The sequence below is a fragment of the Vigna unguiculata genome, chromosome 5, assembly GCF_037176805.1.
Source record: "Vigna unguiculata cultivar grain cowpea cultivar isolate G323 ecotype 2 chromosome 5, ASM3717680v1, whole genome shotgun sequence".
NCBI lineage: Eukaryota > Viridiplantae > Streptophyta > Magnoliopsida > Fabales > Fabaceae > Vigna > Vigna unguiculata.
The window spans coordinates 15,332,418-15,404,506 of NC_140796.1; the positions used below are offsets into that span (position 1 = coordinate 15,332,418).

Here is a 72,089-nt window from a genome sequence, read left to right on the forward strand (position 1 = left end):
ATTCTGGTATAGGACGACCACATATCTAAGACATTATTTAGATTAAAAGATATTATTTGATGTTATATAAAAGAGATTATTTGATGTTATATTATCTTTATTTTAAGGATTTGTTTCTTCTTTAACATGGCATGAAAGTTTTATTAAATAAAGATTCCTACTATGAAAAATAGTCATTAAACCAATGAAATGGATCACTTTTTTAAATAAAAAAATAGTTTACAAACTTTCGATTGAGAGAGTATTATCAAATTTGATGAGAAAACTATAAATATGATTTGATAGTGAATAAATATTGAGATGTTTCGTAGACATAAGGAGGAGGAATTGAACTATGTGATAATTTGACGTTCTTATATTGATTCTATTTTATGTTGTTCTTTGAGACATAGATGGATTTGTTTTCAACGTTCTAATCACGCTTTATTTACTAATTTGATTATTTTGTGATCATTTACTTTTAAGTCAAAAATCAATATATTATCAAATCTATATTTTCAAACTTGTAATAGAGAAAAAAGAAGGATAAAAGAATATTTTCTTCCAATTTGAAAAGAAACTAGAACGTTTATATATATGACTTCCTTTCTTATTGTTTATTTGCTATATAACAACAATATCATAACCACAACAAAATGGTATATGTGACCGTTTAGACCATTATAACAATAACAACACCATAACCACAAGGGTATGAGTAGGTCATCATATACTTAAGGGAAAATATACCATATGAAAGAGACTTGCCCTTAAGGGGAGATTGTTGAAAATAATCCAAGTGTGAATCAAAGTCCCACATTGGATAAAAATGACAAAGGTAAACACTATATAAGATGAAAGACCTATAAACTCATTATCTTAAGAGTCAAAAGCGGTGTCAAATGTCTTATGTAGGGTTAGACTAATGTCACACACACACACACACACACACACACACACACACATATATATATATACACACTTTTTTTCATATTAAAACTAAAAGGATTAGGTAGCTTATGTGACATTAGTCTAACCCTACATAACCCACCAAGAACCGACTCACCTAAATTGAACCTGTGGTGAGCCAGGTTGGGGGTGTTAGAAGGACGCTTGCCTTCCCGTAGTTTTTGCTTCGGTCGAGTTCGATGGGACTATGTTCGAGCTTAAGTAGCTTATAATGGGGTCATCCAACTAAGTGATGTTACACCTCTTTCGAAATGCCACGTGTAATTTATAATCGCCAAACTTCCAAAATATAAAACTATGATACCACCACCTATTAAATAGGAAACTTCACAACATTTTTTTTTTCAAAAACCACTTGCCAAAAAGGGTATCTGAACAAAACTTTATTATTCGAAATAAAGCATTAATAAAATAAACCAAATCGGTTTAAGTCGTCAAAAGAAAATGTAATAAGAAAAACAACAATTTTGTGTGACATATATCTCCAATTACAAACCTCCAAACGAAGATCACACTGATCAAAACTGAAGAACATGTTACTGATCAACTATCAAAATTTTAGGTGATTAATCTAATGGTTAAGAAACTCAATTTTTCCAAAACTGCGCAAACTAGAAAAAACGCACTCATCCAAGGACCTCACTAGTCGCCTAGCGACACACCCCTCATAGCCCAAAGACCATTTTTTCCTTGCAATTTATCACACACAACAACCCAGTCACTCGCTCAACGACTCCCAGTCGCCCAATGTAACATCCCTAAGGAATATTACTGATATTAAATAAATAAAATTCGAAATACAATAATTGTCGCATTTATTATAAACTATTTCCCAAAACACGGGAAATTTAAAACTTCAATATATAATAAGCCATAAAACCAGGAGTCCATAACTTCATAAAACTGAAATAAAATCCATGGCTCCCGCCAAGTTTACATGATATTCTCAAAGTTAAAATGATAATACGTAAAATATATTTATATATAAAACATCCCTTGCTAGCCCTCGCTCCGAGTCTAAGCATCTCTTGGCCCACCTGTCACATCATCTGCTCCCGGATAACAAGTTATCCGATCATCGCCACACACACAGAGAAAGGGTGAGCTATGCACAATATATATATATATATATATATATATATATATATATATATATATATAAACATGAATATAAATATGTTTCCCAACCCAAAATAATCATAACTAAATTCTCATACTTTTCAAATCATCCCACCATGACCTCATAGTCCTTCATGAGTCATATGCATGAACTAGATCTTGGGACTTCACTGTGCTCCCACAAAACTAACTCATTCGTGGTCCAACCCTATGAGCCTATCCCGCTCATAGTCCTGCCCTACAGACTCCTCGTCTGTAGTAAAACATCCAAGTCTCACACTTGGACCTTGACACGCACGCAATCACCATACTATGGACTCCTCGCCCAATAGTAGCCGACGGGAACATAACAGTTCCTTGCCCATCGTGCGCCCGACACATGCAATCACCATACTAAGGACTCCTCACCCAATAGTAGCCGACGAGAACTCAACCAATTCCATGCCCATCATATGTCCAACCACCGAGCACATCCCAGACCCCTATTGGACGTAGTCCTTCAAGCCCAAATACCACGCCACATGCATAAACATCCTATATCTAATATAAAGTAGCCAAATCATACACACAAGCACACACAAACATGGAATTTCTCATAAACTCGCTTAGGCTAACTCACCTCGCCTGAGCGAGCTTAAAACAACAACATCAACACATCATCTCGCTTAGGCGAGATCCTCTCGCCTGGGCGAGTCACACCTTCGCCCAAAACAACACACAGACCTCGCCTAGACGAGGTTTCAACACAAACATCACAATTGATCCCGATATCTCGCTTAGGCGAGACCTCCTCACCTGAGCGAAACCCTAGTTCGCTCAAACCTTCAAACCCCCTCGCCTGGGCGGAAAATTGCGCTCAACATACCTGATATCATCGCCATCTCACTTAGGCGAGCCACTTTCGCCTAAGCGAGAGTATCACTCGCTCAACACTAAAACAGCTCGCCTAGACAAGGTACAAGACCTCTAAACCAGAAACGTAGCTCTACAATTCTCGCTTAGGCGAGATGGACTCGCTTGGGCGAGACTTGCAGGGTTTTGCCTCTGTACACGCTCTCAATTCACCAAAACCAATACCAAAACACTTTTAAAACATGATCAATACAATGCAATGGCACATCAAATCCAGAAGCATGTTTTATACTCATTCAATCCATACAAAATACAAAGCCTACTTATCCACCTCCATTCATTACCAAAAACCCTCATTACCAACAATATCATGCTTTACAAAATTATTGGCACAACATCAATCAATTACACATCCAATTCCCAACATCATACACGAATTTCGTGCCAACCAGTAATATTTTGAACAGCACAGACCCAAAAACCATAAAACATGTGAAACAACTTAATCGCATAAGGACAACTCCCCTAACCTGGAATTAGTGCTCAAAATTGAGAAGACGGACACCTTGATTCCAACCTCCCTCTTGCTTCAGCCCTTGCACACCCAAAATTTTGCTCACACTCTCAATTTCGTGCCTCTCACTATAGCAGTTCACCACAAATGCCAAAACCCTTCCCTTTACCTAAATTTTGGCTTTTATAAGTGCCTTTGAGATGGGTTTTAAAAATAAAACGGGATTGGCTTTAGTGTGGACTTAATGGCTATTCAAGTCCCTTATTGAGTGATTTTTCAACACCTAATGGTTACCCTTCTAGGTTTTCTTCACCCCTTCACATTCATACCACAACTAATAGCTAGCAAAAATAAAGCTTATTCTTTGCCCACCAAGGTTTGAACCCGTGACCTCCCACACATAAGGCCAAAGCACAACCACTATGCCAATTCACATTTGGTGATACCCTTCAACGAAAAGCAGTTTACATCATCAATCCCATACTCATACATATTATTAAAATTAATAATAAAATAACAACACATAATTGACATACATAGGACTCGAACCCCAGTCCTCTCACACAATCAAAATACTCTCAACAATTTGAGCTAGTACTTTTCCACGGGCTCTTTTTACTCACATTTACTAATTAATTAATTAATTTCACGGGTCTTACACCCAATGACCACTTTGGTTCACAAAACCACTTTTAGAATACGAAAAATAGTGTAAAAACATCACAATTTACTCATAAAGTACCTATTCAACATGCCAAGCATCCAAAACATGCACAAAAATGAACTACCAACCATGCCATATCATTTCTATTAACCCGAAATCATATAGACATCACGAAAACTGTGGTACCAACATCCTCATGCTCAAATATATAAATCTTGTATCAATTATTAAAACTACAGGAACAATATTACTCATTCTTACTTTGTGCCAATTAATAAAACTTACCAAGATATTTCACAACCTATACCCACACTGCCCCATAGCATTCTGCATTTACCATTTCATGATATACAATGAAACTTACTCAATTTTCCATTGTTCATACTCACAATGCACCAACAAACCTGCACTTATATCTTGAACACATAATTTTACTACCAACGATTCCATCATCATATTTACAACATCAATTCAATCTTAAAACACCAAACTATACTACTTCAATACCACAACCTTCTTTGCACATGAACATGAATCAAAATATATCAACTTACCTCCTATAAGAAATCTTCGTCACCAACAATTTCTCAGCACAAACTTTCTATTGTTCATACAATAATATTTATCCAAAGCCACCAAAAAGCATTTCATAACAATTAAAATTATCCTTCACATCATTATACTCCAAAACCATGAACACCATTATATCAACATAGCCTTAAGAAATTGATGCTCAATCTCAAAAATCACCACACTAACAAGATGATCATAAAAAAATCATGTTCCTAAGCTTGGTACTCTCCCTTTATTTGAGCTGGGAATCACTTTAACACCACAACCTCTTTAATCCGAGCTTATGTGCGAGGCATAATCCAACAATCAATGTTTCATACTCTGCTTATCTTTTTGTTTGAGGATCCATCCATGCTCAACGACCATTAAGCATGGTAGGAACCTTAGGAGAGCAATTAGTTTCCCATTCAAACTTAGCAATTTCTTTAGGTTGTTAGAGCTCCTCATGTTGAATATGGCTTCACACTTGTTCGGGTTAACCTTTATTCCTCACGAATCCCAATAATTTTCCTCCACCTACTCAAAAAAAGCACTTCTCAAGGTTCAACCTCATGTTTAAGGTGGTCATATGCAACTTAAGACTTGACGACCATGTCATCTACATAAACTTTAATTATGCTGCCTATAAGGTTGGCGAACACTTTGTCCATCAATCATTGATAGGTCAGCTTGAAGGACATAAACTATTGGCACAAGCAAGCTTAAAGCAAAGAATTGATAAAGCCAAATACATGAAGGTCATAGGTGTTTGATGAAGATTGATGAAGATTCACTTGAAGATTAAGTTTTAGTGTGTTAAATTTGAAAATAACATGTTAAATGTAATGTTTTGGTGTTATATCATGTTGGTAGGCTATATGACATAGGTTAGATGCCTTGTGTGCCTTAGTGTGTCTCTTTTAATCTATTAAAATGGATTTTAACAGGTTAAAAGACTTGTAGTATATATGATAGAGGACTATCCCAAGATTCCATACAAGAAGAACTTGAAGATGAACCTTTGGATTTTCTTTTAGAAATTAGTTATGTTTTATGTTTTTGGGCTTTGGGCTTTGAGCTTTGAACTTTGAGCTTTCTTTTATAAATTAGTTTATGCTTTTATGTTTTGGGCTTGGGCCTTCTTGTAAGGTTTTCAGGTTTACTTAAACTTCTGTGTTTATAATTAGAGGTACCAAAAACTGATATAGACACTTTTAGTCATATATTGAATTTGATTTAATTAAAGAGATGATTCTCTTTGTTCTTGGCTTAGGCCTCCGGTTCTTATCAAAGATTAATATCTTTGTGGCGAATCTTCACTTGACTTATCAATCTGCTAGATTGTGGCGTCCTCCATCTCTGTCTTATTTCGCATTCTTCTCTGAATTATTCGTGTCGTGCCTCTTGAGGATTCAAATTCAGAAACAATCATACTCTTTCCTGGATAGGATGGTATCAATATAGTTTCTGGTATGAATGCATTCAATTAGTTGAATTATTTTTCAATTGACTGATTTCACTTAAGTCAAGTGAAATCAGCTGACTATACGAAAAATTCAATCAACTGATTTCACTAAAATCAGACTATATATGTTGTGTTTTCAAGATCAGAGGTATGTTTTTAAGTTTTTTAGCACGAAACTTTGACATTCTTCTCTAGAAAGCTCTCTCTCCCTCTCTACAATACACAACTGCAACTTGTTGTTTGAAGATCTTGGTTGATCTTTGAGGCATTTTGACTTGTGAGTAGCTTGAAGAACACATGTATGGTTGGCTAGAGACAACCACCATCAGGTTTGGATGTTCTTGTGCCTCTAGTTGGTTTGCCTGATGTGATTTCAGGTCTGTAAGTGTGATTCTTGTAGGTTGTGTGTCTGGATTTTTGTGAGTCAAAAATCTTGTGAGTTTCTTTGTTCAAAATCTTAGTGTTTAATTTGTAAAACTTTTGAATATAGTGGAAATCAAGCTCATGTTGTCCTGGTAAATTGGATGTAGCTCTGTGATTGAGTGAGCTAGTATTAAAACAACTGTGCAATTCTCTTTCTCTCTTCTCACTCCCTTTGAATCACTTTAAAATCTCAAGAAAATCAAGTAATCCATTTTTTGTTGTGTTCTAATGCGTTCTTATGTAATCTGAGGTTGTATAATAGTTAGAAATATTGATTGAAACAAGTCTTGTATATAAAAGATTGTTGTTTGAGTTTAATCTGCAAATTCTGCATGTTACATAAATCTCCAGCTCTAGTATTTTAGCTGACTGATTTGTCTTTTTAATCAATTGTTTCATAGCTCAAGAACAAATTAGTCTGTTGTTTTATTTTTGTAACCGATTGAAAATGTATTGGTCTGTTGCTTTTACATCCTAACTTTTCAGTCTATTTGATCCAATTGAAAAGAATTTTAAGCTTTCAAAAAAGTTTTAAATAGCCAATTCAACCCCCTCTTCTTGGCTTAAATCACCATCTCAAAACTAACATAAACTTGTAGTAGTAGTTAGCCATTTTTGTCATAAAAGTTGTTTTTTCTTCATTTGGTGGGTTCATTCAGATATGGTTTATTCGAAGTACGCATATAAGAAACTTAGCAGTTGGTAGCTTGTCTTGTTGTCAACAAGTCATTCTATACTCTATAGCAGATATGTGTCCTTCGTGCATGCATTATTGAGGTCTATGTAATCAACACAGATATACCACTTGCCATTAGACTTCTTGACCATCACAATGTTGGTGAGCCACATGGTGTATGTTACCTCCTTAATGAATTTGGATATAAAAAGTGTGTCTACTTCCTTTGCCACTACAACATGTCTCATTCCTATCTTGTTTTCTCTTTCTTTAGACCACGGGTATGACTTGAAGAAGGATAGACCACTTGTGGTATAAGAAGTTAGGGTCCATGTCGGGCATGGCCATCGGCCTCCAAGTGAACAAATCAACTTTATGTTGGAGCACTTACAATATTTTGTCTCGAACTGGAGTACTAACTCGGGTTCCAACCTTCGTAACATGTGTGGGCTCATCTATAAGTCTAAAGGATGTCATTGGTTCATCAAAGGAAGGTCATTTTTTGTCGATCATTTATGTTCTTAGATCAAGGTTCAAAAGCTCCTTCGGTTGATTATCTTTCACTTCCATGATATGCAAACATTACTCAATGTTTCGCACTTGCTCGTCTATCGACGGAAAGGTCAGTTGTCCCAAAGATATTTTTGGAGTATTCAGCAAATGTTAAGGTTGTGGGTGATATAGCAATACTTTCAAGTATGGATGTGTACTTAGGTCAAACAGGTTTTCAAATGTGTGGCGAGGTTAGTGGTATCATTATACTTGTGGATGTTGAGGTTGATTCCCTACATGAGATTAACCCAAGCTTTGTCCGGGGTGAAGGGGTGGAAATCCTAGTCATTGGGCAAGTGTACATCCTACAAATTCATGTGTACCTCGTACATCCAAGGGTTCCTTAATTCTTATGGTCGATAGAGCGAGTGTCTTATATGATTATGTGCTTGGGCAGAACCTTGGGACTTGTCTGCCTTGAGTGTAGATGATCCGCGATGGGGCTCCTGGAGAGACGTCGTGATTCCCTTGATTGTTGCTTTGTCATTCTGTTAGCAAGCTTCTGCTCCTTTAGGTCGGTTGTCGTTCTTGACTAGACTGAGATCAGGTATCGTCGCTTGTCGAGGAGTGGTATGTCTCTAATATTGCTGGCCAGAGCGTTATCTCCCTTTTCAAGATATCTAGCTTCGATTGTAGTGCTCGTAGGTCAACATGTGTTCACAATTGTTAAGTCAAGGTCTCAATTTGAGTGCACAATAATGCCTCAGTCTGATCTCGCATGGCTTGCAAATTTGTCTAGTGTTTTTAAAGGTGGACAAATTTAACTAAACTGCACTATTAAAAACTAGAGTGAGCAAAGAAAATAGTTCGTATGAACGAAACTGAAAATTTGTTCAGACAAACTATCCTAAACTGAACTTCAGTGAACTACAGTGAACTTTTTTTTGTTCTACCAATTTTTCTATCAGTTTTTCTTTTCAATTACTTAAGAAGTTTGGTTCTCTACCACGAATTGCATAGCTAAACTTGTTATAAAAAGTTCTTCCTAAAATTAATACAACAACTTTATATAACAAAAGGATAGAAAATATGAAATAATAGTAAAAAGAAAAAAATGCAAATAGATGTAATAAATTCTTTGATTAAAATACTATTACAACTAAAAGTTTTCTACAAAATAGCTACAAAGGACTAGATTCAAAATTTAACTTATTTATGACAAACACAATTGAAGAGAAGGAGAAAAATAAAAGTTACAATTCAGTTCAATTTTTTAAAACTGAACTATAAGACAATAAAATTCAATTTGTATTATAAATATTTAAGTATTTTTTAGTATAATATAGTGCAGTTCACTTAGTTTAGTGTAGTTAGATTAATTTTACCCAAGCCTAGGTGTTATCTCTTGAGTTGATCATTCTAATCAAGGAGCATCTGGATTTAGTTTTAGATTATGTTCATGGAATTGGAATCCATTCTTGTAAGTGTAGGAATAAGTGTTGGATTTGATTTTCAGGTATGAATGAGTGAGGTAGGGGATATCTTTATTGGGGTTCTAAATGTTGTTACCGAGTTTGTACTTGGTATCTAGAAGTCACATGGCAAGGTCTTTGAGTAGCTTTATAAGTGTGATCAATTTTTACAAGAGAAGATTCACCTGCAAAAGACTATTTAATTATTTAATGCTTAAGTAAATAAAAGAATTAAAAAAAAAAAAAATGTAAGTGAACATATGATAATGCTTAAGTTAATAATACCCCCTGATCGAGCTCTTTTTATAGGCTTGTGTGAGATCTCCATTGTGTCAAGCATCTTGAGAGCAATGACAAATAATTTCCTTATAAATAAGAGAACACAACAGATATATAACTTAAGTGCTTATCATGAGTGAAACTACCGAGCTTTAATGGTACATTAAAGCCTATTTCCTAACTGGGTAGGTACAATTACATTTACCTAATTCATTGTGAAAGCAGCAACATAATCATGTGGTATAAATTTATGCATTGCGTCAAAAGGGAGAAATAGTCCATATCAACATTGTCTATTCTTGAAAATATATCAACTTCATTTGATATCTTTGTGTAAAAGTCTTCACCCACGGTAAGTATGATAAAATAAAATTTAGAATGTCAAAAACTAGTATACAAGCTTATAAACATTCAAATCCTGATTGGTGATTGGAAAACCTAAGCGGCAACCATTAAAAAAAGTGCATTTATTATTCAGTCATGCTATTTGTACCTACCAAAGGTTAACCAACTTTATATTACTCGTAAACTCGCGAAAATCCTTATACTTGCAATGCACTAAAGAACACTAGAGAGCTAGAAAACTGACAGAAGGAAGTGACATCATTAAAATAAACTACAAAGAATAGAATAGTCATTTTAAACATTATGAGGTGCAGAAAACAAAAGCCCAATAGTAGATCACATTTTGACTACAAGCATCCCATAATTTATTGGCTAACGTAAATAAGGACTAATGCCAATGGATATACGTATTTAACAGTATACAATTTAAAATAAGGCTTTCCTTTTCAATCCCTGAAGTAGCCGAAGATACACTTCCCATTGCTGTAATGCAGAGTTACTTGCTTTTATGACTGAGAAACTATTTCCCGTAAGCTACCTTATTTCTACAACTCGTTTAAAGATAACTTTTGAACAATAAGAAAATTCAGGTATATTTATTGCCATTATATTAAATAAATGTCAGAAACTAAACACCACAAAACAGCTTACAAATGTTGTTGTAGACGTTATACAAGATCTTGCAGAGCAGTCACAATTTCTGGAGAGAAAGCTGCTCCGAACTTTGAAGTATGCAAAATAAAAATGTCAGTTATAGATTTTTCCCTCAAAGCAACATGTCAGGATGAATTCCCCAGGTAGGACAGGTATTCATGTTACAGCCCATCACGAGTGCCTTAGTCAGCCAAGTTTCCGTCATATTAGACAAATTAGAAGTATTCACAATAACAAGAGAAAGATACTAATACACTGTAAAGCATTACTAACAACAAACTGAAAGACCCTGAAACAAAAATGCTCTCCAATCAAAATAGACTACGTCATACTTCTATGATTACGAATTGCTGCACTTGAAACTGCTGGAACTTTCCTGCTCTGAAAAATATTAATTAATAAGAACAGGATAGTTAATTTTAATGAACAATTAGAATATTAAAATGAAAAGAAAACTGTAGTACCCAGAGGCAAGTCTAAATATAACCAGTGTTTCTACTACAGCTATAAACAGCTATGTTATCTATGCATTTCATAAATTGGCAAATTTCCACAATATTCATAATTTAAAAAAACATTAAACGCCAGACCAAGGTTTATTTGTTGGAACTAAAAGGTTGATGTAGAAGAGGAAAGGAGAAAGAATACTTTAACAGTATTCTAGACTGATAAGGTGTAATGGTGTGATACGAATACTAACACAAGGTTCCTATTTATATAATGTTGGATTATTAGGAACAAAGTATCCTCAATATTAAATAGGAAAACAATATCTTTAAAATTTTTCTATTCATTTTAGTATTTTTTTTATTTCCTTATTTTAAAGAAGTTGATTATTACAAAATAGAGCTGGTGAGAAAGTAATTTATGTGGTTGTTATCAATAAAATAATTGTTTATTTCCTAACATAATTCAGATTAGTATCACGACTCTTAATTTTGAAAGCTTTGTTTCTGCTGCCACTATCACTGTCGTTGTCCACTACATACCTTTGAGGTCAATGGTGGACCAAAAAGGTGTATAGGCAATCACAACTTTGCCAATCTCATAGCTAAAAGAGTCGTCAACACCACCATCAATATCGACACATCTACCCACACGCCTAGCTCCTGCATGGATCAAACTCCTAACTTCGGCTCATAAGACCAACTATTTGAGGTGAAATCTATCTTTGGATCCTAATGATCTTCCAAATGTGGTGGGTGTCTAACTGGTTAATGGCCGAAATTATTTGCTGTGGAGCTAGTACATTTGGAGGATTTTGAAGAGATGGTCAAGATCAAACCACATCGATGGTAGAGGACCAAGGTCAAATAACTCTAATTTTGGAATTTGGGATAATAAAGACTCTCTAATCATGACTTCAATGTGACATTTCTTGGTTCCTGAGATAAGTCGAAACTTCATGTTTTATTAGTATGCTAAAGAGATATGGGATGACTTAGATAACATTTTTCTTTGAAGAAGGATTTTGAATGGGTTGTAGATCGAACTAGATCAGTATCAAAATTTGAAAATATATAAAACCGATGCAGACACTCATGTTGAAGCCGTATAAAGAAAGAATCCCTAAATTTTTAGCTTGAACCATGAATATGATCCAATTAGGGTACAAATATTAGGGAATGAAAAATTGCCTCCACTATTAGAAGTAGCTTAATGAAAGGGAGAAGAAACTCGGAGGTTACCATGCATAATGGCAGAATCTTCAACACAAACTTTGCCAAAGCAATAGGAAAGAGGGTATTCAAGGGATCAAAGATCTAGGCATACTTAGGAAACATGTTTTAAACTTCATGGAAGAGATACAGCCCTAGAGTGCATGGGAGACAACAAACGAACCTTAGAGGTAAACCCATCAATTCTTTGCTTCACCTTAACAAGGTCTTAATAAGAAAACCTACAATGAGGAACTTGATCATTTGAGAACAATGATTGAATCAATGAGTGACTCCTATGATCGTGTACAATGTCCACGAGTGCATTCAACACAATTGGTTTTATATCTTAGAGTGGTGTTTGAATTATTGTTTTAGAAGCAACTAATCACATGACTTCATTTTCTGTGTTTTCTTAATTCATATGTTAAGATGAATAAAGAACATGTTACGAAAATGTTAACCTGTTCGTACAAGGACACAAAATTCCTTAACAAATGTCCCTCCTTTGGAGGCCAACACCTAGTAGCATGGTGAATTCGGAACTCCCCCTTTGTAGGAGCAGGTTCTCCACGAGGTTCGAACCAAGACATTACATTTGTTGCAAGGCTATGATACCATTGTTACGAAAAAATTAACCCATTCACAGAATTCCTTCACAGAACACTCATTGCGTTGCAAATGATATAATGTACCCATATGCAAATCTAGGAATATAAGTTTAGAATCATCTATTATATTAAAGGATATTTTATAAAGACACTTTGACCTAAATACATATACTAATACAGATTATGCAAGTTGTGTTACAGACACAAATCTACCTTTTGGTACTACTGTATGTTTCTTGGAGAATGATTAGTAACCTAGACAAACAAAAGACAAGATAGAATATCTCATTCACATGCAGAAGCAGAATTTTGAACCCTTGCTCTGTTGTGTATGAAGGACACCGAATGAAAATCATAATTGATAACCTTAAAATAAAGATTGATATTCCCATGCAATTATAATGCAATTATAATAAAATAATAAGTACATGAAAGAACCTGTTAAGAAGCGAACTTTAAACCTAACTCAACCTTACAAAACTAGTTTGTAAGGTGAACTTTGCACCCACTTATATATTATAAATTTGCCTTATCTCTAGTTGAAGTGGGATTTCCAACACAACCCCTCATGCCGAGCCATATACATCTCGAGTGTGAGACTAGACATTAATGAATGATCCGATAATGGCTTGATAGTAGGTGGAAGAATAGATCCAACAAACAACAAATTTTGCTAGGACAGGCTCTAACCATGTTAAGAAGTGGACTTTAAACCTAACTCAATCTTACAAAACCAACTTCTAAGGTGAGATTTACACCCACTAATATATTATAAATTCGCCTTATCTCTAATCGATGTAGGATTTCCAACCGGACCAAATGTGTTAAAATTAGCATGTGCTTCATCAAAGATAAACTTTGACAAAAGACTTGTGGTTACAACCCATGTTCCTAGAGGACTTTGGATGGAGGACATTTTCACTAAGGGGCTTTATCACGACAAATTTCAAGATCTTTTAGGCAAACTAAGAATGATTGATATTCATTTACCAATTTGAAGGGTAGTTTTGTATATTGAGGACTATTAGGATAAAAATATCCTCCATATCTCCATCGTAATTGGAAGAGAAATACTTTTAGAATCTTCTTTTTCATTTCAACCTATTTTTGTCCTTAGTTTAGAGTTTGATTGTTACACATAAAGGTGATAACAATGTAAGTTGTTTGATTGTTATGAATTATATAATTCTCTATTTCCTTACATAAATACTTCAAGTGATATTTATGGTAAAAGCCCAAGCATAAACATAAAAAAGTGTACTAGGGGGAGGAGGATAAGGGACCTCCTAAACAAATAACCAAAACAGAAAGAAACTAAGAAAAGTAATTGAGAAAAGCTTCCCAACATAAGCCCACCAAAAACATACCTTTCAAGAATATGATTCAATGGAATACAATTTGACAGGTTTCAAAGTTCCTTTGAAGTATAGATAAATGCCTGCGGATTTGGAGTTTTTCCTCTGAACTTAAGGAGCTTGATAAGTAGATAGTCATTGTCTCTAACACTCTAGCATTTTGCATAATATACCCTACAAAATCCAGCTCAGTTTCCAATCCTTGATATTCTCTGAGGCAAAACGTTTTGAGATGTAAAAGGCATTCAGGAACAAGCAGTGGATGGCTCCACCTTGACTCTTGTCCCTTCCCATATTTTTGTGATTCCTGCAATAACACACGAAATGTTCTCAAATAGAAGTTAAAAATATAAAATAGAATTCACATTTCAACTCAGCAAACCTTGTTAATGACAAGAACTTCCAGCTTGTGGGAACGTTGAAGCAAGTTTGCTAACAAATCCCATGAATAGCTTCCAAATGAAATTTCCAGCTGGGTTAACTTGTCAAACATCGGAATATCAATGCCAGAAGCATGCTTCAAACACTGCATACAAAAGTTACGAGAAAAAAATATTCAGAAAACAAAAATAAATAAAGTTTAAAAAAACTGACACCTACACAGGAAATCATTACGTTCAGTCAGAAAATTAAAACCAAAATTAAACTGAAGTAACAAGAGCCCGGAAAACAAAAAGAAGGAAAAAGGTCTTCCTATATTTCTTTAGCTTGTATAGAATTGTCTTACTAACCAAAGCATAACTTTTGCTTCGATTCGGTTAGATATTGTTTGATATTATTAAGATATTGTTAGATTTGATAACCACAATATCAAACGATATCTTCTATTTAATCTTTTTATTTTCAGTTACTCTCTTTACTTGTACATCTCTCTATTATAAATAGATTACCCTATGTGTGGTTTATACACAAGGAAGATTAATCTCAATCCCTATTTTCTTTATTCTCAACATGGTATCAGAGCTTAGGGTATCTTTTCTTTTCGTCGCCGTTGCCTCTACCGCCGGACCACCGCCGGACCGCCGCCGGATCTTCGCCAGACCTCCGCCGGACCTTCGCCGGACCACCGCCGTCGGACCTCTGTTGCTGCAGTGCCAATTAGGCAAACATAGTCGTACTTACTTTCCTCGTAGTGTCACACGTGGTGCTTCATCCCCTTTTGCCTTGGTTCACTCTGACATTTGGGGTCCTAGCCGCGTTAAGTCTACTTTAGGTTTTCAATATTTTGTTATTTTCATTGATGATTATTCTAGATGTACTTGGTTATTTTTAATGAAACATCGTTCGAAATTATTTCATATCTTTCAATCTTTTTTTCATGAAATTAAAACTCAGTTCGGTGTTTCTATTAGAGTTTTGCGCAGTGATAATGACCGTGAATATCTTTCTCATTCTTTTAAACAATTTATGGCTTCTCACGGTATTCTGCATCAAACTTCTTGTGCTTATACCCCTCAACAAAATGGTGTAGCTGCACGTAAAAATAGACATCTTATTGAAACCACTCGCACTCTTTTAATTCATGGAGCGGTTCCTGAACATTTTTGGGGTGATGCTATTTTTACTGCATATTATCTTATTAATCACATGCCTTCTTCGGTTTTAAAGAATAACATCCCTCATTCCATTTTATTTCCTCATGACCCTCTTCATCCCTTACCTCTAAGAGTTTTCGGGTCTACATGTTTTGTTCATAATTTCAGTCCTAGTCTTGACAAGCTTTCTCCTAAATCACATAAGTGTGTTTTCTTAGGGTTTACAAGATCACAAAAAGGATACAAATGTTTTTCTCCTTTTCTTAATCGTTATTTTGTGTCTGCAGATGTCACCTTTGATGAGTTCTCCCTTTATTTTAAGAGTCAAACTTCACCTCTACATCCATCTAGTCCTGACACCTCTTCTAATACCTTTAATGTTCCTCTTGTTTGTGACCCTCTTACTGTGTCTTCTTCACCATCGGTTCCTGCTCCACAGTCCGCTTCTCCACCACCTCTTCAGGTTTATAGTCGCCGAAACCAATCACAACTACCACCATGTGACTCCACTCAAGTGCCAATTGCTCTGTCTCCTCCGGCTCTGACACCTGAGTCTGACCTTCCCATTGCCCTCCGAAAAGGTATGCGTTCTACCCGTAATCCCTCTCCCCATTATATTGCTTTGAATTATCATCGCTTGTCATTACCTTTTTATACATGTCTTTCCTCTCTTTCTTCTGTGACCATTCCAAAAACTGTCCGTGAAGCTTTAGCCCATCCTGGTTGGCGTCAGGCCATGACAGATGAACTAAATACTCTTCATAACAGTGGAACTTGGGATCTGGTCCCGTTACCGTCTGGGAAATTAGTTGTTGGTTGTAGGTGGGTGTTTGCTATCAAAGTTGGACCTGATGGTACTATTGATCGCCTCAAAGCTCATCTTGTGGCCAAAGGTTATACTCAAATTTTTGGTTTGGATTATGGCGATACTTTTTCCCCCGTAGCAAAGATGGCTTCTGTTCGTTTATTTATCGCCATGACTGCTCTTCAACAATGGTCTCTTTATCAACTGGATGTTAAAAATGCTTTCCTTAATAGTGATTTGCAAGAAGAAATCTATATGGAGCAACCTCCTGGGTTTGTTGCTCAAGGGGAGTCTTCTGGGATGGTATGTCGTCTTCGCAAATCACTATATGGCCTAAAACAATCTCCTAGGGCCTGGTTTGGAAAGTTTAGCAATGTTGTTCAACAATTTGGTATGACTCGGTGTGAAACAAATCATTATGTTTTTTATCAACACTCGAGTGCTGGATGTGTTTACTTGATAGTATATGTTGATGACATCGTTCTTACAGGGAGTAACAACAATGGCATCTCTCAGTTGAAACAACATATTTGTCACCATTTTCAAACAAAAGATCTTGGCAAACTCAGATATTTCTTGGGTATTGAGGTGGCACAGTCCAATGATGGTATTGTTATATCTCAAAGAAAGTATGCCATGGATATTCTGGAGGAAACTGGGTTGGTGAGTTCAAAGTCTGTTGATACACCCATGGATCCCAATACTAAACTTCTACCAAATCAGGGGGAGCCTATATCTGATCTTGAGCAGTATAGAAGATTAGCTGGAAAATTAAACTATCTTACCGTTACTCGTCCTGACATTTCTTTTGCAGTCAGTGTGGTAAGCCAATTTCTTAATTCCCCATGTGAAGATCATTGGAATGCAGTCATTCGTATCTTGAAGTATATTAAAAGATCCCCTGGAAAAGGATTGTTATATGGTTCTAATAACCATACAAGAGTTGTTTGCTATTCAGATGCTGATTGGGCAGGATCTCCTTCTGATAGAAGATCTACATCTGGGTATTGTGTCTCCATTGGTGGTAACTTGATCTCGTGGAAAAGTAAGAAACAGAGTGTTGTAGCAAGATCCAGTGCAGAAGCAGAATATAGAGCTATGGCCTCAGCTGCCTGTGAACTTGTTTGGCTCAAGCAATTGCTTCAAGAGTTACAATTTGGAGATGTTACTCAAATGACACTTGTGTGTGACAATCAGGCTGCTCTTCATATTAGCTTTAATCCTGTCTTTCATGAGAGGACCAAACACATTGAGATTGATTGTCATTTCATTCGAGAAAAGGTTTTGTCTGGAGACATCAAGACTAAATTTGTTAACTCAAGTGATCAGTTAGCAGATATTTTTACTAAGTCTTTACGGGGGCCTAGAATTGATTATATTTGTAAAAAACTTGGCACATACGATTTGTATGCTCCAGCTTAAGGGGGGTGTTAGATATTGTTTGATATTATTAAGATATTGTTAGATATTGATAACCACAATATCAAACAATATCTTCTATTTAATCTTTTTATTTTCAGTTACTCTTTTTACTTGTACCTCTTTCTATTATAAATAGATTACCCTATGTGTGGTTTATACACAAGGGAGATTAATCTCAATCCCTATTTTCTTTATTCTCAACAAATTCCAATCTCAAAGTTAACAAAAATTTAGCACCATTTTTGAATAATAAGTATGAGAATTTTTCTGAAATTGCCCGAGTGAGATTTAGGGGTGAATATGGGCTAACTTGACCATCATCAATCCGCCATAGTCACCAAAATAATAGAAAAAATATGGGACAATGGAAATAGAAAACTTCTAAACCAAAAAATAAACATCAATCTTGTTTGTTATCGCTACTTCAAAGTCTCATTTATTACCTTCACAACTTGTGGCATATAATACTTAAATAGAATCTTATATAATATTTAATATTTTTATACAAAATGAACATATTTTCTACCTTTTTTTTGGGTTTTTTAACCAAAAATGCCCTATGGGATGATCAGCCCCAACCCATTATAACTCATTTTGAACTAGTCCTAGACTGGTGAGTTGAGTTCTCTAGCCCCTGCCTTTCTAAAATGAGTACTCAAGTTATGGCTCAAACCAATAGGAGTACTCACAAGTTTACGATAGATCCCATTAGTAAACCTTAGCAACTAGACTTGCTTTGTACCTCTAAATTGACCAATTTGCTTTATTAACAAACATGATTTACTCTTCTTCAATACCTTGATTTCTATATCCATGGCCTACTTCCAATTTTTATTTGACAATGGCTCAAAAGCATTAATGGAAATTGGGTAGTGTCAAGGTTTGCAATAAAGGAAATATGGGTTGGTGAATTTGTTTGAAATGATAGATAATTTGATGACCTAGTGGCTTTTGGGTGCAATTATGATGGCAATAGGGAGGTCATGATTATCCTTAACTACTGGGATTACTGTTTCATTTTGAGAAACTGAAAAATCATAACCTAGAATATTAGAATTTTTCATCTTATCAAATGTAGGGGAGTTGGGTTGGCCTCTTGGATATGTATCAGTTCAGGGATGGCCCTTAACCATCTTTTCATACACCAAATTCTTTTCATACCTACCATTTCTAGATCTAATATCAGGTGGTGCTTCCTTTCACTCAAGTTCGTGGGAATTTGATTTTAGCTCGCAAGACCAAATGCTTCAAGTTGAATTCCCTAATCACCCTAACATGCTAAAGTTAAAAAAAAAAAAGCAAAAATACTAGATGCCTAGACAACCAATAGCAGAAAAATTTTTAGAACTGTAGTACGGCACGAAAGCACCACTCCAGCCAGGTACGATGGCCTTTGGAGGAGTGGCAGGGTCTAGCAACTCCTTTTGAGGCTGTAAAATAAGATGAAATAAGGTTTTGGGATTAATCTCCCTTGTGTAAACCCTACACAAAGGACAGTTTATTTATATTGATAATGGGCCAAATCCCAGAAATACATAATGGGCTGAGCCCAACTATTAAACACAATATTATATCATCTAACACTCCCCCTCAAGCTGGTGCATACAAATCGTATGTACCAAGCTTGTTACAAAGATAATCAATTCTAGGTCCTCGAAGAGACTTAGTGAAAATATCTGCTAATTGATCACTTGAGTTGACAAACTCGGTCTTGATGTCCCCGGATAGGATTTTTTCTCGAATGAAGTGACAGTCAATTTCAATGTGTTTGGTCCTCTCATGAAAGACAGGATTAGAGCTAATATGAAGAGCAGCCTGATTGTCACATATGAGTGTCATTTGAGTGACATCTCCAAATTGCAATTCTTGAAGCAATTGCTTAAGCCAAACAAGTTCACATGTGGCTAAAGCCATAGCTCTATATTCTGCTTCTGCACTAGATCTTGCCACAACACTTTGTTTCTTGCTCTTCCAAGAGATCAAATTACCACCAATTGAGACACAATATCCGGAAGTAGATCTTCTGTCGGAAGGAGATCCTGCCCAGTCAGCATCTGAATAACATACAACTTTTGTATCAGAGTTGGAATCATATAGTAAACCTTTTCCAGGAGAGCTTTTGATATACTTTAATATGCGAATAACTGCATTCCAATGTTCTTCACATGGGGAATTAAGGAATTGACTCACCACGCTAACAGCAAAGGAAATATCAGGACGAGTAACAGTAAGATAATTCAACTTTCCAACTAACCGTCTGTACTGTTCAGGATCTGAGAAAGGCTCCCCCTGTTTAGGTAGAAGTTTAATATTAGGATCCATGGGTGTTTCTACTGCTTTAGAATTCATTAATCCAGTTTCCTCCAGAATATCCAATGCATATTTCCTCTGAGATATCACAATACCACTATTGGATTGTGCTACTTCAATACCCAAGAAATACCTGAGTTTTCCAAGATCTTTGGTCTGAAAATGACGACAAAGATGTTGCTTTAAGAGGAAGATGCCAAGGTTGTCGCTTCCTGTGAGAACAATGTCATCAACATACACTATTAAGTAGATACATCCAGCACTGGAGTGACGATAAAAAACTGAATGATCCACTTCACTGCGAGACATGCCAAATTGTTGAACAACACTACTGAATTTTCCAAACCAGGCCCGAGGAGACTGCTTTAGGCCATATAAAGATTTGTGAAGACGACAAACCAATCCAGAAGACTCCCCCTGAGCAACAAAACCCGGAGGTTGCTCCATATAAATTTCTTCATTCAAATCGCCATTGAGGAATGCATTTTTGACATCAAGTTGGTGAAGAGGCCATTGGCGAAGAGCAGCCATGGCAATGAATAAGCGAACAGATGCCATCTTGGCCACTGGAGAAAAAGTATCACCATAATCCAAACCAAAGATCTGTGTGTAACCTTTGGCAACAAGGCGAGCTTTGAGACGGTCAACAGTGCCATCAGGGCCAACTTTGATAGCATAGACCCACCTGCAACCAACAACAGATTTCCCGGATGGTAATTGAACAAGATCCCATGTTCCACTATGCCTGAGAGCACTCAATTCATCAAGCATGGCCTGACGCCAACCAGGGTGGGCTAATGCATCACCTAAAGATTTTGGAATTGACAAAGAGGAAATAGACGAAAGGCATGTATAGAAAGATGGAGAGATTCTATGATAACTCAAAGCAGCATAATGAGGGGAATGATTACGGGTAGAACGCATACCTTTACGAAGGGCAATGGGAAGATCAGACTCAGTTGTTGGAACCGGAGGAGACAAATAACTCGGCACTTGATGTGAGTCATGAGTTGGTGGTTGGCAACGATGTCTTCTGCTATAAACCTGAAGAGGTGGTCTATCCGCAATAGGTACACTCGGAGGTGGCTGAGGAGAATCCGAGGTGGCACTGGAAGTGGGCACACTAGGAGGATCACACACAACAGGGATATCTATAGTAGTAGATGGTGGCTCACAACGAGAAGAGGGGTGTGTGAAGTAAAAAGAAGACTCGTCAAAGGTGACATCAGCGGAGATAAAATGACGGTTGAGGGAAGGAGAGAAACACTTATACCCTTTTTGTGAGCGGGGGAATCCTAAGAAGACACATTTGTGGGCTCTCGGAGACAACTTATCCAAGCCAGGACTAAAATCATGAACAAAACATGTGGACCCAAAGACTTTAAGAGGTAAAGGGTGAAGAGGGTCGTGAGGAAATAAAATAGAATGAGGAACTTGGTTATGCAAGACTGAAGAAGGCATGCGATTAATAAGATAACAAGCAGTAAGAACCGCATCACCCCAAAAATGTGAAGGAACTGCACCATGAATTAAAAGAGTGCGAGTTGTTTCAATAAGGTGCCTATTCTTGCGCTCAGCCACTCCATTTTGTTGGGGTGTATAAGCGCATGATGTTTGATGAAGAATGCCCTGAGAAGCCATAAAATGTTTGAAGGATTGAGAGAGATATTCACGACCATTATCACTCCGCAAATTTCGAATAGAAACCCCAAACTGTGTTTTAATTTCATGAAAGAATGATTGAAAAATAGAGAACAACTCAGAACGATTTTTCATTAAATATAACCAAGTACATCTTGAATAATCATCAGTAAAAGTAACAAAATACTGAAAACCTAAAGTAGACTTAACACGACTAGGTCCCCAAATGTCCGAATGAACTAATGCAAAAGGGGACAAAGCTCGTTGTGAGACACTACAAGGAAACGAACTACGACTATGCTTTCCTAATTGACAAGACTCACACGACAAACTAGATAACTTGGACAAGCTGGGGACAAGTTGTTGCAGTTTGGCAAGGCTGGGATGACCAAATTGTGCATGAAGAAGGGATGGTGATTCCATAGCCGCGCCAACATGTGAAGGAGGACGAAGATGATACAGACCATGAGACTCACATCCGGTGCCAATCATGTGTCTCGAACTCCGGTCCTGTAAACAAACAGAATCTTTGGTAAAGGAAATAATACAATCAAGAGAACGAGTTAGTCGACTGACAGATAATAAATTGAATGGAGACCCAGGAACATAAAGAACATGATCAATGGATATGGATGGAAAAATATTAACAGTACTAACACCATGAGATGAGACTCTAGACCCATCAGCCATTGTAACTGAGGGTAAATGATCCGGACAAGACAAAGAAGAAAACAAAGATTTGTTACCAGTAATATGGTCTGTGGCACCTGAGTCAAGAACCCAAGGACCAAAAGAATCAGAGTGAGTCAGGCCAACGAATGATGTACCTGTGCGTGCAACAGAGGCAGATGTAGTGGAACTAGAACTTTGACGTTCCTCATACCATTTGAGAAAGTCGTTGAAAATGGCAGGGTGCCCTGCGGTATCAGATGAAGCAGGATCCACAGTCGCTGATCGGGGAGGAGGATCAGAGTGAACTACTGCAGCAGACCGAGGAGGACGTCCATGTAGAGCATAACATTTGTCAATCTTGTGGCCTAATTTGCCACAATGGTCACACTTGGGTCGTCCCTTTCCCGGCTTGCGAGAACGATTGCGATCATCCCGCTGAGAGACCAAGACTGAGGAATCATCAGCACAAGTAGATGTATCAATGATTTGTTTTCTTGGCACACGTAAAAGGGCAGAACTAGTAGCAGTGAAGTTGGGCACAACAGGAGACCCCAAAATCTGGTCGCGAACATGGGAATATTCATCAGAAAGACCATGTAATGCCAATAACATAAAGAACTTTGACCGTTGCTCAAGTTCTTCAGCTGGAGTGGAGGCCGGAGGCAATAACTCATTAAACTCATGCAGAAGGGCATGAATTTTGCCCAAATATTCAGCCATGGGTCCAGGACTCTGCGGAGCAACAACTTTGAAAAGATCCTGACAAACACCATAAAGACGCTGAGTGTCATTGGTGTATAACAACTTGGCCTGTGCCCAAACGTCTGAACATGTTTCATATGAACGAAACATTTGTTTCAGCGAAGAGTTAATGGTGGACTTAATGACGATGCATAATTGGGCATCAATTTTCGTCCAGCGGGAAACTTCATCTGCAGCAACTGTAGTTACACTCTGGGTGAGATGATCTTCATATCCTTGACTCTTGAGCCAAAGTTTGATATCGCATGCCCATGTCGCGTAATTTGTGCCATCCAACTTGTCAATGGATAAATGCACATTGACGTAGTTGGTATAAACAGAGGGTTCAGACAGCGGAGTGCTTGAAGATGACACACTCGAATTGGCAGCGGAAGAAGCCATAGAGGGAGAAACCCTAAAAATTCAAGGTGCTCCGATTGAAACAACAACCACAGATTCAGAAAGAGCTCAAGAAGGCGATTCAGGCGAAGTTGATCGGCGCAGAAAACGACCGGCGACGCGCCGTCACGCGCGGCGGAGAGGTGGTGGCTGCCGGAGCTTGCGGCGGCGCGTGGAGGCGCGTGAGAGCTCCAATGGCGGCGATCTCTGCGGCGTTGGAGTCGCCTGGCCGAGACGAACAAAACCGTCTGGTCGTCGGTCGAAACTGCAGCTCCGGCGGCGGCGGCGGAGGCGACGGTGACGACGGCAGAAGCGGCGGCAATGAGCGGCGGCGGGACGGTGGCTGTAGTAAACTAACCTAAGCTCTAGATACCATGTAAAATAAGATGAAATAGGGTTTTGGGATTAATCTCCCTTGTGTAAACCCTACACAAAGGACAGTTTATTTATATTGATAATGGGCCAAATCCCAGAAATACATAATGGGCTGAGCCCAACTATTAAACACAATATTATATCATCTAACAGAGGCCAAACAGAACCTACACAAGAATTGTGCTATACTTCTCCATATCATAATTCTTGCAATTCAGGTCTGATCTGATTCATGGAATTCATAGTGTGATCTGAACACCACCAAAATAATCGCTCACTAATTCATATCGCCCATCAATATGAACCCACATTCATTCCCTTTCACAAAAAGCTTAAACTACAACTCTCAGGCAGCACAATTTTTCCCATTAAAATCAACAACCAAATTATTAATTGTCATAGAAAATAATGAGAAATCCAATCACCCTTACAAGGACAAAAGAAGAACCTCGAAGGGTAAAAAACTGAGGTCCATGAGCTTAAACACAGAAAATAGCATGGCCAAGAACCAAGAAATTGAAAACTCATTTATGCCAAAAGGAGGAACTGATACCATATCAAAATAATATTTAACTGAAATCACTTATGCATTTCTGATTCTATTCAGTTTAAAAAATAGTACAAAATTCTCTACCTGAAGATTTACCATTTACAACAACTAACAAAAGTATTACTCTAATTCTTATGTCCTGATTTCGCTCCATACTAGAAATCCCTAACAATACGATTAGTAGGCAGATTCCAGATTTCCTGTCATTCCGTATTTCTACAATATAAATTGGAAAACACACATACTTTTAGGCAATAAGGTTCTTATGCCAGCAATAATATCACAGACAATTCCTCAACTAACAACAACATTTTTTGGAAAAAAAAAAAACTTCCTTCATTGTCAAGACATTTGTACTTCTAGCCTTTATGAACCAAGGAGTACCTAACAAATATGAATTCCTTTCTGAGTTCAAATTTGAAGGACTTGAAAAGTCGACAAGAAAGGATAACAAGCACTAGTGAATTGAAATCTGGAATCTGAGTTGTAAGCATTCTAAATGAAATTTGATTGCCCAAGGATGCTGCAAAACGCTGTTTGATAAGAAAGGTGGCAGCTGGGACAGCATAATCCTAAAACATACTGTTAGTTGGGCTTTAAAAATGTAAAATCTGTTTCAATTGACCACTCTGGTGATGGGTATGGAGACAAGTCTACAGGTGATACCCAGCCAAGAAAGCCAATGGGTGAAGTCCCTGAACTCTCCACTTGCCCCTGCCCTGATCAATTTGAACTGACTTCAGAGATTTCAATTTTGCAGATCTGTCAGACTTAAACTTTAGGAAAAGTGCATCTGATTAGTAGCTTTATAGGATACAACCATGTGAACCTTGAATGAGAACCAACAATGGTCAATAACTAACAAGAATCACTGATGATTTAACTACGGCTGGTCCCCAAATCAATGACCATATCTTCCAGCACATTAGTGTAACAAGTTGTAGTAGATAAAGAGGGAATACAAAGAGCTCATACTAAACATGTACAGAGATCAGACACTTTTATTTGGTTTACACAGTTGAAAAATTTTTCACAAATGCTTGTGATGAGGATATCTGCAAATGGTACATGTACAGTGTTTACTAATGAGCTGGTAATGACAGGTGTAGTGAGCGCAAGGAAAAGCGACTGACAGCTACAACAAATAGGGGAAGCTGTATTATTATATAGCAAAAAATGTTAAGGAGACTGATAGAACTGATACTAGAATAAGAAAGGAAGACACAATCTTGTTTCTTGAATTTTATTGCCCTCGTTAATTCCAGTCCCGTACCAATGTACTAAGGATGGAGTTAAGGAATAGAAAGAATACAGCAGTACACAATTACAATCACAGGTTATTCGAGAGACCTTACTCTCCAACTGTCCTTCTATTTGCTTCTCTCCAAAAAGCCCCTTACTAACTCTCCCATAACTATTTATAATAGTTCAGAAACAATTACAGCTGTACTAACTACTTTGCCCTTTCCTTCTTTTATACACTATACCGAACCTATCAAAACGAATGGCAAATTGGAACTGGTGCAACAGCTCTTGAAAAGACAAGATTTGAGAATTTATATAGTTCATCCTTCCCATGTATGTCATCCAAAAGCACCACACTCGATTCTTAAAATTTAACTAGGCAATGAAAGGGAGTAACTCAAAGGAATACATGACTATCTTGAGCAAATTGTGACAATGACAAGACTTTTGGTTATCTCAGGAACCAAATGTTATTTTTTTAGAGAGTGATATGTTGGATTGTAGGAAGATTGGAATGATGTGGAACCAACTAGTAAAAAGGACAAACTTTTCCCAACAGCATATAATAACCCACTAAGAGGTATTCAGCAGGAGAATCCATGGATCTAAAGTAACACGGTGCAAGGGACCCAAGTTCAAGTACCATGTCCAAGAGGAATATGTCACCAAACCAGTAGTTAGAGCAAGAGGCCAAGGGATGGAGTTAACCATAGGAGCATTAGTGTTGGCACAATGACGAATCTGATTTCATGTGGCAGCTTCGAATGAAAGATCAAGGCATAAATTGATGAGGCCATGGGAGTAGCAAAGGAGCTAGCGGGTGAACATACTATTAGCACATGTGTTGAGCTCATGGGAATATTCAGAGAAGTTAAAGCTACATTGTGCTTCAGTGAAAACATAGTGACACCATGACCTGATTTGTGGCACATCAAACATTGGATTGAGCTACAACCACCAAAGTGACATCCACCTCAGCCATGAGCTCTTCCATTACAAGCTACCACCACCACTCCTCAAATTAACTGCTATTATTAGGGTCAACCAGAGAAAGGCCATAGGCCTTTCTAGACTGGTTAGTCACAAACAACTGAACACCAGAATGAGATGGTGCATGGTAAAAACATAGCTGAACAAAGGATGAAGGCTGAACATCAAAATGTGCAATATTAGCAGACAACAGTTCCTGAAGAGCACCATGTTCCTTTTAAAACATGGGTGTAGTGCAAGAAGTTACTCCATTTCAGTCACTGAGAGGATCAAGAAAGGCCAACAAAAGTAGCCTCAAAATTATTGCAACATAGAATACTGGACCTCCAATGGCAAAAAATGAGTTTTACCAGGGATCTGTGCACAGGAATTCTGAGACAAACTTGCTCATTTCTTAATCATTTGAATCTCTTAAGTAGAACTGAGTGGACTTTGATGCATGAGGGCATGAAAATGGCTATGAATTTCATTCCAAACAAGCCTGATAGGAGTGAAAAATTCCAGCAATGCGAGCTAAGATCGAATTAGAAAGTTGAGGTTCATGCCCTCTAATTACTGAGTAAACCTGTTGTAGTGACTACAAGATGTTCTTCCAATGGAGTTTGACAAGAACAGAGTGTGGTGAGAGAAGGTAATTGTTGTGGTGGAAGAGATTGAAATTTACATAGAATCATATGGTGAGGATCAAGATAAGGGAATGAATTTTGCCAATTGTTGAAATAAAAGAGAGAGACTAACTACAAAAGAGATGGCAAGACGAGTGGTTGTGAGATTATTCAGATCTCCAACTAGTCTCCTATTTCCCGTAGATCTGATTGTGGCTCCCCTTGGCTTGGTAGAAGTTTAACATCGGGAATCATAGGTGTGTCAAGGGACTTAGAATTATTCAATAGCTTAGTACCCTCTCAAATATTCAAAGCATACTTCTATCGGTATATTACAATTCCATTGTTAGGATCGTGCCATCTCAATTCCCAGTAAGTATCTAAGTTTATTAAGGTCTTTTGTCTAAAAATAATGACAAAAGTATTGTTTTACCTATAATATGTCATGATAATTGCTACTTATAAGAATAATGCCATCCACATACACATAACCCCTGACAAAAACACAAGAATGATAAGCCTCGTTACAAAACTGATAGACTACTGTAGTGAATTTGCCAAACAATGTCTTGGGAGACTGATTTATATTAGGTGGCAAGACTCTCCCCAAGCAACAAATCTAGGAGGTTGCTAGACATAAATTTTCTCCAGCAAATCACTATGGTAAAAGGCAAGTTGACATCCAACTAATAAAGGGGCCAATGTTAAAGAGCGTTCACGGCTAAAAATAGTCTAACAGAGGTGATCTCCGTGACCAAAGTGAAGATGTAAAAGCCCAAGATTTAAGTATAACCTTTGGCAACCAACAACTTTAAGCCAATCAATAGTGCTATCAGAGCTAACATTGATTATAAAGACCCATAGACAACCAACAACATATTTTCCAAGAGGCAAAGCAACAAGATCACAAGTACCACTGTTCTGAAGGGCATAGAGTTCATCAAGCATGGTCTGTAACCTAATAAGGGGAAGGATTACAAGTGGAGTGTGTACCATTTTGAATTTCAATGGGGAAATCAAACATAAGAGGAAGGCCTAAAACGAATGGTGGAGGTGGGATCGAAGTAGAGTCAAAAGTTGGTCCAACGGGAAGACCTAAATGTTGTTGGCAATGACAAACCCGAAAAGGAGGCGAAGGTGGTGGGACCAGTGGTATCAAAGACAAGAGGCTCGATGATAGGCACTAAGATAGCCTCATAATGTAAAGACTTAAACTCAAGTAGAAAGAAGACTCAACAAAGGTGACATCAGTGAAGATCAAATAGCAATAAAGGGTATTGAGAAACATGTATACCTAGGGTAGTTTAAGAAACCACACTTGTGAGACAGAGCTCATAGTTTATTAAGTCCAAGACTCAGATTGTGAACAAACAGATAGATCCCAAGACTCAAGGAGTTAATGAGTTGAGAAGTTGACGAGAGAACAAAATAGAGTGAGGAAATTGGTTGTTGAGGAACAACATCACCCCAAAATTGTGGAGGAACATGACCATGAAGTAAAACAGTTTGAGTTGTTTCAATAAAGTGTTTATTCTTACATTTTTCCATTTCATTTTGTTGAGAGGTATACACAGATGAAGTCTGATGAAAAATACCATGGAAGGATAAGAAAGTCTGAAAGGGATGGAAAAGGTACTCACAAGCATTATCATAGCATACAGTTAGAAAGACCAAATTGATTTTTAACTTCTTTATAAAATGATTGAAATATGAAAAACAACTCAAAACAATTTTCATAAAACAATAATCAAGTTCATCAAGAATAATCATCATCAATGAATTACAAAATATTGAAATCGTAAAGTAGACCTAATTGTCAATGGAGTTAATTACGTGATTGGCAAATTATCTCGTCATCAAAACCAGCAAAATCTATGCTAATTTTGTATTGTAAATATTATTCTCTTTTATTACGATATATTGTGGAGTAAATGTATATCTGACAATTTAGATATTTTAATGGGCAGCAAATACGTATGTATTCGATATATATATATATATATATATATATATATATATATATATATATATATATATATATATATATGAGAGAGAATTCTCCAAGAGGAGAACACACGGTGTTACCCACATATTCTCAAGAGTCTAACAATTCCCAAATATCCGATTGAATTGAAGCAAAAAGAAGACAAAGCTTGTTTGGGGATAGTCTTAGTAAACAAACTCTGACTATATTTTCCTAATTGACATAACTCACAACAAAGTAAACAACTTACACAAACATTGTACAAGGTTTTTGTTAGAATATAATCAACGGTTACAGATTTCTAGAAAATCAACCATTACATAATCTCGTAAATTAGAGTGATTGATTCCAAATTATTATGTGCCTTTATTGCAATTGATTCTATTCAATAGTATAAATATATATTGTGTGGTTTGCATTATACAAACAATACATTCAGAACATATACAATTTTATATGGTATCAGAGCCATAGTTAAAGCCTATCCTAACGAGATTTGTGAGGGGGTGTGCTGAAAGTCCCACATCGCCTAGAAATAAGACAATTTCATAGTATATAAGTGGGTTCAAACCTCACCTTACAACAAACCGGTTTTGTGAGGTTGAGTTAGGCTTAAAATCCACTTCTTAAAATATAGTTGTCAGATCTAGTGCACAAGAAGAATATCGTGCCATGGCAACGGCCACTTGTGAGCTTAGATGGCTCAGGCAACTACTACTACAACTAAAAATAGGGGACATCCATGAAACAAAGCTTATTTGTGACAATCAAGTTGCACTTCACATTGCATCAAACTCAGTCTTCCATAAAGAACCAATCAAGGTGCTCTTTGGAGAAATCACTACTGATTTTGTCAACTCTAGCAATCAGTTGGCTGGCGTACTCATCAATTCCCTTAGAGGCCCTCGGATTGAGTACATTTGTAACAAACTTGGTGCATATGACATATATGCTCCAGCTTGAGGGGGAGTGTTAGAATATAATTAGTGGTTACAGATTTCTAGGAAATCATCTATTACATAATTTCAAAACTATTAGATGAAGGGGCACCAGAATCATGTTGAATAGGAGCAACCGAAGCAAAAGTAGCCAACCAAGTAGGGCAACCACATAAGGCATAACATAGTCAATGGTGCCACCAAGTTTGTGATAACGATCACACTAGGGACGACATCCCATGGTTTGCGAGAGCAATTGCGACCATCACACTGAGATACCAAGGCAGAGGAATCACCAAGGGGATAGAAGTAGGTATGTCCAGTGATAACTAGCACGACCCACTTAACAAGGTGAACCACGCAAAGTTCAACGTGGGCAAGGCCAAAGACCCAAATATTTGATCACAAGCTGAAGAATGCCCATCGAGAATCTCGTACAACACCATGAACAAAATGATGGTTTGACATTACTCAATTTGCAATAGGGGGCAATAATTCATTAAAGTTGTGTATAAGCATGAACCTTTTCCAAGTATTTAGCCATGGGTCAATCAAGGCGTCTACGAGTGATGATAGTCACAAGATTCTAGTAAACAGACATTGAGTATCATTGGTGCATAGTAATCGGGCTTTCTCCCAAACCCTCGATAAGATCTACTTCAAGGTAGGTTTAATAGTTGACTTAAGAAAACTACAAACTTGGACATCAACTTTGGATAATCGAGGACAATCTTATGCATCAATTGAGGTTGTTGTCTAAGTGAGATGATTAACCTAATCTTGTCCATTAAGCGAGGCCTAATATTAGATGCCCTAAGTCTCATAATTCCTATCATCTAACTTGTCAATGGAGAGTGGGACATTGACATATTAATTAAAGATTGAGGATTCAAGCCTAACACTAGTAGAAGCCCTGGCACAGGAAAGAGGGAGAAAACAATAGTAGGAGAGAGAAAAACACCTACAAGAAACAGAAGAAGTCACCCCAAAAAGAGGGGAACCAAGAATGCAGTACAAGATCAAAGGAGAACCAGCAAATTCGGCTCTAGTGAGAACCAGCAAAAAGCTGGGTGGACACACCACCGCTGGTTGACAATGTTTAGAGAGATAAGTTGCATAACTTCTAGGTGCACATGCAGGCACATCAAAGCTCTGGTGACCATGACTCCAATGACGTTGTGGTCACTTGGGCAAGGTGACTCTAGCAGTGAGGTCACCGGTCAAAAAGGCTGCAGTGGACAGCAACAATAATTGCATAAATTGCTCGATAGAGAGGAACAACAGGGGAGAAGGCCAGAAATTGGTTAGAAACATGATTTCTAGGAAAAATTTGGCACCAATGGACAATTGGTCCACCAAGAGAACAAGGATTCACTAGGCTCTAGATATCATGCAAGAATATAAGATGAATATTCATATTGATGAATCCTTGTGTGTTTGAGCACAACAAAACAAACATAACATATATAGATTGTACAATACATTACATAAAGATGGGTCAATGCCCATTTTTGAAAATACATTTAATAGATACCATGATAGAATTTGGTGTGAGAAAACTGAAAGCGAGAATAATCTGTAACATCTTTTCTAAATGAAATGAATTCCACTTGATTGAAGTGCTGACCAGTATTTATAAAATTAGGATTTTGCAGCACAACCGGAATTAAACTTAAATCCTAACTGGCTAAACGAGTTAACAGGTCTAGCAAACTTAACAATCATAATACTAGATTATTCTGAAACCTTCACATCATACCAAATAAAAAATTATTCTATAATAACTTCCTCATACAAAACCAATACATTAATGAAGTTCGATATTTTTCTACAGTGGTCCCTGTTGCAGCATAAAGAAGTGAAGGCACTATTAGCAGCTCCACAATTGGTAGAGAACTTTTGCTAGGATTGGTTTGTAGTTAGGATCCACAATTGTAATGCACGGGACTTGGGTCTCACATCAGAAGTATGGGATTCTGGTGAGGGGTATATAAGACTTTGGACTCTCAACAATTACATTAGTTACCTTTTGAGGTGTGGTTCTCCCAAGGTTCTTATTGACTTCACTATTGAGAAATGGAGCACCTCAATAGCAGGGTATATCAATTGTATAGGGAGCAAAGTTTCCTGCTGTAATAATATTGAAACCCAACATTTTCCTCGACAGCACCAGTTTTGGGACTTAGTTTAGGTACCCTAATATCAATTTGAGAACTAGAAGGAGCCCCACATGAAAACAGTTGCTTCATTGAAACTAACTTTAGGTCTGTAACACTGTTTTACATCACTTCAACCCGTCTTTGCCCTTGCTCTGTCTCATTTCTAACCCTCGAATCAGTACTACATACATCCTCATCCTTCTATTGATGAGGTGTAGTCCACTGCAGCTCTTCAAAACAATTGTCCGTGCACACATACCCCGCCTTGGGATCTTTCTCCCTTCCAGTTCATGTGTTTAGCTTGTCTAACATAAGTCCTTTTTATTTCCACTATTAACCACCACAAAATCCCCATTCCACTACTACACCCAAAACAATATACCAATTCAGTGCAACACCGGGCAACAAACATTGAAACAACAACGCTAGTCGCCACCTATATCCGTTTTCAAAGAGAACCATTAACTCGTTCGTAATTTCCACAACAATCCCATAAAAACACCAAATTCAATGCAACATCTTGTTCTCTTATGCAAGAAACAATTAAACTCAGTATGAACCTTGAGTTGAAGGAACAAATTGAACCATATACACACAAATATACACATGATGTATAGTATTTAAATAAGGGTAGGGTGGAAAAGCGTCGTACCGCAACTGTACAGGGAGAAAGCGAAAGGCACCTAACGTGAGAAAGCGCTTGGAAAATGAGAAGCATGGACTTGAGGCACCTCTCCTTCCACGAAAACCCAATTTTCGCACGCGTCAAGTGTTTCAAACTAAGCTCGAAATTACCCTCGGCACAAACGACACCTCCGCAAGCATCGTTGTAGGTGGATTCCAGCACCAAGTCCTCCAGCGCGGGGCACCCAGCGAGAAGCTTCACCACGTAATCGTGGCACCCGAACAGAACCCTATCCCCCACGTGCAAAGCCCTCAGCAGAGGCAAGCGCACGGAGAACGAGGCGAGCGCGTTGAGGAACACGCCGTTGAGCTTCATGGCTGAAACTGTGTCGCAGTTAAAGAGGCGCCGCGGGAGCGCCACGTAGCGCGAGAGCGAGAGCGAGAGCTCCACGCGCTCCACCCTCCGCCGCGCCACGTGACACAGCCACGTCGCTATATCGCGCGCGGAGGAGTTCGGGTTTGCACACCGGAGCCTGAACCGCTGGATTGCCGGCGCGTCGTGCAGTAGAAGCACCGAGTACACGAACTCCGCGAAGCCCGCGGGACCATGGCGGGACTCCGGAGAGGACTCGTCGTCGAGGTCGAGGACCGACACGGCCGGCCATAGTGGCCGCCACCGCTTCGCTAGAATGCCAGTGACCACTGCCTGTTTGGTTGGAAGAAGAGAGAGGATTTGGAGAAGCAGCACGTCCGGAAGCTGACTAATTCTGTCGTCACCGGCAGGTGGCGACCGTCGCTTCGACGGTGGTTCGGAGGATTCCACCATGGGTCCTGGTGGTGGGGTTAATCGGAAGAAGAGGAGGCTACGAAGCAGCTATTGTCTAGTTTTGTTGTTTTGTGAATAAGAATTGGCATATTACACTGCATACTTAATATTGCTGTTTTCTTTTACTTTCCTATTTTGTTTTCTATCACCAGAATCTCGCTTTACCCATGTCACCCTCATTCAATGCTTTTTCTCTGGTATTTGTTGCGTTTTTTATTTTATTTTTACTATTTTCTTAATTTACTTTTTTCTTTTCCAAATTTTTCATTTTTTTTCTTCTTTCAACTGACACTAATTTTGCTTACACTTTGACTTTAGAGAAGTTTTGAATATCCGTTACATTGTTAAAACAATTTATATATCATATTTAACTTAACTGAACTGAAAAACAATTATACTAGTAATGTTGTGTGAACATTAAAAATATGTGTTCATTTGATTAGATTTATAAAGTAGGAACGTTATTATATCCTTAACTTTGTTATTGCTTCGTAAATAGTACTATTTAATGATAAGGACAAAGATTAAGTTTAATAATTAAGATGAATAATGAATAATAAAGTCTGAGCACAAATTATGATTTTTTTTCTAATAGTTGATTAATTTTTAATATTTACAATTTTACTATTTAACTTAAAGAAAATATTCGATCTTTAGAGTAAATGTTGAGTGTACATAATAACTTTTATATATTCACATAAAGAAAAAATATTAAACCTTCTAGTTAGGTTTCCGTATACTTATCTAAATTTTTCATTGAATTTATAAAATAAGTTATAATTTCCTTGAAAAGATCTTTACTAGCAATCCAATTCATGGTTGCACTTAGATGATAAATGAATCTGGTCAAATTTGACCCATATTACAAATAAGATTTTTTTTTTTTAACTCATTCTAACATAAACATTTGAATTGCAATTCCTCTTCGGACATTCCTTCACCAAACTTCATTCTCATTAATGAGTTCCGTGGTGAACATGAGTATGATGTGATAATGATTAATAGTGATGTTCAAAGAGCATGGTAATAGTGATGTTCAAAGAGCAAGAGCACAAGATTATTAACAATCATAACTCCAAAAAAAATCTTTTTTTTCGATATAAAATAATCGTTAAGAAAGCATACTAACCATTGTGCAAACCATAAGAAAGGCTACCTAATCCTTTTAGTTTTAATATGAAAAAAGTGTGTGTATATATATATATATATATATATATATATATATATATATATATATATATATATATATATATATATATATTCACACACACATTAGGGGTGGTAAAACAGGTTTGATTTGATGGGTCGGCGTGCTAGCCCCACTTGAAATAGGTGGGTCAAGTTAGGTAGTTAAACATGTGTGGGCCAACCCGCAACTCGTTTATGTGTTGCTTTGTGTTTTGTTTTGGGAAGCAAAAATACACTCTCAAACTCATAGTCTCATCTCAGCTCACACTTTTCTCAACAAAAGCACCTCTTCTCTTCCTCAACCACGCGATAGAGGTTCAATGAAGTTCATCATGTCATCACCAACGAGGTTTACCGGCGGCGAAGCTCGCCTAATAGAGAGGTTTATTTTCTTTGATGGCCCTATTTCTTGAAAAATTCATGACGCTCTCAATGTCTTAATTCACCACCTCATCCGACAACACTCACTGGTGACGGGTCCATTGAAATAGGTTTGTCTTCGATTTACCCTAATTTCTTCAATTTGATTTGCCCTAAGTTCTTGGACTGGTCCTAATTTTTTCAATTTGTTTGCTTATTTGTAGTAGGAAAAATAGCAGATTTTGTGGGCAGATTGTTTTATATAACAGTGCTTTGTTTTGATCAATTACGATTTCACATTTTTTATCACTTAAGAACTTTTGTACTTTTAGTGTTAGATGGGAATGAAGTTTGTGTATTATTATGTTTTGTCTTAGTCATTAATATGGTTAAATTGCATTATGTTCCTTTCCACAATCTCAAATAATTTACCTCTTCCTAGATCAGCTCATGCTTATCATTATGCTCCATATTGGTCACTTTCAAATTGTTTGCACTTAGTTGATAGCTTGTTGATTGTTTATCCATTAGTCACTACACTAGGGTAATTATTTTTAGATAGTTTTATTGCCATTTTACTGCATATTATTGCATTTTAGCATTTTACTCACAATTGCATATTACTGCATTTTAGCACTTTACCCAAAATTGTTAAATAAAAAAGGTCAAGAGTGGCGGGCCAGGTTGTTTTACTCAACCCGCTCCATCTAAATAGGTTGGCCCGACCTGATCCATTTTTGGCAGGTTAGAAGCGAGTCATGCTAAAATGAGTCAGGCTGGCCTTTTTGCCACCCCTTATATATACTTACATGCTTACAACTTCATTTAACTCAAAGATCGAATGATATGAAAAGATGATCCAACGATTGATGTTGTTCTCTTAAGCTAATCATACCATTTGTTGATATAGTAAACTTAAGAAACATATGCTTAGTGTTAGGTATTTCTTATGTGAAGAAAAGGCCTAAAAGTTGATAAGCTTATTCGATGTCTCACTTAATCTAGTGGAAATGGAGTTGAAAAGTAAGAGAGAGATAGAAAAGGGAGAGTAATATTCACTTAGAGAACACCAACACATTGGGAGAAAGGAAGAGGAGAAAATTGTTCACATTTTTCACTAAGCTGACTTTGTAAAATCCATATTGCATATTTATTCATCGTTGGATCGTACTGAAAATTTGACGGTAAGTTCGAGACATCATGTTCTTCATTCTGATCAATCAGATCGTTGATACGAGGTCTGAGTTGGGAGAAACTCAGTTCAAGCTGCAGTTATGTAGATTGTTCATAAATGTCTTTATTGAAAATAGCATAGAGGTATTCACAGATGATTTTTCTGTTTTTGGCTTATCATTTGATAATTGTCTTAAAAACCTCAACATTGTGATGAAAATATATATGGAAAAACTGGGTGAAATGTCATTTTATGGTAAAAGAAGGAAATTTCCTTGGTCACAAGATTTCAAAAAAAAATGGAGCTAATAGCAAAACTTTCACCACCCACCAATGTAAATGGAATTAATAGCTTCTTAGGGCATGTTGGATTCTATAAAAGGTTTATCAAGGATACCATTAAGCAACTTATTGATCAAGGATACCAAATTTTTCAAACCTCTAAGCAACTTATTGATCAAGGATACCAAATTTGTTTTTGATGAGGATTGTGCATAAGCTTTTACTGCATTTAAATAGTATATGAGCTCAACACTAGTAATTATTGCGCCAATTTGGAGCCTCTACTTAGAGATGATGTGTGATGCTAGTGATTATGTTGTAGGAGTTGCTTTGGAAAAGAGGAAAAATAAGCAATTCATGTCATTCATTATGTTGGAAAAATGCTCAATGAAGCACAAGTTAATTATGCCACGATTCAGAAAGAGCTTTTAGCTCATTGGCTCAACTATCACAATGTTCACTGATCATGTTACACTTAAATAATTGTTGACTAAACCAAATTCAAAGCCTAGGTTGATCTGGTGGACATTGTAATTACAAGAATTCGGCTCGGTGATTAAAGACTAAAAAGGAAGTGAAAATCTAGTAGTTAATCACCTATCTAGGCTTACCAATTTTGATATTACAAGGAAGGAAAAGGAGATTTTGAACAATTTCCCTTATGAGAAATTGTTATCTATAAAAGAAAGGCCTTGATTTGTTGATTTGGCGAATTTTAAAGCAGTTGGTGTGATTTCGTAAGAGTATAATTGGCATCAATAACTCTAGTAGATAATTGTCCATTATGGTTGTTCATGTAAATCAACTAATGACATGGAATATCCAACACCCTCTATGTTGTACCTAATTAAATCTAATATTTCATCTTCCTAAAGCTTAGAACTAACACGAATATCCTTATTCAATTTCATATTAAAAATAAACTTTATCACTACTTTATTTGAACCTCAATGAAAATCATTATTTTGCAACCAAAACTTTAATGAAAATGAAAAGTAAATGTAGAGCATAAGATATAAGAATAACCAAACATCTCCCAATCTTGACATTTCACTCTTTAATGTTGTGCATCTTTCTCAACTCATGTACTATCATCTACTCCCAAGATAAATCATAATCATCATAGTCAAACACAAATAAACACAAACAAAAGGATAAGCTAACATCACCAAGCAAAAATCTCACTTTTAAAAACAAACTTATTTAACATATAAAAACCAAGACATCTATAAAATAAATATATAACTTTCCAAAACTCATTTTCTTCGCTAAAAGTAAAATACAAGGAGCTCACCAAGTTAGACTCCCAAGAATCATAGAACTATTAGAACTATCTTATAGTTAGAAGATCTCTTTTTCTGTTTATCTATTACAGTAGTTTACTGCTTATTCTGTTTTTCCTTTTTCCTATATAAGGCTTCATGCCATTTGTTGTAAACACGTTTCTCTGATATCATCTAATAAGATCTTTTCTTTCAACTATCTGTCTAGCTATTCCTTCTCGTGTTGCATCTTTTCCCTTCTCTTTCCTTTGCAGATTTTTGTGTCATTGCAGTGTGCTCATACCATGGAAAGCTATGATCCTTAACATGGTATTAGAGCTCTTTAACTGAAGAGCTCTGCTGCACCTAGTTCCACTCTAATTCTTCCTTTATCTGCATTCTTTCTTTTCATTCTTTCCTTTGCTATCTTTTTACTATCATGGCTAAAGGAGAGAAATCTGACAAGGCATCTTTGTCTAATGAAAGTTACTTGTACTTACATCATGGAGAGAGAGTCCAGCAGTCTCTCTTATTTCACCTATTTTAAATTACAACAATTACCATTCTTGGAGTCAATCGATGCTTACGGCTCTGAGCGCAAAGAACAAGCTTCAATTTGTCGATGGGTCTGTTGTTGCACCAGAGAAGAACGATTCCATACATGGTGCTTGGACGAGATGCAACAACATGGTGGTATCTTGGATTGTGCATTCTATGTCACCAGAGATCAAACAAAGCATATTATAGATGAAAAGTGCGAAAGATATATGGAAAGATTTAAAGACTTGATTCTTTCAAGGGGATTTGTTGCCTATTTTCGATCTCCATATGGATGCAGCCCAGTTAAAGCAAGGAGACCATTTTTTAAGTGAATACTTTATGAAGCTTAGAATTATTTAGGATGAGCTTGAAAAATTCTGCCTAGATCTTGTCTGCAACTGCAAAGATTCTTGCAAGATTTATGATTCGATTGCGCAAAGGAAATCTGAAGATAGGGCAATGCAGTTTCTAAGGGGTTTGAATCAACAATATGGTAACATCAAATCCCACGTTTTCTTAATGGATCATTTACCTCCTATTTCGAAAATCTTCTCATATGTGTTACAAAAAGAAAGGCAATTGGTGGGTACCAATAATGCGATTATCAATTTGGAGAATAAAGTTGTTGTGGTTAAAGGCTTGACTTGCACGTTTTGCGAAAAGAATGGGCACATTGAATCTGCATGTTACAAGAAAAATGGATTCCCAAATGGCAAAGGAGAGAGACGTGTTTGCACCTATTATGGTAGGAGTGGCTACACAATTGATATTTGTTATAGAAAACATGGGTTCACGCCTGGTCACAAAGCTCTAAATTCCAAAGCAAAGACTTTCGATGGCAAGAATGATGGTGATGAACAAGAGGTCAAACTCACTCAGCAATAGTATCAAGCGCTAATGGCCCTCATTAAGCCTAGAAATGAACCTAAAACAACACAAAAAGCCAACCATATAAGCAATATTTCAACTATCACTCTTCATTCAGGTAATATCCTTTCTTGCTACAATTCTTCGGGTGGTGGAGAAAAATGGATTATGGACTTTGGAGCCACTGATTATATCGCTATGAAAATTAAGAATTTTATTTCATATTACAAGATAAATTATATGAAAGTCAACTTACCTAATGGAATTTGCGTAATTGCTACTTATAAAAGAGATGTTAAAATGAACAATGGAATTGTTTTGCATCAAGCTTTGTTTATATCTGATTTTCATTTTAATTTGATATCCATATCAAGGTTAATTGTTGATTCCTTAATTTTGGGTGTTTTATTCAGGATCAAGAGAGCAAAAAGACGATTGGTTCAGTTAAGTTTCAAGAAGGGCTATACATCTTGAATGACATAAAAAAATTTGATAAGTTTGTAAATTCTGTCAGTAGTAGTGTTTGGCACAATAGACTTGGCCACTTGTTTGATAAAATGTTTCGTATGTTACAGAATAAACATGAGTACATAGAATTTGAATATGAACATTGTGATGTTTTTCATTTGGCAAAGTAAAGAAAGCTTCCTTTCTCTAATAGTGATTCTCGTACTGATAAATGTTTTAACCTTGTTCATACGGATATTTGGGGGCCTTCACCCAACCCGTCTTTACATGGTCATTGTTATTTCTTGATTGCTATAGATGATGTTAGCAAATTTTGTTGGGTTTATCTTATGCATAATAAATCTAAAACTAGAATATATGTCACCAACTTTATTAACCTTGTTGAAAATCAATTTGAGATCAAGATAAAGATAATTAGGAGTGAAAATGTGAATGAGTTTAAAATGGTTGATCTTTTCAATTCTAGAGGTATCATACATCAAACTAGTTGTGTGGAAACACCTAAACAGAATGGGATAGCCGAGAGAAAGCACTAACATTTGTTAAACATCACTAGATCCTTGATTTTTCAATCCAAAATCTCTACTTGCTTTTGGTCATATGCCATTACTCATGTTGCTCTCTTAATCAATATATCACCCACTCCTTTCTGAAAAATTGTAGCCCTTATGTGAAATTATATGATAAACCTTACGATTTCAAAGATCTTAGAGTGTTTGGATGTTTATGTTATGCTCAAACCATTTCTTCCAAATGCACCAAATTTCACCCACGTGCCAGGTCTAGTATTTTTCTTGGATTCCCTTCTAACACAAAAGGTTATGTAGTGTTTCATTTAAAGAATCATGATGTTAAAATGTCTCAAAATATTTCCTTTTATGAAGATATCTTCCTTAACTATCATAATATTGATAAAGTCAATAGTAAACCCAAGTCTTTCAAAGAAGTTAATCAAGACCTAAACTGGAAAGATGTTATGAATACAAAGTTATTTGCGTTGGAATAGAACAACACTTAGACCATTTTTTATCTCCATGCCAACTACTCCACGATAGGATGCAAACGGGTTTACAAATTGAAACACAAAGCTGACAGATCTATTGAAAGATATAAGGCACGTTTAGTGGCAAAGGGTTTCACGCAGCTTGAAGGGATGGACTTTCACGATACATACGCACCTATGGCAAAACTCACCATTATCCAATTTGTGCTTGTTGTGGCAGCTGCTAAAAGATGGAGATTAGCTCAATTAGATGTCAACAACGCCTTTTTGCATGGAGAGTTGGAGGAAACTATATATATGGATCTTCCACCTGGTATGACTGACACAAAATTTGGACAAGTATGCCATCTATATAAATCTCTTTATGGGTTTCGTCAAGCCAGTCGTCAATGGTATGCACAACTATCTTCCTATCTTCTTACTCATGGTTTCAAACAGTCAGTCATCTGCTAACTACTCCTCATTCATACAACATACTCATGATCATATTACTGTTATCCTTATATATGTTGACGACATAATAATGACTGGTGATGATCCTAAAAATATTAATAATACCATTCTGTTACTGGATAAGAAGTTTAAACTAAAAAATCTAGGTGAATTGACTTATGTTTTGGGCTTTGAAATAGCACGCAACAGTGCAGGCATAAACCTTTCACAAAGAAAATACACTCTTGACTTACTAAAACTGACATGTTAAATTCTTCACCTGTTAGCACTCCTATGAACTTTTCCACTAAGTTTCATGCAGATGGAGACCCTCTTGATGATCCCATAGCATATCATAGATTAATTGCAAGCTTATTTACCTTACTAATACAAGGCCAAACATTACATATGTTGTAAATCACCTTAGCCAATATGTTTCAACACCTACCAAAGATCATCATCAAGATGCCTTTAGGACTCTTTGATATCCTAAGGGCACAGTTGGACAAGGAATTCTCATTGACTTCGAGAATGATCTTCAATTAAAAGCATACAACGATTATGATTGGGCTGGATGCATTGATTCAAGAAGATTTGTCACTATGTATATTATTTATCTTGCCAACACTTTCATCACATGGAAATCTAAAAAGCAGACTACCATCTCTCGAAGTTCATGCAAAGTTGAATATCAAGCACTTGCACACAATTTACGAGATACAATGGATTAACCATCTTATGTAAGATTTCAATATCATCATGCCTCAACCAACTGTCATTTACTATGATAACAACTTTGCCATAAAGATTACCAATAATCCAATTTTCAAAGCTCATAGAGTTGGACTGCCACACCATACGAGAGAAGATCCAACAGGGATTGGTCAAACTCCTTCCTGTTAAAACCAATCATTAACTCGCAGACATTTTGACAAAAGCTTTACCACCAGCCATATTCACTCAACTTAATTCCAAGCTTGGCAGTCACAACATATACTACAAGCTTGAGGGGGAGGTCTTAGAACTATTAGAACTATCTTATAGTTAGAAGATCTCTTTTTTTGTTTTTCTGTTACAATAGTTTATCGCTTATTTTGTTTTTCCTTTTTCCTATATAAGGCTTCATGCCATTTGTTGTAAACACATTTTTCTGATATCATCTAATAAGATCTTTTCTTTCAGCTATCTATCTTGCTATTCCTTCACGTGTTGCATTTTTTCCCTTCTTTTTTCTTTGCAGATTTGTGTGCCATTGCAGTGTGCTCATACAATGGAAAGTTATCATCCTTAACAAAGAAAGAGAAGTAAAACACAAATGGACAAACTTAAAAAACTTGTCTTTCCTAGCTAGAGTGTTTCCCATAACACTTTCACACATCTCAATAGTTACCTGAAATGAAAAACCAACTACCAAAATTTTTTAAAACACCTCAAATATATAACATTTATGCTACACACTCACACCAAACAAAACACTGAGATATAAAGTTACATGCTCGAAGGGACTAAGAATCCTCACAAACACAACAAATCCTTGGCTTATAGAGTTCTCTACCCAGAGGCATTCGTCCTCTGACCTTGACACTCAAGAACTAAGTATTAAACATCGGTCAATAGAGTCTCTATCTAGAGAGATTCGTCTTTTGACTTCAACACTCCAAAGACCCTCCACAAACAAGCACACCCAACACAATTTATAGAGTTCTTTGTTTAATGACATCCATCATCTAACTTTGACACTTTAAGAACCCTTTACTTTGTTGAGCTACCTTCCAAGATGGATCCTCTCAAGGTTGCCCGCTCAAGAAGCTTGCTTTGAAAAGAGCCCAAACAACATTCATAAGAAGCCAAAGACTATCACATTCATGAATCTTAACTAGAGTCCACACATATAACACATTGTTCATATAATCATACTTCACATGCACTATCACATATACATTGGCAAATATGAACAAAATAACATACAACAACCACCATTAACACAACTAATTATTTATACTCGAGCACAAGCAAGAAATCAAGAAAAGAAACCAAGAATGTTAGACCCCTTACAACCTAAGTTTTTGACAAAAGCACAACCCATATCTACCATATACATTCATCAAGAAAAAACTCAAACTTTTGTTTTTACACTTCAATAGAAAAAAAAAAAACATTTTCAACATCATATGAACACCTAAACAAAATACTTGTCAATTTTCCTTACAACCACCGTTTAACAAGTAAATTTCCAATTTTATTGTAATAATTTAAAAATCAAAACATTAAACACCTTCGCCTCCAAGAACTCATTTTTATCATCAAATAACAACGACACAACACAACTAAAATGAAATCATAATATTATAATATTGTTAGCTTTCCTCACATTAATATTCAAATTTTTAAACTAAAATCTTTTAACCTTCAATTTGATCTATAAGCCTCTTCTACATGTTTTTCTTCAAACCCGCTTCACTTCGTAAAAGTGCATTGACAAAAAAAATTTGTATTACTTTCTCTAGTTTACCTTATTTGACAGTGGGATGTTAACCAACTCGTTTTCTATATTGTTATGACGAGATTGGGAGAATATTCAATATTTTTTCCAAGATTTCAAGATTCATATTCTTTCTCAAATCTTTCATGTTTAGGTGCGAAGGACAACAATGTTTTGTCATGACAGTGTCCAGATTCTATATTGAAATATCATATCCCTTCTTCGAGTATACTTTCCATTCCACCATGGACAACATAACCTTTTCTACAAACCTTGTCTAGAAGGGGCATTACTCCTTCACTCACACAACTATCAAAACTGTTAAATAATATATAAGTGAAGTCTTTACATAAAAATGTATAAGTGAAAAATGATTCTTCTTAGAAAAGACTATTATGAATTTAAATTTAAGACTCCAAAATGATTAGGATAACTTCTTTTAGTTATAATTTGGAATACGAGAATGTCATTGAGGAAATCAAACTCCAATCCTAAAACATAAAAGAGCACTCGTATATAAGTTTGGTTTCATATTTTAAATCTGCGACAAGAATATTGGATGCTAAGAATTAATATTGTTGTAATCAATTAAATGTCAAGATAATCAATTAGCCAGTAATTTCTAAACTTTTAGAAGACCTATTTTAAGCTTACTTGATCAATTATTTTAAATGTAATCAATTACAACTTCAATTTCTTGTGTACAATGGAAATTTGTTATTTGAAACACTAGATTTCACAAATTTCATAACAAATTACAAATGGGGAAATAAGATACGAAGATCAAATGTCCAATAATCCATTTTTGAATCCTAATTAATTAAATAGTAAAAATGAATTAAGTCAAAAGTGATATTCTTTATTATAATATTATAATAGATTGCAATTGAGATAATCAATTATATAAAATTATATAAGGTATAATGAACTAAGTGAGAATCCATGTGGTCTTATACATATAGAATAATCGATCAAGTAAGCTTAAAGAAGATTTGGAAAATTTGTAACAAATCACATAATCAGTGTAAGTAATTACGATTTTTATAAAAAAGAAAGTTCTTACACATAGAAAATGACTTTTACATAATTTGTAATATAACCTAAATACTAAAAGATATGACAGAGATTTCAAAATGCTAAAAAGACCGAAATAATTTAAGTTTAAGTTTACATGAAAGAATGTTGAGCTAGAATTTTTTATGATTAAAAACAAGTTTTTTCAACAATAACTTCATTTCTCTAATCAATGAAGGATCTACTATGAGGTCCAAGCTTCTTCAGGTTTTGTCTTTGACGTTTTCTTATAATTTTGTTAAAAGAATCAGTTGGTTCTTGTGTTTCCCTCCTCTTCTTGCATCCAAATTTCTCTGATAGCGTTTGAGTGTCATTTGATATCGAGTTTATCAAAATGTATATGTAATACAATCTTGTAATTTGTTGAATCCGCTGATCGATAGTTGATTGTAAAAGACTTAACCTAATTTCAAGATGAAAGTGAACAACTATAAAATATTTATGTAATATTTTTTCCCAGTTCATTTACAATTTTTGTCAACCTTTATCTCTTTAAGTTTCTTTATAGAGATACTTCCGTAATTCGGTACAGATTAGTGAATCAATTAATTTGAAGAAAACGAGAATGTTCTGTCAAGTTTTCAAATATAAAACCTTGGGACAAAAAGGTTTTTAAAATTTGAATTACCACATGCTTTTATTGGGTTAAATAGAGAAAATAGATAACTATACAACTATTTTATTAAAATAAAGAAATTTATTGTATCTTTTTATTCCGACAAAACATCCTTAAATGACACGTAAAGAGGAGCAGAGAGAGAGACATTTCAATTTTAACTATCTTTTTTTGCTGCCTTCTATCTGTGCCCGTAGAGAATGTTCCGGAAAATGGATTTCGAAGTTTCAAATAACTGTCAAATTCTCCAATAATTTCAGATAATTATTAACACAAGGCTTCCACCACAATTACCTTATACCATATCTACCATGAAAGCAAATTGAAAAGTGTTTATCCAAGAAAGATCTTTGTCTTTATTACTACTACGCAGTTAAACGAAGAAAGGGAGGAGGAAAATATCAAAATATGCAATGTGCCACAATCTAGATCTAAATACCTTTCCAAGTTAAAATTGCAAATTACAGTCAACAATTTGATGCCCTTTTGTCTATATAATCTTCCTAGTAATAAGTACAGTAGTATTTTGAGGTGGCAAGAACGAACAAATAGGGAATTGTAAATCAGAAACCACTGTCCAGACAAATATGTGGATTCTCACTGTTAATTGTCCATATAGGCCCCCCTTGTTTTTCAAGAACAGAAGAATACACTCACGCTGGCAAATGAAGCTTTTGGTTGTTCTTCCAGCTGCAAGGCACAATTTTAAAATGCTTTGAACTCAGGTAAACAAGGAATTTAACATAAATAAATAAATAAATGGAACTGAAAAGTAGGTCAATTAACCTTTGGAAATAGTAATAGAAGAAATCAGCATAGAGCAGTGTTTGAACAAGGCCAGAAATCCATGCTGCAAAAAGACATTAAAAGGATTCAGGATCACTTTAGAATATACAGTAATTTTCTGGTAACCCCTTTTATCTTTCTTAGTGGGGGCAAGGTTTAGTGTTTGACAAGAGGGAGAGACTTGTCAGGACAATGTTTTTCTCATGTTCTGTGTTGCAACAAGTCATGGCAAGCAATTAAACCTACGTCTATAGCTGTGTTTACGTGTTAAATTTCTGGAGGAAAGGTTCTGTGTAATGAATATTGACTAATTGTAAAGACAATCACTACTTTTGTCCAACAAGGGGAAAAGTAAAAAGAAATGTCATAACTTTTTCATCTTCTTGTTTATAACCTAGGTACAAATAAATGGTCAATAATCTAAGCTTATAATTTCCATTCCTTTCAGAAAAATAAGTAGTATCAAAAACTGCACTGATGATTACCCCTATATGATGAATCAGAAGTATCAATATTGAACATTATCTAAAACATTGAAGATGCTGCTTGAACATCACAAGCAATAAGGGGATGCACCAAATCAATGCTTCAAAGATGTGGAGCAACAGAAACTTACCTCATGAAAATTGTTACTTATAAAACCACACACACATAGGAGATAATATTTTTGGATAGAAATGACCAAAGTAAAAGTTCTTCAATAATGGATTCCATGCAGCAATGGGTATGATAAATATTTTAATAGGCTTGCACAACCTAGATTGTTTTATAGTTTTTTGTACGACAAGGAAATGAACATCAAAGAACAACACTACAAATGCATCTCAAGTATTGAGAATTTCAAATACTGGGCAATGAAAAGGTACTACAGGACATAGTATCGAACTGAATATTGAAGAGTAGTTACTTAATAATTATAATAAGTTCACAAGCAAAACGCAGTAGTAAGCATAAAACAAAACTAAGAGGGTCATACTTATCCAATGGACAAAGTGGGGCTCAGTAAAGTAGCGATAGATCCAGTTGAGAATGTATAGTCCTCTGTATGCACTGCATTTAACCAGACAAGAACATAAATATTAATCTTATGATTATCGGGCTTCAACATAAAAATTGCAAATGAGTTGACCAAGTCAAAAGAATGATTCAACATATATCATATCACATGGTAAATACAGCTGAGATGAAACACTGAAACGAATGACAAGATTTGTGGGACCACATTCACCAGTAAGAACTTAGTTCTACCAGGTATTCAACTTCTAAGTCTTAACTCATGATCACGGTAGAAGACAAAATTAATTGCACGCTTATAATGAAGCCAATGGACAAGTTGGCCCAGGAATTTTACTATTGCAAAATTTTCGTTATTCCTTGTGTTTGTCTGCATCAGCTCTATCTACATGAGTTAGAAGCACGTTTTGGAAATTCTACCACACATCAGATGAAATACTATACAATTCTCTCAACATTAATCAACATTTAAGAGTGTTACTGATTTTAATGATCAAAAGCTGAAATCCCTTAAGCAAATAACAGCTGCTATTCCGTTTCCAACACAAATGCAATAACATGAACCAAAGGACTCATGGAAATATATAATAATGTTCAAAATTGGATAGAGCACAATATCTTACCCAAGAAGAAAGACATATTGTCCAGTCAAATTGTCAATATTTCTAGTTCTCTGTAAAAGTACTAGTTGAGGAAGTATAGCAACAGCTTCCAAATAAAGGGAAAATGTCCACATCACCTATTCCATGTATAAGTGAATTTTCAGAAAGTATGCGAAGGTGACACAATCAGCTCTTGAAAACAGTTTAAAGAACATGTAAATAGAAACGGAAGATGCATACTAACCTCCTTAAATGTGAATCTCTCATTGATTAATAGGGCCAATACTAAGCAGGGCAATACAAGAAAGTAATGGCGAAAGGTATCTTGATCTTTGTCATATGATCTACGAACAACCTTGTGATACCTCATGTACCACACTATAGAAAATGAGCTTCCCAAGAATATCAACTTCATAACAGTATTATAGAGAGATACGTAATTAGTAAAGATATCTAAGTAGCGACAAGCAAAAACAAGTGCATAGAGTTCTTGAGTCTTCAATGAGACACCTGCACACAAATCAGATGCACCAAAAGTCAGAGTCAAAAAAGATATAAGAAAGGCATTTCTAAAACTAAACCACAGTCAATCAATGGCCCGAATATGCAAAATGAGAAAATACAGTTCATTTAAGTAGGTCTACATTGCTTTAATGAATAGGTCTTTTGCTCACTTTTACTCCCTTCTCCTTCAACTGGCAATGGATAAACCAGTTTCTGATCTTCTCTTGCACCGAAACACAATCATAGGAGGGAAAAAACACATATTGATTGATGCAGCACAAAAGGAGATTTTTACACATGTTAGGCATTGGTTTAGCCTATTAATTTCTATTTAGCACAACAGAAACACAAACAGCAAGCAAGCAGACAGATAACTATGATTGATCCCCAACTATTTACTTAGCTTCAAAGAAGGGGGACAAAATGCAAGATGATTCCTTACTCGCGATAAAATATGTATAATAGTTCTGTACATTGAGAAGAAAGATATGGCCCAAAAAAACAAGGCAGCACAAACTCCCCCAATCATAAAAAACACCTAAGAATCCAACATGAGGGGAAGCAGTAAACTGAAAACTATTGTATCAAATTTATCATACCACAAGAGGAGACTTTGAAAGCAATGCCCAGTCCACATGCTTTTTTCTTAGCTTCCCTAAATATATATTTCTTTAGAAACAATCCTATTCGAGACACAATCATCGGCATTTCTGTCGGCAAAGATTCGAACCATAATTCCACACATTGGGGGGACTAGCCCAAGTCCCAAGGTAGATATCCTCTCTGAAGGCAATCCTACACACTATCAGACACTAAATGATAGATTCGAACCTTGATTCGGCCAATTACGTGAGACCAGCCCAAGTACCACAAGACAAAGGAACAACGACAACCCTCTATTAAGATTACAATGAGAACTATAAGAATCACATAATTCCACACACAACATTCCTAATCCCACACTCATCTCTTCAAAACCTTACCTCCAAACTCCTTCGCCAACCCACAGGAATTCCGAACATTCCCATCCCCAAAATCAATGCCACAAAAACATAACACTAAAGCACAAAATCACACAACCCCACATAAAAATTTCGCACCTTTGAGCAACAACTACTATTCTATTCGAAATCTACGAGGCCTCAAGCGAAGAAAAAGAGAGGGAGAATGTTGAAATGGGAGAGAGGGTGGGTACCGACCGGCGCAGGACTTGATGGTGTGGATCTTGAGGAGGAGGACGAGGACGCTGGCCAAATGGGTCATGTCCCCAGCTAACCTGAAAATATTCATGTTTGTTGGATCGGATCTACGACGGGTCGACCCGGATCTTTGTCCTGCAACAATCGGTTTCAGGCGGAGGAGCGCAGTGCGACTAAGATGTGTGTGGCCGTTGCATACAAGCAGAGAAGACTTCAGAACATGGCTCGGGTGAGAGTCACTTTTACTCTTGCTTCCTTTCTCTCTCTTTATTTAATTATTTTTATTTCTGGAGTTCATTTCATTATATTTTCAACTCGACTAAATATGTCTTCATTTAGTTTTAATCTTTGTAAGAAAAATATTATTTCTTTTTAGATCATTCAATTTTTTTATTATTATTATTTTTTCTTTTTAAGTTTTCCTATGCAGAACAAAAATTAATATTCTTTTACGTTACTAAACTTTTTTATTTTTAAATTCCAATGAAAAAAAAAAAATATATATATATATATAAGATTAAATAAGAAATATATACAATAAAAGAGTAATTAGTATAATTAAAAATAAAAAATAAAAAATAATTAATTTTACTATATAACTTAAATATAATTTTATAAACTAAAATAATTTCTATTATTAATAAAAAGTTATAATTATTTGTGGATTAGGATTTAAAATAGCGTTTAATATAACTAATATAACAATTAATTAATTTTTGTGTATGAATGATTGTTATTTAATTATTATTTTTACTGTCTTGAAATCTGAAAATAACATTTAAATAAAAATAAAATTCTTCTAAACATACTCTATTTTAAAAAGTTGAAGAACTACTAATTATAACTAGTTTAAATTAAAAAATATTAGTTGAAGTGATTAATATAATAAAACATTTGAATTTATATAATTAAAGAAATTTTATATTGTAATTAAGTAAGGCAATATATTTATTATTTTATATGATACGGTTAGTATGTATGATTTATTTTTAATTTTCATATCAGATGTTATTTTTTAATAGTTTATTGGCCATTCCGTTAACAGCAATAAGGTGGTACACAATGAAATTGCTTATTTTATTTTTCCATTATATGTGTTGCTTTGCTTTGTTGAAATATACATAAATGTGATAATCGTATTAAACAAAGTTAAAGATAGCAAAATATATGACATCAACAACTAATTCATTCACTTTAAAAGATCAACATATATATTAACCACTTAAATTAATGATTATGGACTAAAAGTGTTAAACATATCCACGTTTACTTCTATTAAAAATACTTCAATGTATCAAATATATGATTTAGTTAAATTATTGGTTTATTATAGTAATACGGAGGTAAATAATTTGTCCAAAGCTTACGGATACCACACTTAGTAAATATTATTTAAAGTGACCATTGATATGGTCAATGATAGTAGATTTAGAGTTTAGTAAACTCTACCACTTTGTTTGGATGAATCAATTTAAAAAAATAATTTATTTATTTGAAGAATTTAAAATTATTTAAAATTTTTTAATAAAGTATTTCAAAAAACTAAAACAATAAAATTTGAAATTCTATTAAGAATAAAGAAATTGAAATTCTATAAGTTATGGAGTTCCACATTGGTGAAGATGAAAAAAGTCCATATGTCCAAAAGGTCGGCTCATATTGACCTTCAGCTCGAGCTAAGTCATCTTGACATCAAGCCCGACTCAACTATGAGCCTCAACTGACTTAACTGGACCTTTGGTCAAATCCAAAGGCCGAGTCGACTAAACTTGGACCAATGATCGAGCAGAATGGACATGAACCAAAAGTTGATCCCAATCTCTCGGGCTAAAGGTTTAGTCATTTCTGTATGTGTCGATTTGGTTAAACCAAAGGTCGAGTTAATTCAGCACAAACTAAAGGTCAAACTAATTTTGCATAAACTGAAGGTCGATTTGAGTTGATCCGGGCACAGTCGAGCTGAGTCGGCCTAGGGTGAGGGCGAGTCGAGTTAGTCGGGATGAAGGTCAAGTCAAGCTGGTCCGGGTCGAAGTCAAAACGAGTTGTCCTAGACCAAAGGTCAAGCTTGTAAGTATTGACATGGTTGAAATGCTAAGAAGGGGGGTTGATTTGGCTAGTTAAAAAATATGTTGACTTTTAAAGGCCTAAAATAATTTTCAATTGAATCAAATCAACCACGAAGTATGGATGCAAACACTCTTGGAATTGACACTTTCAATCGATCAAAAACAGAGATAGTCGATTGATTTCATTAAATAGATACATTACTGATAGAATCAATAGAATGAATCACAAAAACAGTCAACTGAAAAATTGGGAAAATTTGCACAAATGCGACCTACCAAAACCACTTTCTCCAAGCTTCAAAACACCAAGCAAAAGCTCCAAGAATGACTCAAGATCAGCTGCACATTGTATGATCACAAGAGAGAGAAAGAGTTCCACGAATTAAGAAAATTTTTGCACTCAAAAATGGTCTTCTTAGCTCTCTTTCGAAAAATACAACTTTTATAGTCAAATTGTTACGAAATTCAACAGATTCATTTTCAAATCAATCGTTGATTTCACTTAACTTAAATGAAATTAGTCGATTACAAAATAAATCAACTGATTGAATATGTACAAGTTAAAACTACTGCAACAAATCTTTTAATCTGTTATGTTCCTACAGAGAACAAACAAGATAAGTTAGGCACAAGCGTCACCTTACCCATGTAGACCGCTATCTCCTCAATTGGCCTCTTCTCGGTTGACACATGTCGGTTTGGACCTAGGAGGGGTTACCTGCAGAAGGAACTCCGAAGCTCAAGTGAGTCAAAACTCTCAAAAAGGTCAAATCTGTGATTAATGAATGTGTACCTTTAATTACTGGGGTCCATGTGTATTTATAGAGCATTAATTATGTATGATTATCCCATGGGCCGTGCCTTAGCTTGGGCTCTAGCTTGGGCTATTAGTGGGCCTGGGCCCTAACCTAGGCCCTTAAGACCTATTAAACACGGGGGTTTCCATTTTACTAAGTATATTGAAGTTATCGGCCTCAACCGACTACTTTCCTTGACGGTATGTGTTGCTCGTGTGCCGTCTTAGGCAGGTAGTTTCTCTAGACATCTAGGTTACCGGTCTTGGCCGGTTACTCGAATGCCTTGGTATATGGTGATCGTTTTATCATTATTTCGTTAAGTTGGCTTGGTGTGGTACACCAGTCCCCCAGCCTTGACCGACATAGGTGTCGGTTAAGGGTGATATGTGTTGATATGCTAGCGAAACCGGCTAGGTGTGATACACCAGTCCCCCAGCCTTTAAGTGTGATGAACAGTGTTAAGGCTAAAAAGTGGTAACTGCTTGAAGGTAGGTGAAGGGGTGTCAGGGGTCAAATCAGGAAGTTCTGGCGTCGTCGTTTTTAAGAATCATGCATTTTGTAATGATGGTGTCGATTGGTATGAGTTGTTGTTTTGGCGGGAAGAGGTTTTCGTCGTTTGGGATTCTGGCCTATAAATACAAACTTCAAAACGAGTGAGGGGTTACTTGGTTCATTTGCGAGAGTTTTGTATTTAGAGATCTTGTGTGCATTTTACTGTCCGACTAGTTCCCAATTTCAGTCGACATCTTTCCGTAAACACGAAAAAGGTATGTCTAGTAGCGATAGTATATCGTTGTCCACATCTAGTAGTGAGAGTATGGGGACGGAAAGGAGTAGAGATAGGCAAGTAGATGAAGAGGGTACTAGTTCTGGAGGTATGATAAGTGGGATCCCCATGGAGACGGTGAAGGAGGTTAGAGAAGATCCCCTAGAAGAGTTGGCCGAGAGTGACTGGTCGGCCAAAGGCGGTTATGGGTGGGTAGCTGCTGATGTCCGTAATCAATCATCTTTGTTCTGGTGGTCTCGTTTATTGAACTCCTGGCTGAACTGTACGCTTGTCATCTCGAAGGGGGTAAGCGGTGATATCGTTTCCTTGGAGAGGGTTAGCGCTGTTGACCGTGTGTGTCACGGGCAGGAGGGGGTCGCGGAGAAGTTCTTCTATATGTACATGTGTCACTTTTCGCAGCTACATGTACGACTACCGTTAGATGATTTTACTATGGGTGTGTTGCGCGCATTGAACGTGGCACCTACACAGTTGCACTCGAATAGTTGGGCTTACTTGCAAGCCTTTCGCATCTTGTGCCAATCTCTATACTTGGAGCCTTCTCCTTATGCCTTCCTATACTTCTATGACACCAGACCCCGGCAGCCGACTACTTGGTTGCCTCTGATAAGTCGTCCTAGTATCAGCAGACTGAACGCATTCTCCTAGTCTTTCAAGCACTTCAAGGACGGGTACTTCAAAGTGGTGGTGAAGGGAGAAGGCAAGCCTTATTTCTTGAACGCAGATGGGAGTACAAAATTCCCATTTAGCTGGACGGGTACCCCTTCTTGGTACAAGGATATGGGGATGGATGAGTTATCGGCGGGGGATAAGGAGGTGGTGGAGATCCTAATGAAGTTTGTTGATAAGTTGCCCACTAAGGGCTTAGTTAGAGTTTATAATTCGGTGTATCCGATTATAGATATTGAAGGTATCTGTTTGTTACTTAAACTGTGTTAATGATTCTAAGTTGTTTTAATCCGGGGTTTAATATATCATTGTAGGGCACATGGCGCAATCTGGGAAGAAGAACTTGGCGCTCTTCCAATCGCTGAGGAAAGAGATGGCTGCTAAGGCTAAGGCAGCGGGAAAAGTTGACGTTCCCAATTTGCAAGAGTTTGTGGTGGAAGTACATGTTCATGGTGGGACGAAAAGGAAAGCCGAGTTGCCGTCTCGTCCTGGCAAGGGGAAGGACGTGAAGAAAGTGAGGGCGGTCTTGTTTGGGGCGGGGTCGGCCAGTGGGGCGGGGTCGGCTGGTGGGGAGAAAGGGCTGGAGTCTGGTTTGATCGAGTTGCCGGAAGTATCTGTGAGGAAGGATATTGCGATCAACCTCCCAGATACCATTATAAATTCTATTGATAATAAGGAGGCTGACCATATTGTGAGGACGATGATGGAGTTTGGAAGCAAAGCTTTGATATTAAGCCGCCGTGTGGGGTCTTTATATCGGAGGGAGTTGAAGGAGGGAGGTCGAGAAAAGGTGGAGGAGTTACAGGGAAAAGTCGACAAGTTTGAAGAAGAAAGGGGGCCATGGAAGAAGGAAAAGGAGGGTTGGGAGGAAGGGAGGAAAAGGTTGGCAACATGGAGGTTTCGCTGTTTGGACTCAGAGGGAAAGTTGAAAAAGAAAATAGAAGAGTTGGAGGAAGATTATGACGAGTTAAAAGATAAGTATGAAGGTGCTACCGGTGAGCTTGATGACTTGAAGAACTGCATCATACAAGAGCACATCAACGACTTTGAGAAGGGATTACGTCAAACAGCCTTTTTCCATCAGGAGGTTGACATTACGGACTTAAAGTTTGATGTAAACAAGGATGTTATTGATGGTAAGCTCGTCAAGGAAGATGAAAGCAGTCCGGATGAGGAGAAGGAGAAGGAGAAGGAGGTGGCTGAAGAGGCGAAGGAGGTGGGTGATGCTGAGGAGGTGGCTACTGATGCGGCAGAATAGGACTTTAATCTTTATTGATTTGAAAATTTTATTGAGCCTATGTCTGTAATATTTGATACATTATGTTACGTTGGTATACTTTGCGTTTATGCTTAATGCGATTGATGTTATGTATGTTATTGTGTATGTCGGGTTTTGGTGATATGTGGTGTATGTGTGACGTGATCGATTGTATGTTAGGGGTGTTCGACCCAATTCGCTTACTTGTGGTAAGCGTGGGAAACTTAAACGAATTAATCACAAGTTAAGGGTGTTCGACCCAGGCCGCTTACTTGTGGTAAGGGTGAGGATTTTAAACGAATTAAGCACAAGTTAAGGGTGTTCGATCCAGGCCGCTTACTTGTGGTAAGGGTGGGGAACTTAAATGGATTAAGCGCAAGTTAAGGGTGTTCGATCCAGGCCGCTTACTTGTAGTAAGGGTGAGGAACTTAAACGGATTAAGCGCAAGTTAAGGGTGTTCGACCCAGGCCGCTTACTTGTGGTAAGGATGGGGAACTTAAACGAATTAAGCACAAGTTAAGGGTGTTCGACCCAGGCCGCTTACTTGTGGTAAGGGAAGGGAACTTAAACGAATTAAGCACAAGTTAAGGGCGTTCGACCCAGGCTGCTTACTTGTGGTAAGGGTGGGGAACTTAAACGAATTAAGCACAAATTAAGGGTGTTCGACCCAGGCCGCTTACTTGTGGTAAGGGTGGGGAACTTAAACGAATTAATCACAAGTTAAGGGTGTTCGGCCCAGGCCGCTTACTTGTGGTAAGGGTGGGGATTTTAAACGAATTAAGCACAAGTTAAGGGTGTTTGACCCAGGCCGCTTACTTGTGGTAAGGGCGGGGAACTTAAACGGATTAATCACAAGTTAAGGGTGTTCGACCTAGGCCGCTTACTTGTGGTAAGGGTGGAGAACTTAAACGGATTAAGCACAAGTTAAGGGTGTTCGACCCAGGCCGCTTACTTGTGGTAAGGGCAGAACTTAAATGAATTAAGCACAAGTTAAGGGTGTTCGACCCAGGCCGCTTACTTGTGGTAAGGATGGGGAACTTAAACGAATTAAGCACAAGTTAAGGTGTTCGACCCAGGCCACTTACTTGTGGTAAGGGTGGGGAACTTAAACGAATTAAGCACAAGTTAAGGGTGTTTGACCCAGGCCGCTTACTTGTGGTAAGGGTGAGGAACTTAAACGCATTAAGCACAAGTTAAGGGTGTTCGACCCAGCCCGCTTACTTGTGGTAAAGGTGGGGAACTTAAACGAATATGAGAGTAAAAACGTAGGAAAGTTGTATAGTTGAGAACCCTTCGTTTTATTTATTGAATATGGGGTGCCTCGTTAAAACCTCCCTGGCCAAAACCCTCCTTAGGGAAAAAAGACCAGGTGAGGAAAAAGAGTACACCTAGGGTTACAAGTATTGGTTCAACTACAGTATACATTCAGCTAAAGTAGAATTTAAGGTGAGATACATTCCAAGTGTTGGGAATCTCTTTCCCAGATAAGTGTTCCAGGCGATAAGCTCCTCCTCCTGCGTCTTCGCGTATGCGGTATGGGCCGTCCCAATTGGCGGAGAACTTGTCATCCTTCTTTCTAGCACTGCTAGCCATTCTCCATACAAAGTCCCCGATGGCGAATGATCGTGGACATAGGTTTGCGTTATACTTTCTGGCAGCTCTTCATTTGGCAGCTAAGTTTCGTATCTAAGCTTTTTCTCTGAGTTCGGGTAGGAGATCGAGATGAGTGGCCATGTTTTGATGGTTGTGGGTTGGGTCGTATAGTTCTCGGCGCAGGGATGGTTCGCCAATTTCAACTGGTATCATGGCGTCTGCGCCGTAAACTAGGCTGAAAGGGGATTCGTTTGTTGCTGATTGAGGGGTGCACTTGTAAGCCCATAACACTTCTACTAACTCTTCGGGTCATCGGCCTTTGGTGCTATCTAATTGTTTGCGCAGTTCCATTAGGATAACCTTGTTGGCCGCCTCTGCTTGTCCATTAGTTTGTGGGTGTTCTACAGAACTTGTGATGTGTTTGATGTCTAGGCCAGTGTAGAATTTGGATAGCTCCTTATCTATAAATTGTCGGCCATTATCGGTGATGATGGTGTGTGGGACACCATATCTGCATACAATGTCCTTCCAAACAAACTGTTGAACATGTTGGGTCGTGATAGTGGTTAACGGTTTGGCTTCTATCCATTTGGTGAAGTAGTTGACGGCTACAATCAGAAATTTCACTTGTCCTTTGCCAGGTGAGAAGGGACCAAGGATATCCATTCCCCATTTTGCGAAGGGCCATGGGGATATTATGTGATGGAGTTGTTCCTGCTTCTGGTGGATGAGGTTGCCATGTTTTTGGCATGGTTTGCACTTTCTGATATAGTCCTGGCAGTCTGCTTCTATGGTCGGCCAGAAGTACCCGACTCTAAGTACTCTAGTGGCCATGGTACGTGCACCGGAATGGTAGCCGCAAATGCCTTGGTGTAGCTCTTTAATAATATATTGTGCTTGCTTTGCCGTGACACATTTGAGGAGGGGTTGGCCGTACCCGCATTTGTAAAGGTCATCGCCTATCATGGTATACCTGGCGGCCTTAGCCAGCCAAGTTTTGTCTGCATCCTGTGGGGGGTTGCCGGTTTTTAGGTATTGGATATATGGGGTTGTCCAGTTATGGTTTTAGGGAGGAGCGGTGCTGTCTGTTGGGGCATGGGTTAGGTTTTGACAAGTATGTGTTATGGAGGGTGTAAATAGTGTTTGTTGCAACAGGGATCGGTGGCGGCTTTTTAATTTGGTGCTGGCTAATTTAGAGAGGATGTCGGCTCTGATGTTGTCGGTTCTTGGGATGTGTTCGATGCGGACTCGCTCAAAAGCGGATTGAATGATTGTTCGGACCAGATGGTAATATTGTAGAAGGATGGGGTCTTTAATATGGAATTCGTCATTTAGGTGCCCTACAGTGAGTTTGGAGTCGGTTTTGCATGTTAGCGTTTTGACACCTACTTCGCGGGCAAGGGAAAGGCCGGCAAGGATAGCTTCGTATTCGGCCTGGTTGTTTGACGTTTTGAAGGCAAAGTGAAGGGATTTTTTGATGAGGATGTCGTTAGGTCCTTCTAACACAATGCTAGCACCGACACCTTTTGGGTTTGAGGAACCACTTACATGAAGTGTCCACTGGTCCTCTGTGGGTGTGTGCTGGAGGTCGTTGACAAATTCTAAGAGACATTGAGCTTTAATGGGGCCATGGGGTTCGTAGCGAATGTTGAATTCCGACAGCTCGACGACCCAGGATGACATTCGTCCGGCTAGATCTAGTGTTTGCAAAAATTTTTGGATTGGGTAGTCGATTTTGACGGTGATGCTGTGGTTTTGGAAGTATGGGCGTAAGCGACGAGCTGCGTGGACTAAATATAAGGCCGATTTCTCCACCATTTGATATCTGGTTTCGGGATCCTGCAGCGTCCTGCTAACGAAGTATACAGGATGCTGCGTGCCTTCTATTTCTTCGACAAGCGCGACACTGACGGTGTAGTCGGTGGCTGTGATGTATACAAGGAGGGGTTGGTGGGTGTCCGACTTGTGGAAGATAGGTGGTGAGGTGAGGGTGGTTTTCAGTTTTTGAAAGATTTGTTCACAATCATCAGTCCACGTGAACCGGGTGGATTTCTTTAGGAGTTGGACTATGGGTTGGGTTTGTTCGGCCAGTTTGGGTAGGAAGCGGGAAATGGCTGTGAGGCGGCCTATGAGACATTGGACCTCCTTGATGGTAGTGGGACTGCGCATCTCGATAATGGCCTTGCATTTTTTGGAATTGCCTTCTATGTCGCACTGGGTTAACATAAAACCAAGGAATTTACCACGGTCGACACCGAATACACACTTGTCTGGGTTGAGGCGGAGGTTGTATTGGCGTAGCGCAGAGAAGACTGCCGAGAGATCCTCGGCATGTTGGTGGTGGCTTGGGGACTTGACAACCATGTCGTCAACATATACTTCGACACATTGTCCCATTAGGTGACTGAAAACCTTGTCCATTAGCCGTTGATAGGTCGCTCCGGCGTTCTTGAGACCAAAAGGCATAACCTTATAGAAGTAGTTGGCATCGTCCATGATGAAGGCGGTTTTGTTCATGTCAGATACGGCCATGGGGATTTGGTTGTACCTGGAGTATGCGTCCAAAAAACTGAGCACCTTATTCCCTGCCGCACCGTCAACAAGTCGATCGATATTGGGTAAGGGGTAGGCATTGCGAGGGCAAGCTTTGTTCAGATCCGTGTAGTCAACACACATCCGCCATTTGTCATTGGCTTTCTTCACCAAGACTACGTTAGAGAGCCAGGTGGTGTACTGAGCTTCTTCTATGAATCATGCGTTTAGTAACTTATCGGCTTCAGCCTTAGCTGCTAGTCGGCGCTCTTTGCCAAGTTTACGTTTTTTTCTGGGATACGTAGTGGGCTTCTTTGTAGATTGATAGCTTGTGGGATGCCACTAGAGGGTCCACCCCAGGTAGATCAGCGGCTGACCAGGCGAAAAGGTCTGTGTTGCGGGTGAGGATGGGTGTGATGATGGCACGCAAGTCAGAGTTCAAACCGGTGCCTAGGTTGATAGAGTGACCGTTGGGAAGCTATAGAGGGGAGGTCTCCTCAACTGGTTCGAGACGAACATCTCAGCCTACTCTAGGGTCTAGATCTTCGCTTGACAGGGCGATGCCTAAGCCGGGAGGTCGTTCAATGTGGTTGGTTTGTTGAATTGGGAGTTGTGGGCGTAGGCTGGCAATGTAGCATTCGCGTGCCAAGCGCTGGTCGCAGTGGATGGTGAGGATTTCACCGGAAGGGGAAGGGAACTTCATGGCCAAATGGGGGGTGGAGACGACAACGCCAAGGGTGTTGAGGAAAGGATGGCCCAGGAGAACGTTGTAGGATGTTGGCGCGTCGACGATAAGGAAACGAATTGGAATGGTTTTGGTTTGGGTGCCATCACGGAAAACGGTGTGGAGGTCGATGTAACCGCAGGTGGATACTTGTTCGCCGAAAAAGCCATAGATTGGTTCGTCATACGGGACCATAGCTGTGTCTGGAAGTTGGAGTTTTTGGTATGTGACCCAGTAGAGGATGTCAACGAAGCTGCCTTGGTCAACAAGGACTTTCTTAATGGCGTAGTTTTCGATTTCAACAGTGATGACCATGGGGTCATCTTGTTGGTGGTCGAGGCTATGAAAGTTGTCATCTGTGAAGATGATGGGAGGCATGCGGCGTCTGTGGTGGGAATGGGTGATATGGTTAATGGATTGGATATGGCGGAGGTGTCTCTTTCTGGCAGAAGAGGTGGATCCTCCACTAGCGAAGCCACCAGAGATGGTGTTGATGGTGCCACGTAGGGGGGGTCGGCAGGGGTGATGTCGGTGCGGGCCGGTTCGGGTTCTTGATTGGTGGGTTGGGTGGGGCGTCTGTCATGACAGGAGTCATGTGGAGGGCGTTTGTGGTCGGATCGATGGGGTGGTGGGATCGCGAGGAATGGTCATCTCTACGGATGAAACGACGAAAGTGACCAGCACGGACCAGTTCTTCTATTTTATCTTAGAGTGCTCTGCATTCTTCTGTAGTGTGGCCATGGTTGCGGTGGTAGCGGCAGTATTTGGTCATATCAGCGTTAGGAGGTGTAGTTGTTTTGCGTGGTGGAGGGATTAGGTCAGCTTGTAGGGCCTCATCGAGGATGCGGGAGCGGGCTACGATAAGAAGGGCATATCTAGTGAAGCGAGGTTGGCGGGGCTCGCGTGGGCGGCATCAGGGCGGGGCAGGGGGGTTGCGGGGTAGGGTTGGCGGTTGTGGCTGCATAGTCATTGCAGAATTTGGTATGGAGGGTTTGCATCTCCTCCATGCGGACATAGTCGGCTGCACGCAATTGGAGTTCGTGCATAGAGGCAGGTGGGTGGAGGTAGACGTTGTTGGCGAAGGGGCCGGGTTGTAGGGTAAGTGCCATGCATTGGAGGATCATCTCCTGGAAGGAATGGGTGTTTGTTGGGTGGTGGTAAAGGTGTGAGGGGTGGGGTTGTATTCGCTCTCCTCCTCTGTAGGCTGGAAGGTCGGGGACCTTGCAGCTTCAGAGGCTTCCTTGGCCTTTCCCTTCAGGGTGGGATCAGCCTCGATCTTTCGCCTAAGGCGAGAGTTCTCTTGTCGCAGCGCCTCCATCTCATCAGCGTTGCGTTCTTCAGATCTGCCAGTTCTTGTTGCATCTTCGCTTGGCCGTCCAGGATGGCGGCTAGGTCAGGGGTGATGCCAGCAGGTCCTGAGGGACCAGCATCCGCTTGCTTGTTCACTCCAGCTTTGCTACGGGTGGAAACCATCTTCGGAGAAAACCGGGTACTAAAGGTATTCGTCTCGTGCCCCACATTGGGTGCCAATTGTTCCTACAGAGAACAAACAAGATAAGTTAGACACAAGCGTCACCTTACCCATGTAGTCCGTTATCTCCTCAGTTGGCCTCTTCTCGGTTGACACATTTCGGTTTGGACCCAGGAGGGGTTACCTGCAGAAGGGACTCTGAAGCTCAAGTGAGTCAAAACTCTCAAAAAGGTCAAATATGTGATTAATGAATGCATACCTTTAATTAATGGGGTCCACACGTATTTATAGAGCATTAATTATGTTTGATTATCCCATGGGTCGGGCCTTGGCTTGGGCTCTAGCTTGGGCTGTGAGTGGGCCTGGGCCCTAACCCAGACCCTTAAGACCTATTGAACACGGGGGTTTCCATTTTACTAAGTATATTGAAGTTATCGGCCTTAACCGACTACTTCCCTTGACGGTTTGTGTTGCTCGTGTGCCGTCTTAGGCAGGTAGTTTCTCTAGACGTCTAGGTTACCGGTCTTAGCCGATTACTCGAATGCCTTTGTATATGGTGATCGTTTTATCATTATTTCATTAAGTTAGTTTGTGTGGTACATGTTAAAAACTCATTCAATAAATTAAAAGACATCATTTAACCTGTTGATCATTAAACTAAGTAATAATAGTTATATAAAATACTATAAAAAAATAATAATATTATTATTACAAAATCTTAACCGATAAACTAATTAATTGCAAAGAATATGATTGTTGTACTTACGATACACATAAACCATTCTTATTTTTATTTTTATTTTTTTATAAAACTAATATATGTATATTTTGTTAATCATTAAACTAAGTAATAATAGTTATATAAAATACTATAAAAAAATAATAATAATATTGATTACAAAATCTTAACAGATAAACTACATTAATTGTAAAGAACATGGTTGTTGTACTTACGATACACATAAACCATTCTTATTTTTGTTTTTATTTTTTTTAAAACTAGTAAATACTAATGTAAAAACACATGACACGATGACATAAGGAAGTTACGTGGTGATAAGAAGAAAGCAAAATATCTTTCAACGATAATCTGTAGAGCTGTCAAAACGGGTCACGGGTTGACCACTTAGTGGGTCAACCCAACCCAGCTCGCGAGCCAACAAAATTAGAACCCGACCCGACCCACCACGGGTTGGCTCACTGGCTTACTTAATTAAAAATAAAATCACAAATTTTTTTTTTCAATCTCAAGAAAACTAAATTATAATTCCGATTAAAAATCTAAATAAACTTCAATACAATCCAAATAAAATTCCAAATTATGTTAAACTCCAAATACAAACCAAAATCACAAAAATATAAATTACTATCTAACATCAAATCATTATTGTCACTCATCAAACAATAGTATTAAAATCTTGAATAAATAAATCCACAACATTTTCATCTATTAAAACATCTTCTTTATCCCCATCTACAATATATATATATATATATAATATATATATATATATATATATATAATATATATATATATATAATATATATATATATATAATATATAATATATAATATATAATATATAATATATAATATATAATATATAATATATAATATATAATATATAATATATAATATATACATATATAATATATACATATATAATATATAATATATAATATATATATATATATATAATTATATGTATATATATATATATTATATATATATATATATATGTATATATATATATATATACATATATATATATATATATATACATATATATATATATATATATATATATATATTATACAAATATATATATATATATATATATTAAATATTTAAAATTTATTGGCGGGTTGGCTCACCAACCCGGCTCATCACGGGTTCAACCGAATGAGTCGGGTTCTTAATGAGTTGGGTTCATTTTTAACCCGTACTGAAATTTGTAAATTTTTTTCAACCCAACCCGACCCGAATCCGTGATGAGCTGGGTTGGCTCGCGGGTTATAACCCATTTTGACGGCTCTAATAATTCGTAAGCAATTAAATGAAAAATAAAAAAACAATAATACAAAGCCTAGTTTCATTTAAACTAAAAGTAATGATTACCTCACATCTATAAATACCAAAATAGATGTTGAAAGAAAGGGGGAAAAAGAAGTGGAGAGGAGGTAGTGGTGAACAAAAGTCACTGAAAAAAAAAAAAAAAGAAGATAAGAAAGAGTGAGGACACGTAGTAGCAAAGAAGAAGAAAAATTTATATATCATCAAAGTCTCAGTACAATCTTGGTGTATTTTCCACAATAACTAAGGTAGGGAGGAGACATTTATCACCTTATACTTGTACTTTTATTATCTTTTTATCTATTCATAATTATTTTTATTTCTATATTTACCTTAAGTGAGGTGTCCCTAACCTCATTTTAATTTATATTTAGTTCCCGTTCTTATTTATTTATATTCATCTCTAGTTGTGCATTAGTCCTATTTATTTAATTTACATTTACTCTCATTTTTTTATTTATATTTATCTATAGTCACGTACAAGTCCTCTTTATTTAGTTATATTTATTTTTGGTTATGCATCGATCTCATTTATTGATTTATTTATACAATTATATGGTTTAATATCAAAATCAAATTTATAATTGTTCCGGTCTAGAAAAAGGTGTAAAATAACCTTTAACCGAAATAAGAGGAAAGAAATATTTTAACCTTAGCTAATGACTCACTTAGGCCAAAATAAATCCGTCTTTTGACCCTGGGAGTAAAATTTTTATTTATAGAGCAATTAGTTACAAATACTTAATTTTGTAGATAATACATGATAAGAAAAATTATCTTTCTCAAAGATAATCCCAAATATCCCCAAAATAATAAAAAAAAAAACTCAAAATAACCACTTGCATATTTATTCAAAGATATTCTAGGAATCTCCCAAAAAATCAAATTCCTTGAATATCGAATATTAACTATCTCAAAACCCTATTTTTAATCTGCAAGAAAATCATATTTATACCGATCCCATTATGCATATATCACCTCGTCGTTACACCGATCCCATTCTGTATATATCACATTGTCGTTACACCGATCCCATTTTGCATATATCACCTCGTTGTTACACCGATCCCATTCTGAATTCCAGCCTTTCACACACGATTCTGGATTCTAAATAATAATCCCTTGGTATTCAGCATGTTGTCGAGAATACTTTCCTTATATTTCGGCAAAATAATGAAGTGCTTTTGCCAGACAGGTACATAGCTCTCCAACTTCTGAGCTTCCTCTTCTCTGGAACGAGGAACCCAAAAGTTGTCTTATCAATAACTGTCTTTCACCACTCCCCACACTATCATCATTGCTTCTCAACTACTCCCTGCCACGTGCAAGTCATCAGATGGTTTCTTTTCAAATCATCATCAGCGCAACTCCCTTCCCTCTTTATCTCATTAAACGTACAACCCTAATAACCATTCACCTTCCCACTCTCCCATGATCCTTCTACTTCCTTTGCTGCTTCCATTTCCTCTACAATATTTCCTTCCCCAGGTATTTTCTTCCTTCTCTTATTTCATTTTGATCTTTTTAATTTTCTTGTTTCACCATTATTGATTGCCTTCTATTAATTATTTATGTTGATTGCCCTCTGTTGGTTGCCTTTGCCTCTGCTTTTTTTAGCACTGTGATTACCATTTTCTTCCTTTGATTGTGCTTAATTTATTTTGGAAAAACTCCTTGTCCTCTACAATACTGCGTACAATGAGTACTTACTATTACTTTCTCTATTCTTGGGCTCCTCTCGCCCTGCGGAGGGAAACATCCTCCATGACTACCTTAACTAGGATTAGGGCGTTTAGACGCCATCAAACCTTATGTAAAAGCAATGAAACTGACGTAGCCATTACTACTTACGATAATGATGAACCCATTTGTAGAGATGGTACCTTGTTTCCGTTACCCCAACAGAAGTCGACCTACATGTATATTACCCTGTTTGAAAAATTAGGGTTAAGACTCCTCTTTAACACTTTTGAAAAAGAACTCCTCACTATCTTGAACATATCTCCTTGTCAACTACACCATAACAGTTGGGTCTTCATTCGTGCCTTCCAAGTATTATGTACCCACTTCGGTATCACATCGTTGTGGGCATCTCTCAGTGGAGTTAGTGGCTGAGGCCTATTGACTCTATTCAATTCGTCCTATAAGGGCTTTAAGGTTGTTTTTATAAAAATAGTAGCCCCCGACCACAACCCTTTTCTCTTGGAAGGCTTCCCTTTATATTGGTGCCAATCTCCCAACGTACAAACCCCTCGACAATTAGGAGACCTAGACCCCTCCGAGAAAAAAGACTGTCTGATGCTGGAACAATTGAATATTATTTTTGATACCCAAAAGCTATTAGAGCTAGAATTCCAAGTGGTGGATCTAAAATTCCACATCGGTACTTAACTTCAAATTTCCTTAAAATTTCATGTTTCATGCTTCCTTTTAATTTCTTAGTTCCTATTTTTGTAGAGAGTCTAATGGCAATGTCATAAGAGGATGTGTTGAAACGAGCTCGGCAGTTGAAAAAACAAAAAACCACCACAGTTGGAGCCAGCCCTTTAGTACTTCCTCCTCATACTGAGGTCCATGAGGAAGTGTCTGAACCCGACCCCGAGCCTTTGACCAGGAAATTTAAATCTCGTGGAAAGAAAATAGTTGAAGCTACCTCTCAAAACTCCACTTTCAAAGCTCAGCTCGCTCCCCAACAAATAGTGGACAACACAGAAATAAGTTTTTGGCATCCTCAATTCCATCATTCCCAACATGGCAAAAAACATAACCTCCTTTGTCATGATGTCAATCTCCTGAAAACCCAAGACCTCAAAACTCTTCACGAAAGTACCTTAGAAAATCTCCATAAGACCGAGGCATCCACTTTTATATTAATGGACCAATTTAATAACCTTTCTACTCAGAGGACCAAGGATCTAGAATAGAAAGAAAAAACTATAGACTCCTCTCGGGCCGAAATCTCTCGCCTAACTACCGAGGTGGCCGAGTTGAAATCTCAGGTGAAGGAAAAAGATGAACAACTGCTTGATATCAATACCTAACTAAAAGATTTGGAAATTGAAAAAAGAGCCTGGGCATCCAAAGAAAAGGACCTACTTAACAACTTAGAACTTCTTAAAGAATAGATCGGTTCTTCTCTCAACATGGGCTTCCAGTTGGCACTTGATCAAGTCCGCATTCTTTGTCCCGACATCGATTTATCACAAGCAGATGTCTCCAAATCCATTGTTGACGGGCAGCTCATCGAAGTTGAAAATTAAAGTTTTATTTAACTTTAGACTTTTTGCGACTCTAAATTTCTATTTGGTTTGTACCCCGTACATTTTTAAGCTTTATTTATTAGGAATCGTTTTGAATGTTACATAAATGTTTATTTACTTAACATCGACTATCTATGCATTAATATCGACATTACAACCTTACGATAACTCTTCGAGAAATCTCACTTATTCAGTTAAAAACTTTCATCTTTATCGCACTTTTTAACACTACTTCATATATTTCACCCTATCCCTTGATTTTACCCCGATCTCTCCCTACTTAATACTATCGTGTACTTAGCCATTATGCTTGACTACTTTGTATACTTACTCCTTATACTCAGTCACACACCGAGCTCTCAGTTATTTACACCATTATACACTTAACCATTATGATTATCCACTTTATGCACCCATCCCTTACACTCGATCATGCACCGAGCTCTCAGTTCTTAACACCATTATACACTTAACCATCAAGATTAGTCACTTTATGCACTTATCCTTTACACTCGATCATGCACCGAGCTCTCAGTTTTTAACAACATTATACACTTAACCATCAATGCACATATCACTTACACTCGATCACACACCGAGCTAAAAAGGCTTTCATCAAGCAACTCGGCTTGGAATAGAACACAAAGGCTCTCATCAAGCAACTCGGGTTGGAATAGAACATGAAGACTCTCATCAAGCAACTCGGGTTGGAATAGAACATGAAGGCTCTCATCAAGCAACGTGGCTTGGAATAGAACACGAAGGCTTTCATCAAGATACTCGGCTTGGAATAGAACATGAAGGCTCTCATCAAGCAACTCAGCTTGGAATAGAACACAAAGGCTCTCATCAAGCAACTCGGGTTGGAATAGAACACGATGGCTCTCATCAAGCAACTCGGCTTGGAATAAAACACGAAGGCTCTCCTCAAGTAACTCAGCTTGGAATAGAACACGAAGGCTCTCATCAAGCAACTCAGTTTGGAATAGAACACGAAGGCTCTCATCAAGCAACTCGGTTTGGAATAGAACACAAAGGCTCTCATCAAGCAACTCGGCTTGGAATAGAACACGAAGGCTCTTTTTAACATCAAACAGTTAATGATTTATATATATATATAAAGGAAAATACAAATAATTTAAATAATCAAAAACAATGTCACCTTCTTAACTAAAATAAAAACGTAAATTTACTGCATTCCATGTTCATGGTATGTCCTTACCATCCAATGTTTACAACTTATATGCTCCTTCTCCCAACACTTCTTTAACACGGTAAGGTCCGGTCCATTTTGGTGCTATTTTGTTATCCATCTGAACCAGTTGGGCCTTTCTTAACACCAGATCCTCCACTTGAAAACTTTTGGGTACTACCTTGGTTTTATACCTTCTTTCCAATCTTCTTTTAATTGCTTCTCCTGAAATTCGAGCCAATTCCCTGACTTCCTCTATGGTGTCAAGATTTGCACGATGTCCACTCTCGGAAGCTATAACGACAAATGATCTTACTCTCTCAGTATTTTCAACAATTTCCACGGGTATCATGACATCCGTACTGTATATCAAGTGATAGAAGTCGTACACCACCAAATTAAAATAGTTAAATGTAGTATAAGAAAGTTGAACCAAGTCATCTCCAACGACCAATATTTTCATCCAAAGCTTCAATTTCCATATGAACACAACACTATAACACAAGGGGGGGTTGGCAGATTCAGTGGAAAAAATGAAGAAAAATCACAAAAAACATTGTTGAAATATAGAAAATGGAATTTTTGGAGAATCTGAGTTTGATAACCGGTAGAGCGGGTTCCAACAAGGTAGGAAATTAAATTCCACCCCAAATGCATATAAAATAATGTTGATTCTGATAACCATAGCAAAAGTTATGGTCCTCTGAAGTTTGACTAAAAATTAGTTCAAAATTTTTTTGAATCTCTCAAATCAGACAATACTAATTGCTCCAACTATTTTTCCCATCAAGTTCAATGTCTTAGAAGTGGGGGGGGGGGGATTTTCAAGTACAAGCACCGTAGTTACCAGAACAAAAATCCACAAGTTAAATGCTAGAATTCGACACTATTCATGCACTATTCACTACTCTAGATGACATTATTCATGCGTGCCGCAACACTATTCACTCTACTACACAAACAACACACACACTACACGAAAACACACAGAAACACTACCACAATCAACATATACCAACTCAACCACACTTGAACTACAAACACACCAAAACACCAACACACAAACATATTGAAAATTTTACTTTGAACAAAACTATTGGTCCCCGACAACGGCGCCAAATTTGATAGAGGTCGTACCCCCACCAAATTAAAATAGTTAAATGCAATATACGAAAGTTGAACCAAGTCGTCTTCCAACGACCAATATTTTCGTCCAAAGCTTCAATTTCTAGATGAACACAACATTATAACACAAAGGGGGGTTGGCAGATTTAGTATGCTAATCAACAAATTAAATTGAATGCGACAGTGATTAAAAAACATATTTACATCCTTGATTCAAACACAATTTTAGTTATCATAGGCTACCAAATTAACACCTCTGCCTTCTCTCAATCCACTAGATAAGAATTCACTAAGCGAAAGTTACAATCAAGCTTCATTGTGCAATTAAGCAATGCACACATCCTTAAATTCGTGACAACCAAGCTACATACAATAAGCATGAACATAACTTAACCCAAACACATGCAATTACTCTGTAAATTAAGCACAAACAGATTCATCACATGCATTCTCCGAATTCAGAACAAAGAGACATGGTAGATTTCACAAAACAAGCACAATCTCAAAGCTTCATTGCATTTTTCATCAAGGAGTCAATACATGAATTTAGCTAGACATGGAAATGGGCCAATTAAACACTTCAATCTGAATGCAACAAAACAGAACATCAAAAGCCAAAATCCCTAACCTACGAATTGTTCAAACACAAATTCAAGAGCAAAAGAGAAATTTCAAGGCTTTGAATGAACGAAAATCAATACTATCATATAAAAATCGAAAACCCCATCAATGGGTGTTGTTCCAAGTCAATAAATTCCATGAAATGAGATGCCCAAGCTAGAAAACGAATTCAAAACGTAAAACCCTCATTGGGAGTTGTCAAATGTGCATAAAAACGGTAAAAACTAGGAAAACGTGAAAAACCACAAGGAGCACCTCCATGGACACCCACCAAAGCTTGGAGAACGAAAATGGAGGTTGGAGAAGAGTAGCGAGGAAGAGTGCGCCCGTTTGCATGGTAAATGACCCATTCACTTAGATGACATGGAAATGACGTGGAAATGATGTGGCAACTCTCTTCAACTGAATATTAATGTCAAAGCTTCCAAAATTGCTTTACCCAAATACTCAAAAATAATTAAAAATGAAAATTAGGCCAAATAATGTGATATTAACCCAAATTTGGAACAGTGGCCCAATAAAGCCCAATAGATGAAAGCACACTAAAGATGAACAATTAAGCACTGAACAACTGTCAAATAAGTACACAAAGGCTAGTGGAATGGAGGAAAATAATGACTCATCACCAAGCTAAAAGGAGTTTCACGTGTAGATGAATGAGGTGTAGTATGATAAGCCCAAAACACTCAGTGTATCTCATTCGGCCATTCCCCTTTTGCTGCTACCAATCTTCTTTTTACTCCTCTAAGTATCACCTTGTTAGCCGCCTCTACTTGACCATTTTTCTGAGGGTGTTCAACAGAGGAAAAAACTTGCTTGACCCCAATCTCATCACACAATTGCCTTACTTGTGAACACGCAAATTGAGTTCCATTATCTGAAATAATGCGCCGAGGAATGCCAAATCTACATATTATATTCTTTCAAATAAACTCTCTAACTCTACTGCCAGAAATCACAACTACGGGCTCAGCTTTAATCCATTTCGTGAAATATTCAACAACAACAATTAAGAATTTAAGTTGTCTTACTCCTCTAGGGAATGGACCCAAAATATTTATTCCCCAAGTTTTAAACGACCACGGTGCGTTAATAGAGTGTAACACCTCAGGTGGCGCCTTACTCTAGTCGGCATGTTTCTGACATTGCTCACACTTTCTCACATACTCCATACAATCATGTTTCATAGTTGGTCAGAAAAATCCACCACGTATAATTCTCAACATCAATGCCCTTCCGCCAATATGACTCCCACATATTCCTTCATGCAATTCGGTCATAATTCGAGTAACCTCCCCCTTGTTCACACAAATTAACAAAGGGCGAGAGAATCCATACCTAAATAAGTTGCCATCAATCAATGTATACCGACTTGAGTTCCTCTTTATTCGTCCTGCCTCCTCTACATCACCAGGTAATTGTTATCTGCAAGATACCTTTTTATTGGTGTCATCCAGGATTCTTGAGTTGTCTGGATCTCCATAATTTGATGCTTTTCCCTTATATCTACTCGAGGGGACATTAACGTTTCCCTTATTACTAACTTGTGCTGACCTGGATTCGTACAACTTGCTAATTTTGATAACAAATTTACTCGGTAGTTTTGTTCTCTGGGTACATGTACAAATTCAAAAACAACAAAATTCTTTGCTATGGTTTGAACAACCTCCAAATACCTGGCTAATTGTGGATCCCTAGCTTGAAATTCACCTTTTACTTGTCCTGCTACTAATGCAGAGTCACTTTTGACCAGCAACTTAGAAACCCCTATTTCTTTTACTAAAAGCATCCCAACTATTAAAGCTTCATACTCTGCTTGATTGTTGCCGGCTTTGAATGCAAACCTTAACGATTGTTCAATCAAAACTCCTTCAGGTCCTTCCAGCACTACCCCAACTCCACTTCCTTTCAAGTTAGAGGCTCCATCAACAAATAAGATCCATGAGAACACATCAGTTTGCCGATCACCAATCGGATCAGAGAGCTCTACCAAAAAGTCAGCTAAAAATTGAGCTCTAATCGATCCTCTGAACTCGTACTGTAAGCCATACTCTGAGAGTTCTATCGCCCATTTGACCAATCTACCCGATATATCTTCTTTTTGTAATATATATCTAATAGGTAGATCTGTCATCACCTTTATCTTATGATTCTGGAAATAATGCATCA

At 37.4% G+C, this 72,089-nt stretch overlaps 3 protein-coding genes and 1 pseudogene across 4 annotated transcripts; 2 read left to right on the plus strand and 2 right to left on the minus strand.

Annotated features, from left to right (window-relative positions):
• Nucleotides 1-10,368: 10,368 nt before the first annotated feature.
• Nucleotides 10,369-34,038, minus strand: LOC114183602 (putative FBD-associated F-box protein At5g56440). Of its 2 annotated transcripts, none has more exons than XM_028070682.2 (4): nucleotides 33,103-34,038; nucleotides 14,462-14,605; nucleotides 14,092-14,386; nucleotides 10,369-10,831 (listed from the first exon to the last, which is right to left on the minus strand). In XM_028070682.2, exons 1-3 carry the CDS (start codon nucleotides 33,898-33,900, stop codon nucleotides 14,108-14,110), a joined length of 1,221 nt encoding a protein of 406 aa, XP_027926483.1. In that variant the 5' UTR covers nucleotides 33,901-34,038; the 3' UTR covers nucleotides 10,369-10,831; nucleotides 14,092-14,107. The 2 variants fall into 2 exon arrangements, with proteins under 2 accessions (XP_027926483.1, XP_027926482.1); XM_028070681.2 differs by having other exon boundaries at nucleotides 10,369-10,836; nucleotides 33,103-34,032.
• On the plus strand, nucleotides 11,621-12,190 carry LOC146886132 (uncharacterized; annotated as a pseudogene).
• Nucleotides 34,039-38,744: 4,706 nt separating the features above from the next.
• On the plus strand, nucleotides 38,745-39,590 carry LOC146886133 (uncharacterized). The gene is made up of 2 exons (XM_085673310.1): nucleotides 38,745-38,858; nucleotides 39,066-39,590. Exons 1-2 carry the CDS (start codon nucleotides 38,745-38,747, stop codon nucleotides 39,588-39,590), a joined length of 639 nt encoding a protein of 212 aa, XP_085529436.1.
• A 6,466-nt stretch (nucleotides 39,591-46,056) lies between these two features.
• Nucleotides 46,057-50,017, minus strand: ERD2B (endoplasmic reticulum retention defective 2B). Its single transcript, XM_028070020.2, has 6 exons — nucleotides 49,753-50,017; nucleotides 48,294-48,559; nucleotides 48,071-48,186; nucleotides 47,410-47,483; nucleotides 46,434-46,497; nucleotides 46,057-46,337 (listed from the first exon to the last, which is right to left on the minus strand). The coding sequence occupies exons 1-6, from the start codon at nucleotides 49,841-49,843 to the stop codon at nucleotides 46,301-46,303; spliced, it is 648 nt and encodes a 215-aa protein (XP_027925821.1). The 5' UTR covers nucleotides 49,844-50,017; the 3' UTR covers nucleotides 46,057-46,300.
• Between the last annotated feature and the right edge of the window lie 22,072 nt (nucleotides 50,018-72,089).

Coding starts and splice junctions, on each gene's coding strand:
- LOC114183602 (XM_028070682.2), bottom strand. CDS start 33,900: ATGGTGGAATCCTCCGAACCACCGTCGAAGCGACGGTCGCCACCTGCC. Junction 14,606..33,102: donor TTTCTCCCTGTACAGTTGCG/GTACGACGCTTT, acceptor TTTTGTATGCAG/TGTTTGAAGCATGCTTCTGG. Junction 14,387..14,461: donor AAGTTCTTGTCATTAACAAG/GTTTGCTGAGTT, acceptor GTGTTATTGCAG/GAATCACAAAAATATGGGAA.
- LOC146886133 (XM_085673310.1), top strand. CDS start 38,745: ATGCTTACGGCTCTGAGCGCAAAGAACAAGCTTCAATTTGTCGATGGG. Junction 38,859..39,065: donor CGAGATGCAACAACATGGTG/GTATCTTGGATT, acceptor AGAATTATTTAG/GATGAGCTTGAAAAATTCTG.
- ERD2B (XM_028070020.2), bottom strand. CDS start 49,843: ATGAATATTTTCAGGTTAGCTGGGGACATGACCCATTTGGCCAGCGTC. Junction 48,187..48,293: donor AGAGATTCACATTTAAGGAG/GTTAGTATGCAT, acceptor TACATGGAATAG/GTGATGTGGACATTTTCCCT. Junction 46,498..47,409: donor CCACTTTGTCCATTGGATAA/GTATGACCCTCT, acceptor GTCTTTTTGCAG/CATGGATTTCTGGCCTTGTT.